A 72,089-nucleotide genomic window follows, 5' to 3' on the forward strand; every position below is an offset into this window, starting at 1 on the left:
AGAGAATTCCTCTGGTTGGTTCCATCTGTGTTACTTGTCAGAACCCAGAATGATAGAAGTTCTCCAGACAGAAACTTGGAGAACACAGGAGGCAGAACTCATGATGGGCAGCTCCTACCCTCCAACAGAAGCTAGACACACTGTGCTGTGTACTTGGACTGACCTCAATGTAAAAGCAGCATCTGCTGCCACTGCATTCTTTTGCAGCCTCCATTCCCATAGGCCACAGCCTGATTTATTTAGTTTGTGATCTTTGTGTCCATGCAAAGGCATTCTGGGACCCTCGCTGATCCATTGATTTCCTCCACCTAAGCACCAACGTGGTGAACATACACGAAGACCCTATCAGACTTTGCACATCCTTAAGCACAAGTAGGAACTCAATCAGCCAAAGCATCGTGCTGCTGCGCCATGGGGCTAATGGCACAGGTGTGAGGCGAAGGGAAAGAGACGGTCTGATCTCCTCTTCAGCCTCTGCTTTGTGCTTCGACCTCAGCGGTGCTTGAAAGAAAGGGGAAATATTATGAGGAAAAGGTTAAAAATAAGTAAGATACCGAAAGAAATTCAGTGCCTAGTGCCGAGTCACAGCACCAAGTATAAGTCTTGCAGCTGGGATGGAAAGGGATCCTGGCAGTCGGAAGCCAAGGAATACCACAAAGTCACCATAAGTGTAGCCACTTACAGCCCTGGTCCAGGTTTCCCAATGTAACAACTCTGCTTCTGTGGGGAGGCTTTCCCAGCAAAAGTGTTACAGTTCTGCTCCGCTCTGAGTCATGTCTCTGTTTTGCTCCATTCCCCCAAAGGAAGGTCTCACCCAAACCTCATTCAAGAGATGTATTGGGAGGGAAGAATCCAAGAGGGTGGCTGCTTCTCCCAGGGTGGAAAAAGGCAGCTCCCAAGGGAACAGCTATAGGGCTTATATAGGGGTTCTTAGGGGCAGAGTTTTTCCAGAATGAAGATTTTTTTCAGGGTAGGAATTGGTTGGATTTCAAATCCCTGAGCTTGGACAAGCTCAGAGATTGGTTGGTTTTCCTCAGGGATTGGTTGGTTATTGCGCAGCAGTGGTCAGGGGTGGAATGTGTTTCTTTGGCTCTGATTTCAGGGGCAGGGTGTGTTTCTTTGGCTGGACCATTTACCCTACACCCAGGATCTAGACATATAGCTGCTCTTACTCGTCTGAGAAAATTTAGGCAAATAATTTAGCCTTTCCAATAAAATAGGAAAGTGGAGTTGATTGTGGTGATACACACCTTTAGACAGGAGACAGAGGCAGATGCATCTTTGTGAGTTCAAAGGCAGCCTGGTCTACATAGTGAGTTCCAGGACAGCCAGAGCTACATAGTAAGGCCCTATCTCAAAGAGCAAGCGGGAGGGGGAGGAGGGAGATGGAGATGGAGTCAGGGAATGGGCTGAGGTAAAGAGATAGAAAAAAGATATATAATTTTTAAAAATCAATGAGCAAAATTCTGTATCAGGATGTCAACAGAAGACTTTCTGTTTCTACTGTCCCTTTATAAATAATGCCCAAAGTTTGGTGCCCAGATAGGGCAAGAGCCTCACAACCTAAAGAAAAGCTTCAGCCACTGGGATCAAGGATCCTCAGGGCTTTCTGTGAGGTTCAGGGACAGACCCAGCCCTGCCATCAACCACCACCTTATCTGATATTATAACAGGACTGACCAGAAAGGAAGGTTAACTGACTGGGCAAATGGGCCTGTAGGAGGAGGTGACTGGCTTGCTCCCCAAAGCCACAGAGTAAAGCATTCAGAAATGCTTCCCAAGACTGGAGACAGCCCCATCTACCCTTATGTCTAGTCTCTCAGGGATCCTGGAGAGTCTCGTTTGCTCAGGGACTGAGGAAAGGGTGTGTCAGGGCCCCTTTGGATCTTCCCTGTCTGGCACAGAGCTATCCATATGCAAGTTGTTAATAATTTGAAATGTTTTGTTTCCTATAATAGTAAGTGAGCAGATTATGAGAGAAATGGTGACTCGCTATAAGGCATGAGTAGACAACTTTGAATAACAATTTCTAATACATATGAGAAGATGGTCCAATGATTACACCCCAGAAGAACATGGGACACCTTCCAAAAAGGTTCTCCAGGGACAACAGACACCAGTGAAAACTGATAGTTCATTCCTCTGGGAATTTTTGAGAGTTTAACTACAGAGTCTTCTCTATACTCTTAAGAAATTTGTCATTGTTACCTAAATCTATTCTAGAAACTGCTTTTAGCTTCAGAAATGCTGGAAATATCAAGTGGACACTTTGACCCCCTGATGATGACCATGATGTAGAGGCCACTGGCACCAGGTTGAACTCCATAGAACTCTCTGAATCAGGGTGCTTGAAGACCACAACCTTCCCACTAGCATCTCATCAGTTCGATCAAGAGGCTTCTACTCGGGGCTAGTGAGATGGCTCAGAAGCTAAAAGCCTTGCTGTACAAGCCTGGCAACCTGAGCTCCATTCCCAGAACCCAGGTAAAGATAAGAAGAAAGAACCAGCTCTTGAAAGTGTTTTTCTGACCTACATATTTATGCCATGCTACATGCAGACTTGCACTCTCACATCCATACCATACACAGAGACACAATAAGAAATTCCCTTTTAAAAAGAGCCTCCCTTCTTCCCGCACTTTCTCTCTGCCCTGAGCAGGAATGCCAATAGATCTCTCAGTAAAAGAAAGTCTTAACCACTCAAGAACTGAATTATCATTTGGCTAAATTTCAACTGTTCAAACAAATGCACAGATTTTGGTCTGATTGTATCTGTATTAACTAGTGTGCCATCTAGTAACAAAAGAGGAATGATGGTTCCTTTAACATATAGAAATGGACAGATCTGAGCCATTGAGATGGCTCAGTAGCTAACAGTATCTACTGATGACTTCCACATGCTTCCTTCTGACTTTCACATGAGTGCCCAACATATCCACACAAGACATATAAATCAACAAAAAGGTAAAAGAAATGAATAGGTCTAAAGCCAAAAGAACCACCAGTCTTCATTAACTACAATCCTCCCCCAAACAGCCGGCAAATTGATTCCACTGGACCTTTACTTGAAGGTCCCAAGAGTTCCTTTCCAGCATACATACAGTGACATCCAAACTCCTTCTTGGGATTTCAGTGTCTTATCTGGATTTGCTTTTACAATACTTAGCAACAACTAGGGTTATTTGCTTAATACTATCCCACTAGACTGAATTTCCAGTACCCACCACCCCCCCCAAAAAAAGTCTGAAACGTAAGAATAAGGAAATCTGAAAGGAAGAAGGAAGAGATGAAATTCACTTTATATTTTTCTCAGACTCAGAAAGACAAACATGGTATGTACTTACTCATAAGTGGATACTAGATGTAAAGCAAAGGATAACCAGACTGCAACTCACAACTCCAGGGAGGCTACCTAGTAAAGAGGATCCTAAGAAAGACACAGGGATCGCCCAACGACAGAGAAATGGATGAGATCTACATGAGCAAACTGGGGGGTGAGGGGGGTTAATGGAGGGCAATGGTCAGGGGAAAGTGAGTTTAGGGGAGCAGAAGATCCCAGCTGGATCAGGAACAGAGTGGGAAAACAAGGAAAGAGATACCACGATAAATGAAGACTCCATGGGAATAGGAAGAAGCAGAATGCTAGAGAGGTCCCCAGATATCTACAAAGATACCTCCACTATAGACTACTGGCAACGGTCAAGAGACTGCCTGAGCTGACATACTCGGTGATCGGATGGCCAAACACCCTAACTGTCATGATAGAACTCTCATCTGGTGACTGATGGAAGCAGATGCAGAGATACACAACCAAGCCCCAGGTGGAGCTTCAGGAGTCCAATTGACGAGAGAGAAGAGGGATTATATAAGCAAGAAATATCGAGACCATGATTGGAAAAAGCACAGGGACAAATAGCCAAACTATTGGAAACACATGAACTGTGAACCAATAATAGCTGAGGAGCCCCCATGGAACTAGACTAGGCCCTCTGGATAAGTGAGACAGTTGATTAGCTTGAACTATTTAGGAGGCCCCCAGGCAGTGGGACCAGAACCTGTCCTTGGTGCATGAGCCACCTTTTTGGAACCTAGGGCCTATGCTGGGACACTTTGCTCACCCTTGTGTGCAGGGAGGAGGGGATTGGACCCGCCTCAACTGATTCTACCAGGCTGGGCTGACTCCCCAGGGGAGATCTTGCCTTGGAGGAGGTGGGAATGGGGGTGGGTTGGGGGGAAATCTGGCGGGTGGGGGGTGGGAAGAATGAGGACAGGGGAATCTGTGGCTGATATGTAAAAGGACTAGAAAATCTCTTGTATAAAGTAAAAAAAAAATCTCAAAACAAACTATTCCCTCTCTTCTAAGGAAACTGCCCAATTTTTCATGCATATTTTTTCTCATTCTACTTTCTGGACCAAAATATAAGACAAACACCATCATTTTTACTGATGCAATCATCTGTTAAATAGATGGGGGATGTCTGGATGGTTAGATAGATAGATGGTTAAGTGGATGGGTAAATGGATGCAACGGTTTTTTTCTCCATCTGTAAATGATTCAGAATCCTTACATAGAGCTCAGTTATTTTCTTGAGCAAAAAAGTACTCAGAAACAATTATATTTTTAAATTTTGATCTTTATATTTTAACTCCTAATGCCCTCATTTGCTGATTAAAATATATAGGATTCAAGTGATCATTGCCTTGGCTAGAAGGCTCCCATGAGTGTCAAGATTTGGAAGCACAATGTGAAAATAATTCTCATGATGTCCTTCCTTACAAGTCTATATAACACATTCACATGCATCAAGTGAGCTTTCTAATCTTTCAATTTCAAAGCAGTAGTATTATCCACTTCTGCACAGTATCTAGTCATTGTCCCTGACAGCTCCAACACACAGTCCTTATTCTAACCCTCTTCTTCCCATAAAGACCAGCTTCCTAATCCTTCTGCACAGCCCCTGTCCTCTGGCCCTTTTCTTGCCTCTATAATTATTTTTCTTCATGGGTACACTGTAACTACCAAGTACTCATTTACTTTCAGAGGTTCCACCCCATTCAACAAGTTATCAAAACTCTGTAGCTTGACTCCATCTGTCAAAAACCTATCCCTCCTGTCCCAGCTCTGTGCAAAATTTGCAGTCATTTTTGTTCCATACAAAAACTACCCATGTAGACTATTTGAAGGTTAGAAGAACAAAGATAAATAATTGCAAATTTGGTCTTGAAGTCTAATCAAGAATAGTAAGGAAGCCTGCCAGAAATGATATCACATTGCCCAGTGACATTCTAAATAGAGATGATTCAAGGTTGACATAATTCATACAAAAGATAATAATGTCTCAGAAATCATAGCCTACTGGAACCACATTTTCCAGAACATCCCAAGCATCTCCTATTACACACCACACACAAACACACACACACACACACACACAGAGAGAGAGAGAGAGAGAGAGAGAGAGAGAGAAGAGAGAGAGAGAGAGAGAGAGAGAGAGAGAGAGAGAGAGATTTGTTCTATTTATAGTCCCTTCAGCTTTTAACATAATATCTCACTCATCATAATAATGACCAACATTTATCATTTACCAGATCCTGTGCTGAGCATCTTATGAAACGTGTGGCCTTCCAACCACATTAATAGAACTATTGTTATCCTTGTATCACGTATAAGGTTCTCCTGTGTAACCAACAGTGTTGTTTATTTGGATAGTTGGGGCGGGGGGAGGCAGGCAGGGAGCAGAGAATGTGTGTTTGAACAGAGTCTCATTGTAGAACCTGGACTGTCTTATACCTCACTGTGAGGACCAGGCTGGCCTTGAAATCTGAAATCTACCTGCCTCTGTCTCTCTATGCTGAAAGTAAAGATATGGGCCAGCATGCCCGGCTAACTAGTGTCTATAAAAGAAGCTATTGGTCTCCACATTTTTCAGATGAAGAAACCAAGGACCAAAAACAATCTAGGCTACCCCTCTGGTAAGTGTAGCAGACCAGAGTCAAAGCCTCTAGTTCTATAATCAATCCTTTTCAAGTTGCCTTCTTCCTGGAAGTCACACTTGATATTTAAAATAAACCAAAATAATAAAGCCATACACTTTAAATGTCAAAAGCATATTTTAAAAGAGAAGAGGCAAATGTATCCAAGAACTGTAATAAGTTAGTAACTATAACTGAGTCAAATGGGAGCTTCAGAAAGAAAAAGAAAATGATACTATTCTGGTCCTAGAGTGATCATCATACCACAACTATGCTGGAAAGCTATCAAACGCATCTAAAAGATGTAGTTGTTAGGTAGCTAAGAAGAAATGTGCAAATGTCCTATCCTGATATATTGGAAAGGACATATTTAAGTACACACATCCATGCAGAGTAACCAGAACTAATATACATACAGTATCTCTCAGGGTGATTTCCAAGATCTTCCCCCTCTTACAGAACGCCTCTGCCCTGCAGAGCATTCCAAGTGTGGAGCAATAGAGAGAGGAAAGGTCACAAAGAAAGGTCTTAAAGGGAAAATGAATGTTGGCTACTGTATTAAGCCACCTCAGATCATCTGCTCGGTAGCTCTGTGAAAAGAGCATTAACAGCCAACCACTTTACACGTGAGAAGGCCGAAGGCTAAGTACTAACTAGAAGACTGCAATTTGCCTGAATAATAACGAAAAGAGCACAGTTTGCTCCCAGATCTGTTGCATCATCCCAGAGGTGCCAGAAGACAGGCGTCTGGTTCCTGTTCTCCCTATACTAGTGACATGGCTGACCTGAGGCTGCTCACAGAGCTGCTCCTGATACTCTAGTCATTGTCTGGTAAAAGAACTCACTGGATAGTGGGACAGTGGGAGTGGAAGAGTGAGTGGGAAACCCCTCTACAAAGGATAGCACATTTCATAAATTTTGCCCTCATTACGCCTGACTCATCTTTCACAGCTTAGTTCAGAGCCATTTCCTCGGGGAAGCTTGTCCTAGCCTCCCTGTTGAGATCAGTCCCTGGAGTACAGCTGCTTCTTCATACACCTTTTGAGAGCTGTGATTTTACACTGATGAGCTTAGGGACAGCCTTCTGCCACTCTAGGCTGTAGCTCCAAAAGGGCAGAAATTCTCCTGGCTTTGCTCAGCAGTGTGGCAAAGGCTAGGCACCATGTCCAGGCCTCTGTGTGCATGCTTCAGGCAGCACACATTTGTGGCATAACTGCATGAATAAATTAGTATTAATATCAAATTAAGCACTTTGTAATTATAAGGTATAATCATAATTTGTAATAATAAAATATTAACACCCTACTTATTATCCTAAAAGTCACACTCATCTTAGCCATCTAGAAACTAAAGGGAAAAGTGGCCCCCTCTTCTGTGTAGAAAATGATTGTCACAAAGGCCACACAACTTGACTCCAGAAGAAGTAGATCCACCCTCAAGTCATCATCCTGACCTCAAGCATAAAATAAAGCTAGGGTTGACGCCTGCTAGAGCACCTGACAGCTGGCAACGTGAAGACCAGAGCAGCAGCGGGAAGCAAAGTGTCAACACATAGGCTAACTCTCCACCACAGCTGTCCATGGCCTCTTAATGTGAGGGCCACCACCTACACATCTCCAGAGTCCTAGGGGACACCTCCCATCACTCAGTGCCAGAGCTGATGGTCCAGGTAGGACACTGCATCTTCAATACAGGGAAAATAGTGTCTGAGACCTAAACAAAGAACTGTGACAGAAGCCCTAGGAATGTCTGCCTGCTGGGCTGAAAATGCACTGCCACAGCAGGAAATGAGCTTAAGATGAAAAGATGCATCACTCCACAATTGCTGAGCACAGCTCACGAGTTGGCTATAGGGGGTTTCATTTGGTAGTGATTAGGACCAACGATTTGTGTCTAACCTCCCTTGGAAGTCTGAACACCCCCCTCCTAAAGTGGGTGTTTTAGGTGTTATTATTTCCCCAAACAAACTTCAGAGCACCCAATATTTTATCTGAGCAATGTGAATACAAGAAAATCCAGTCACCACTTCTTAGCAGCTGGGAAAACCCAGAAGCTAATGCCACCCTACAGTGAGGAGGTAATAGTGTAGGGCAGGCAGGTGAGGGACAGAGGAGAGGAGCAAAGAGCTAAGGACCTGAAGGGGACTCCCACACAGTGGGGGCTCCTTTCCAGATCCCAGATTAGGCACAATCCACACTGAAACACCTGTTTTCACAGAGAGATCCTTTAGTAAGTGGGGAAGAAAAGTTGAAGTGGCTGCTTTGTGACTCAGGCAGAAAACAGCAGCAAATGACCTTGCAGGTGGCATTCTAAAGAAGAGAAAAAGGGGAGGCCTGTGATAGAATGGGCTAGGATATGGTGGTAAAGGAGATAGAGGATGAGGGAGGCGGGACAGGGGACAAAGGATAGGGGTAGGGATATATGTCCTGGAGGGACAAAGGTCTGCCTCTGGAGACAGAGGAGACAAGTGGCACATAGGCAAGTGGAGGTTTATAAAGATAAAGGGGGAAACCTCGTGTTAGGATAAGGAGTTTAATTTCATTTGGGCATCTTAATTAGGTGAGCCAAAGGGGCGTCTGATTGCTGGACCTTGGTAGTCAGCTTCAGGAGGAGGACGTGACTGAAACAGGGAATAGACCTTGGTGGCTAGCTTTAGGAATGGAATCTACAGTTTTCAGCAAGGCAGAGGGAATGGGGACAAGGGTAAGGCCTGCCAGACCCACATGTTCAAGTGGGCTAGTGTCCCTTCAAGACCAAGCTAACAATTGTTGTCAGACTCACGTCCAGCATCAGGGAGGAAAGTTTTCTTCTGTCACCCATGACTAGGCTCATGGCTGAAACCTCTTTACCAAAGCACAGATTCATGAGACAAAAGCGTTTGAGTTTGTTTCATGTGGAAGTTTAATGACAAAGGCCCTTCAGAAATAAACACTCTGAGACACTGGTGAATTTTGACCCTAAGTTTGATGAAGAAAAGGAGTCACAGAGAAAAAATGATTAGTAAAAATGCAATGATACATTATCTAATAGTAACAAGGGGACTTTGTAAAGTTGTTTGTTCAGATTCTTCTTGACATCTCTAATTTTAAGGTTTAATAAAATGAGATATCTTCCCCCCCCCCCTTTGAATATAGGAAGGACACTTCTGGAATAAATGTTTTGAGACTTTAAGGGAAAATCCAAGAATGTTTTAGGGCCTGCATCAGAAGGGAAGGATGGGGGCAAAATCAAAGAAGCCTGTTTTCTCTGATGCCAAGCTGATGTTTTATGGGTAGTGTGTCCTAAAGCCACTGCCTAAGAAAGCTTCCATGAAAAGTGAAGTAGAAATCTGCTCTCATATGTGAATTCACCCTCACTCTCTTGTCTTTGGCTTACTATTAAGTAACTCATGTAGCTAGCTTGACTCATTCTCTATACCTTCAGTATGAAAAAATGTCAGGTCCCAACCATGCTAGTCATACTAGTTGACTACCTGCTGTTATAATAAACACTTATTTTAGCCCCCAGTTTTAGAAGTTAGTGTCAAAGTTAAAAACCTTCCTTTTTGGAAAGAAAGAAAGAAAAAAAGAAAGAAAAGGGGAAGTGCTGTGGATATTGTTCTGTATTCTGTGAATGTGTTGCTCTGATTTGGTTGATAAATAAAATACTGATTGGCCAGTAGCCAGGCAGGAAGTATAGTATAGGCAGGATTAGCAGAGAAGAGAATTCTGGGAAGAGGAAGGCAGAGTCAGGAGTCACCAGCCAGACACAGAGGAAGCAAGATGTGGAAGTACTGGTAAGCCACAAGCCATGTGGTAACTTATAGATGAATAGAAATGGGTTAATTTAAGATATAAGATCTAGCTAGCAAGAAGCCTGCCACAGCCATACAGTTTGTAAGTAATGTAAGTCTCTGTGTGTTTACTTGGGTCTGAGTGGCTGCAGTAGCCAGGTGGACACAGGAAAATTTCAGCTATAGGTTAGAGTACATGGAGGCAAGCAGCCTCGTCACTGGGACCTTCGCTGAAGGAGAGCACCATGGCTGAGACAATAGAATGGGGTTAGAGCTGCTCTACAACCAAAAAGCAGAAAGAGAGTGCCTCCACTGACTGGATTTCACCTTCCCTTTTCCCTGTGAGAACCCAGCATATTGGATGGTGCAGCCCACATTCTCCCCTCAGTCACCAGTTATCTCTAGAAATACCTTCCCATGCATGTTCAGATAACCTCAGTGTCTCTGAGCTGACCCCTCCAAACAAGCTGAAAATAACAATTAATCATCGTATTGTATCTTCTAGTTTAGGGAGGACTAGATAGCGCACATATGGACAGAACAGTGGCAGCACACAGACAGGCAGAGCTGCTTAAGCGCTCACTATTCTTACTGCAGCTACCACCACACCATCACCACCACCACCACCACCACCACCACCACCATCACCACCACCACCACCACCACCATCACCACCACCACCACCACCACCACCACCACCACCATCACCACCACCACCACCACCACCACCACCACCACCACCACCACCACCACCACCACCACCACCACCATCACCACCACCACCACCACCACCACCACCACCACCACACCACCACCACCACCACCACCACACCACCATCACCACCACCACCACCACCACCACCCACCACCACCACCATCACCACCACCACCACCACCACCACCACCATCACCACCACCACCACCACCACCACCACCACCACCACCACCATCACCACCACCACCACCACCACCATCACCACCACCACCATCACCACCACCACCACCATCACCACCACCACCACCACCACCACCACCACCACCACCATCACCACCACCACCACCACCACCACCACCACCACCACCATCATCACCACCACCACCACCACCACCACCACCACCACCACCATCACCACCACCACCACCACCACCATCACCACCACCACCATCACCACCACCACCACCATCACCACCACCACCACCACCACCACCACCACCACCACCACCATCACCACCACCACCACCACCACCACCACCACCACCACCACCACACCACCACCACCACCACCACCACCACCACCACCACCACCATCACCACCACCACCACCATCACCATCATATCTCCACCACCACCACCATCACCACCATCACCACCACCATCACCATCATCACCACCACCACCACCACCACCACCACCACCACCACCACCACCATCACACCACCACCACCATCACCACCATCACCACCACCATCACCACCACCATACAGCGTTTTCTATACCAAGCAAGGCAAGGTAGCTAAAGCATGAAAGAAGACAGATAATATAAGACGATAAATATATCAGGAAGTATAATTTTATATTAAGGGTTAGGGAAGTAGAAAGTCTATTGTATAGAAAATGGTGGTGAGCAGGCTTCCTTAGTGAGAAGGAACAAGAAGTCCCTCATGGGGAGATAATGAGTAAGAGGTGAGTAAATCCATTTCCTCTTGCTAAAACCAGGACAACACTTGTTTCAGGTATGAGACATAGTAAACACAAAGAACTTGAAGCAGAAAGTACAGTATTCTTTGAAAGTGATCCAGAAACTTAATGTAACTAGAGCTGAGTAAACCATTGGCAGAATGAAGCACACAGGCCAAGAAGAGTGCTGTAGAAAAGGACTGTCAGTAGTCTAACTGCCTCCTAAGATGTGCCCCCACCAAGTCACATTCTCTCTCTCTCTCTGTCTCTCTCTCTCTCTGTCTGTCTCTCTCTCTGTCTGTCTCTGTCTGTCTCTGTCTGTCTCTCTCTCTCTGTCTCTCTGTCTCTCTGTCTCTCTCTGTCTCTGTCTCTGTCTCTCTCTCTCTCTCTCTCTCTCTCTCTCTCTCTCTCTCTCTCTCTCTCTCTCTCTCTCTCTCTCTCTCCATGTCCCCCTCCTTTGTCCATGTCCCCCTCTTGTCTCTCATCTGAGTCCCTTACATGGATAGTGTCCTCTCAAAGATAAGCACATAGAATAGACATCTATGGCCATTTTGTGACTATCACATTGAATCCTAATAACAAAGAGTTTTAAAAATCCACTATTTATCAAACCTCTTCTATGTATCAAACACCATTGTTGCCACAAAATGGTTGTGTTAAATCATGTGATTCTCACAGCAGCAAATTATACCAATATCTCCATTTTTGGTGGGGGAAGACACTGAGTTTAACATCAGAGATATGAAGTATCTTGTCCAAGGTGACTCAGCTTCTCGGGCAGAACACAGATTTGAACTGAGATCTCTCTGGCTCCACCATTCACTGCACCAACAGCTGTTCATTCAATATTCAACATTTCCCAGGAGTCAGACTTCATTTGGTGAACTCACGTCCATTTCTTTTTGGCATTTGACATTTTACCTTTCTTGTGACAAGGAACGTAGCAGCTAAGAGTCGAAACACTGGCAGATCTAGCTGCAAATAGCATTTATTTGTTGTAAATAATGGAATGTACCAAGATCTGTAGGAGTGATGCCACTCAGGACTGCTTTAAAAATGTTTTATGATGAAAGAAAAGTTCAGAGCCCATGAGAATCTTTCAAATAGATAGCTAATTTGCCTTAACAATTTTTGTTCATGATGCTTGATCCTCAGGATAATTTGTGAGCCACTGCATCAGCCTCACTTATATTATAGTCTTTTATCATATGGATGCAAGATATATTTCTTTCTGTCAAAACTTATCAAAGAATCTCTGGGAACCAAAGCAACATTATTTACTTCCTCAGAGATCACAGCAAATGTCTTCTTACTCTTTTTTTTTTTTTTAAATGAGTTGTTTTTTATTTTTCTTTTGGCCACACATCAAAGCACTTAAATTAAGGACAGTATGCCTTCATTTCAAATGTTGGTTGATAACCACTAAATGTTTGCTTTTTCCAGCATGAATTCATAGGAAATAATAGGCACTTTATTATTAACAACTTAAATCAAAGTTTAATGCCTTTCACACCACAAAGGCATGAATCCCACACTCACGATAACCCCTGGTAAATTAACAGTGAACTAGGCTCAGGCTTCTGAAACATCTATTCTAAAAGGTAAGGTACAGAATGAGAATATTTAAGTACGGAGATTGTTGATATGTGTGCTGGCTTCAATATGAGGAAGGGACAGAGGTTGTTTAATTTTAATGTCCCCAGAGATTGACTTTGCTCATAACATTTATAAAATATTGAAAGACAAGAAATGGTACAGATGTGAATTCCGCAGTTGGTTTTCTCAGTTGCCCTTGAAAGCAGCTGCCATAAATCTTGGATGAAGCCAAATAAGGCTGATGATTTTGATCTTCAATGCATTCTTTTCTATCCTTCAAAAGGTAAATGATCCTGATGGAATTAGAGCTCAGCAGAATGGCTTTCTTCTGTGATCTGCATAGCCAACGATGCGCGCTGTCATCATTAACACCATGGAGCCCATTCCCTCTTGTGGCTGTGCATGAGCACTCAGGCTTGAACGGAGTGTTGAGTGAGAAAGGCATTTACGCATGGAGCTCACAGGCTTCCCACCTCCTCTCTCTCCCCCTCGCTTTTACTTCTCCCTTCTGTGTCAGCTCAGCAAAAAGCCGAAGTGTGGACTGAATGAATGAGAATCGAATACAAAGCTGTATGCCACCGAGTCCTAGGTTGGCATTTTAAAAAAGTGTCAGTAAAAGTTTTTTTTTTTTTTTCCCTAGCAGTCTGACTCTGGAAAGTGTGCCTCAAGAAGTTGTAGGAATTAAAGCAGCCCAAGGTTTCTCTTAAAGAAAATACTGGGGCCCTTCCACTGCAGTGTGGAAAGAGGAAGAGCCATTGCCATTCCTGTGGTAGAACATTGTGTCACTTTCCAAAGTCCCACTCAGTTGTACATAAGACATGGCATCCTGTCATTAGGGATGGCAATGAAATGTGTCTGTGTGGGTTTGCAGCTCTGCCTCAGCCTACAAGGCAAACCCCGTTAAAACAACCAAAGAGAAAACCATCTATCTTCATAAATTCAGTTGCAAAGAGAAATTCATCATGTTTACTGTCTTTAAGGAAGGAGCGAGGCTTGTAATAAAATGCTCTCTGGTCCAGGTTCTTTGTATTTATAGGGTCCTTTTCTTTCTGCCTTTCACAGAGCATGGCACCACTGGCTGTACCTTCATTTGCATAACATAATAAATAAGTTATGTGTTTCAAAATGAAGAACGTGCCTAGAGTGGGTGAGAGAGGGGTGTCCCTTCCACAGTTAAGTAACATCCTTAAAGAGGAAGAAACTGCAGCATTGAGCATTTTGAACCAAAATATGCAATAGAGACAAAGAGCCCTTGTGATGAAAATACATCCTACTTCTCTTCCTTCGCTTCAGAACAAGCTGTGGATGGTTATTACGGGAATATGTTCATTCATTTGACTGACATGTATCAAGTATTAATATGTGCCAGGTAATACAATACAAAGATACAAAATAAGTGAGAAGAAATAATGACATGTTTCAAAGCTGATTTTCTTTGTCTTACTTTTAAACTAAATATTTTGCTATCAGGTATACTCACATAAACATGTATTCTCACAATGTGAAATAGATGCCTTTTATAAAAGAAATGATCTAGTGCTTCTAGGCGTTCTGGTCTGGTGCTCCTACCCCCTTCTCAGACCACAAAAAAGTGACGACTAGTATTGCAAGCTGACCTAGAAGCCAGGGGAGCTCATAAGCTAGGAGAATGTTTCCCTATGCATGTCTACGAGTGTGTTCATGACCTCTCTGTTGAACAGTTTGTACGTGTTCTTTACTTAGCTATGTCCTTTAAGTCATACAATTTTATCACTTCTTGCTAGCACCGTAGAAAATTCATGTTATGAACTTTATCATGTGACTTCAAATAATCTTATAGAGAAAACAAAAAGATTTGTGGGTTTTGTTGCTGGTTTTGGATTTGGAACTTGGTTCTAGTTCAAAGGCAGATTTTTTTTTTACAACTACATCCTGGGAATTAGTACAAAAATACAAAAGGCCAGGAGTCCAACTGCCTGGGTTGGATTTTTTTTTTTTCAGACCTTGCATTAGTTCATGGTCTTTGGGAAAAGTTTTAACCTGCGATAGCTCTCATTCCTTGCTTGCATATTGTAGGTGCTAATCCTCATAGCATTACGATAATATACAAGTGAGATAAAACATGTAGAACACTTGAAGAGATAGTTGCCTAGTGCACACTAAGCACAAACTAAGCAAAATTGCAATTCTGCATTGGAAACTTGAAATGTTATCCCAATAGAAAACTCTTAAGCGATAGTTGATTTAAAGACATTTAGGAAAAGGTGTGGATCCAAGGAAAAGCACCAGAAATGACATGTTTGTGGAGACTTCCCCAAGCACTTAAATGAGCTGATAAGTGGGACAACCATCATACACTACCAAATCAGAATATTTTCATTATTTTTAGACATTTTTATAAATGTACATAATGCATTTTTATCATATTCACCTCATTGCCCTCCCTTGTTCCCTTCTTCTTCCCAATCACCTTCTCATTCTACTTTCAAGTCTTTTTTACCCAATGAATTTCATTAGGGTTTAAACAAAACCTGAAGAGGCTGATAACCTAGTAGTTACTGATCCCATGGGACTGGATACCTCAGCTGGTACAGTCTAGTGCTGATGCAATCCCACAGAGCCATTGGCCTTCAGTCTATGTTAGAAGACTTAAGAAGTTGAGTTCTGAAGTCAGTGAAAAGAGTCCAAGCAACAGCAGGGTGAATGATTCACAAATAATGTAGATGAACTCACCAATAAGACACAAAGGCAAAAAGTGCATATCTGGATCAATGCTAGAAGATGACACCCACACTTAGTGCGGGTTTCCCTACTTAAGTAACCTCACGGGTACACCCAGAGACATTTTGCTTAATTGGCTCCAAATCAGGTCATGTCAACAACCAAGGTTAACCATCACAGAAAATAAAAATATTTGCTATTTAATTAAATCTCAATAGCAAGAATAAATGAGAAATTGGATTGTATCTTAGTTAGGGTTCTTATTGCTGTGAAGAGACACCACGACCATGGCAACTCTTATAAAGGAAAACATTTAATTGGAGCTGGCTTACAGTTTCAGAGGTTTAGTCCATTATCCTCATAGCAGAAAACAAGGCAGTATACAGGCAAATATGGTGCTGGAGAGGTAGCTGAGAGTTCTACATCTGGGTCTGCAAGCATCAGAAAGAGAACTATGTGCCACATTGGGCATGCCTGAGTATAAGAGACCCCAAACCAACCCTCAACAGTGACATACTTCCTCCAACAAGGCCACACTTCCTAATAGCACTCGCTACCCCCTATAGGGGCCATTTTCTTTCAAACCACCACAGGCAAATAGGTAGGAGATTTCCTGGGAAATTGATCAATGTAAATACAACAATTACAATTATAGGTCTTTCTGGATAATAAAATAGCTTAATGCTCAAACTGAGTATCTTCTCTATCTTTGAAAGAGGGTCTTGCCATATAGCCCAGGCTGCTCTTAACCTCATACTCATCCTGCCTCCAAGCATTAGTACTATAGGGGGATCTCACCATGCCTGGCTAAACTGAATTACATTTAAACATATATATTCCAAAGGAAGTGACTTGTGAGGACCTCCCACCTGCTTCCTTTTACATTTGTAGCAATCTTCTATATAAAGATATAGGCAGCATATTAAACAAGTTTATTGAAGCCATAGTCTGGGAAGAATGGCTAATAAAGGAGATGTCAAAATGAAGGTTTAAAAATATCTTTAAACTGGAGCATTGAAGCAAAGTCAAGAAACTTTAAAGGAATAAATATGAAGTCCTGCTTTCAGATTCAAAATAATCAATTACTGGGATGCAGAAGGGTTTTCAATATTTTGCAAAACTAGGGGATACAGAAAGGTTTGCAATATTTTGTATGGATTACAAAAACTGCCCATGGGTTATAGCTGACCACAGGCTTACTACAGACAGCCAAAAGGCTGTGTTGGAAAATAGATTTGCCCAATTGTGCACTAGACAGCTGTAAATACACCAATAAACTTTTAAAAAGAGGAAAGTCAGCAGATTTTTAACCCAATGGTAAAGGAATACAGTCAAAACCATAGTTTAGATGGCTGCAGATTGGTTTCTGCCATTAGGAGACCACACCCAGGGAGCTTTATAGACTTTCAGGGTGTTTTCTATGGATTTTGACATCTTGTTTAAACTGTATCTTACAGTCTAGCACACAAAGCATAAAGATCTACCAATATTAGTCAAACTTTAGGTCGTAAAGACTAAGCCATCATATAGTATTTTTCTCTTCATTTTAAGGATATAGCCTTCTTCAGGACATTCTATCACTCCCTCTGCGTGCCCAAAGAATTTGGCATTTTCTATCATAACTCTTATCGGGCTCCTCCCAGTGCCAAACAAGGCACTCCAAAAGGCAGAGCCTAGTTTCTGTGAGTACTTGTTGGAAAAAATTAATTTGGGGCCAAATAAATAAGTAAATAAATGGATAAAATAAATCTATACTTTTCTGTTTTCCTAGGGGATATTTTTGTCATCAATTTAATTAAGAAAGGTCTCTTTTAAAAGGAGACAGAGAGATAGAGAGAGAGAGAGAGAGAGAGAGAGAGAGAGAGAAATGTTCCAAGGGACTTAAGCTACCTTTGGCTTAAAATCTTCCCTGATCCTGATAAAATTCAATCTAAGTGTTCTTTAGTGGATTTGAAAGTTCAATTCTCCTACAAATTGCAAAGTAATGTAACTATTTCCCCTTTATATGGAATCATTTTTTGCCATGTGAAACAAACCCATGGCCACAGGAAAGCTAATGTTTCTGCTGTATTGCTTTTTAGAATTTAAAGCAATGATGATCAAATACACACTTCCCTCGGAGTATCAGAAAAGGGTCACATATACACTTCCCCAGTGAGTTAGTTATTGCAGTTGTAAAATCCAAGCCCTTGGTAGCCTCCACTAACACTGATTTAAAGCCCAATTCTCTGAGCACACAATATAAATCCTTCCAGCCAAATGTCCACTGATCTGGAACTGGAATTCACAAGACAATCATCTTCAAAGAATCTTATCATGCAACTAATGTAATGCAATAAATTAAAAAGACCAGCTTGCTTTCTCCTTCTTCTGCCACAGTGGGGAAGAAAAACCACAGGAAAACACACACACACACACACACACACACACACACACAAATAGCAAACATCACAAAATGGAGCTGGATCAATAATGCATATCCATTTTAAGTTCCTGTAATTAGATACCTGAAATTCATTTGTTTCCCCTCTCATTGTCTTTCAAGAGTTATAAAATCACATGATTTGCTAATGCACCCATCTGTGATCCTATGATATACAGAACAATATTGATATCTAACTATCCATCATTGCAGAGGTTTCTTAGGGTTTTTACTGTTAAATATCTGATAAACTTTTTACATGCTCACAGATAAACGATTAATTTGATTCTAGTTGCTTAATTTCAGCCAAGCCTCAGTTCAGTCTTTTTCTTACCTGATTTTTCTCATTTTTCCTCTTCCTTTTAAAAAAAGTTCTTGCCAAGACAAAAAGGAAAGTGCTTTAATCCTCACTTATCTTTAACTAAAATGTTCAATGATCACAGGCAAACAATAAGTCATAAAGCAGACACCCTGATTCAGGCAGTAATCTATGGGCACATAGATCATCCTGCAATGGTACATTAATCATTGCTCTTAAAGACAGAGCAAGAGGGATGACATTTTTTCAATTGTGTCTATTGCAACTCAGCAACATTCACGAATTTTTAATCTAAGCCATTTCTGCACATAGAGATGGCTGTATTTTCATCTAGAAGTATGAAACAGCTCCACCTCCAAGCAGAATGAATGCAACACCTGAAAAGGAGAACTCTTCCTGAATTCAACAAGGTTGATCTAAACAGTTAAAGAAACCAGCAGGAGTCACATGCCTTTCTGAAACTACTGCAATCTAAAAATAACAGGCACTTGTGACAAAATCCAAGGCCTACTGCCTAACCTTCCCAGTCCTTACTCTGTTCATCTGTTGAATATGAGTAACATCGTAGATAGTGAGCAGATCTAGGCATGTAGGCAAAATCCTAGTAAATTTTTATTGGACATGTTAGCCATTTCAAGTAGAGTACCCACTGATGTTGTTCCAAGTATGTTTTATCTTGGATGGCTCCCATGTTCTTTATTAGGCTGAAGGTGTCTGGCTCAGTATTAAGCTCTACATGTAAGAATGGCAGGACACCAGAACCTCCATTGTATCTGGAAGAGTGATTCTAGGTAAAGGCCCATACTGCCCCCATCCTCACCCACAGATAACAAATCCCTTTGAAACAGGATCTCTAAGTGGGCAGTAGCTCCTGCTGCCATCTGACCAACTGCTATAATTCTCTTGGTAAGTATAGAGCATCTCCTCTACACAGACAGTTTAGGATCCCTGACTAACTCCCAGTACTAATGCAAATGAGGCTTTCATTCTAAACATCAAGCTGTTGGGTATTGTGTATATCTAACATATTAGTAAATGACCAATAAATTCACTTTGTATAAAGAGAGCCCATAATTATGTAGACACGGGCTATTGTAAACAGCCTATTAAAGTTAATGAGATTCTTTATAATAGTCTTTTGGTTTCAAAATATTTAGCCATTCCTTCTGAATGTCACTTTAGAGTATATCATGTTGTTAAAAGTTAATGATCTCAAGCTAGATGGTTTCACCATCTTCTGGCAGAAACTCAGCTTTTAGGTTAATTCCTACCTCCTGAGCAGAGTCAGAAGTCTCTTTTTATTAGGATCTGAGGATCCTAATCACATGGCTCACATTTGTGTCTCTTAGGTCTACCCAAAGCAAGTGTGGGGTCATCCAAGCCTGACGCTTGCCAGCCACTGAGGTATTATAGCACATACAGAGAGCGCACATTTTAGTTTCAAGTGTAGATAGATCAGAAACATAACCACACCCAGGCTGCCCAGGCTGTCCAAGCTTCCCAGGTCTTCCTTAGGGGTGACAGAAAACAGCTTTGGAGATACTGACAATCATTGCCATACAGGAAAGTGAGAGCATCTGGGAAGAGCTAGAGTTCAAACGAACGCTTTCAATACCGGGGTAAAAGTTGGAGTTATTCCGGAAAGAGAATCCTCATAGTAAAGTAAAATGAAATGATTCATTCAAAATGATTAGCCCAGGGCTTGAAGAATACGCTAACAATGAGGATGACAGTGGTGGTGAGATTATCCTTAGGAAATGCAAGGTCTTCGGGGGCTTCTTAGTAGAAGGACCACTCATTTATTTTCATAAATGTCTCCAGTCATTATTTCAGTGTCGAGAAGTCAGAAAGTATTCAATTAAAGCTGTTGGCAAACATCTACACACCCAGCATGTGGGAGGGTGGGTCAGATGGATCAGAAGTTCAAGACCCACCTGAGATATACCATGAGATCCTGTTTCAATAAAAGGAAAATATGGTCAATTCATCTATGATTGTTAAGCTGAATTCAGTAGACCTTAACAAAGAAATGTCAGCAATAAGAAAAAAGGAAAGTTAGAGAGAAATCAAAGAGCTAAACAGCAAAAGTCAAAGTGAGCAAAATGGAAGTGGAGAGGCAGCGCCAGCCCACTGTTGAGCGCTGTCCCAGATAAACAGTGCTGGTGAGGTGATGGCAGCATGCGCGCCTGGGCGCCACGGTCCAGAGTCAAAGCGAGTTCAGCTCAAAGCGAGTCCATGGTAACAGCATGGACTTCTTCGTTTTTCAAAACAGAATCCTGAATATTGCTGAAGTTGAGCAAATCATTTAGCCAAAGAGAATACATTTGAAAGAGGAAGGGGTAGGCATTCGAGACCATCTAACAAAATGAGGATAGCAGAGGATGGGAGTAGGATTTTCCGACTTAACCATCTCCAAATGACCTGCCTTTTTGTTAACTGTAGTGACCACAGCAATTCTTTGTATGCAAATTTGCTTTTTCCTTAGTGAATGGTAAGTTACATAATTACATAAGAATTTTTAAAATAATTTTTTATGAATTGTCAGTAGTTTTGATTTGAATACCTATCTTACCTGACTGTTTTGCTCCCAGTGTCACAAAAGTTTTTCTAGTGAAAAAGTATTGCACATGTGAAAAGCTGAAGCAAACCTGATGTAGCTCCTTAAAGGGGTTTAACAGAGAGCATGACAACATTGCCCTAACAGCCAAAGTAGGTGCCCTTTACCTAGCTTATGAGTAACTTTCAGGTCCAGCTGTGTCCCATGCCCTGCACATGCTTAGCAATCCAGCCAGGTGTAGACTATCGCCCTCTTTTTACAGAGGTAGAAACCAGGAGTTAGTGAGCATAACAATCATGTAAGTAGAACAGTCACATTTAGACTCGAGTCAGGATCATTTGAACTTGAGCCTCAGTCATTCCGTAAACCAGCAATCTGCTGGTACTTGGCAACAAAATGGACTTTGGCCCTACTATATATCCTTTTAACTTCTCTACTGTTTCATAAGCTTTGCTTAACCATACATATTGGTTTAACTCATTATAAAGCCCGGTTTTCAATGGTTCCCTGACTCTTACTAGCTCTAATACATTTAACTCTGCAGAAACATTGTTTCCATTTAAAGAAATAAGGAGATTTCTTTGGAGGCATGTAGTTAGTTTATTGTGGTTTGTTTTATCTTTTTTTTTTTTTTATTTAAGATTGGTGGGTTCGTGGAGCTAAATAAGTTTTTTGAGCACCTGGAAAAATGTGTTAGTTTCTCTTTTTATTTTATTTGAGATCAAGAGGTTTGGGTTTTTTGTTGTTGTTGTTGTTGTTGTTGTTGTTTCTGTTGAAAAAAATAAGATAAAGTGATTTGGCCTTTCCAATCTTAGACCAACCCTGAGGTCCTGAGTTCAACCTTTCTCCAAAAAGAAAAATGTCAGGGCTGAAATGCACCCAATTTCACCTAATTTTCTGTGCCTCACTCTTCAAGAAGATGGATTGAGATGGCTCACCACACTGAATGGGCACAACTTACTTGAGAAAATAAGAAATGTAAGCACGTGACTTAAGTAACTACACTATTGTGAGGCAGGTTTTTAGGCACTCTGTGCAATTCTCATTTTATAGCTGACCGGGCAATTGTGTAATTATGCACAGCCCTCTCTCTATTGGCAAGAGCCATTGATCCTTAAGTGTACACTTTCTGGCATCCAATAAAGTAGGACGATGAGCGAGCAAGGTTTTCAGCTCCAGGAACAGCAAAGGGCTAATTAGTTGCATCTGCAGATTAATGACTTTCCAGTAGAAAGGGCGAAAGCAAAGGGAGAAGCCACAACCACAGTGACAGAATGCAAATAAAAGTATTTATAAGGGCAGGCAGAAGGGTGGGGGTCAGGAAGGACCATCGATTGCTTTTACCCTCTGCACTGTGACACATTCCAATGAGGGAGGGCATTCTGCCAGTCTGGCTGCCTTCAACACAGCTAAGACATAAACAGAATCTATTGATAGATATAGGCAAGGCCAAGAGGGGAGACAGAAAGAAATTCTCCACAGAAAGAGCAACAGGGATCAAAAAGCTTCTCCCTTCTCACCCCAGCCAGTCTCTGCCTTCTCTTTGTCAGAGCAGCTTTCAATTTCTCCTGCCCCGTCTCTCACCCTCATCTATAGAAAGATTGACTCAATCACTTGCTAGGAAACTTCCTAGCCAATATAGAGAAATACTCATTGAAATGCTCTGTTTATTCTCATTTCCCAAGACAGCATTAAGCATCTTTGCACAAGGAGATTGTCATGTTATTTTTAACCCTATCTCCCACATAAATGCAAAAGTGCTACCTTGTGCTTTTGATGTATTTTATTAGTAAAGGATCGTCCCCCATTCATAAAAATCAAACGCAAGGATTGGAGGTGAGAATCATGTTAGGCTAAAGATCACTATTTCCTAGACTTTGGGATGCTATTCATTAAATTTTTCTTAAATATACAGAGAGAAAGATAAATAACAATTATAAATAAATAATAAAATATTAAATGGGACAGAATCATGGAAAATGGCTCAGCAGTAAAGAGTACGTTCTTCTCTTCCACAGGACTGGACTTCACCTCCCAATACTCAAGTCAGATGGCTCATAACTGCATGTAACTCCAGATCTAGGGAACCCAATACCTGTACCTACATCTGCACACACACACACACACACACACACACACACACACACACGTAATTTTTTAATTTTTTTAAATCATTTTAATGAATCTTTTAAATCATCTTTAATGATATTCAATAGACTGATACAGAATTTTTCTGGCCTCAAACTATTACCAAAACATTTATTGACCATAATCACAATTGGACTTCTTAGTTTTCTTTGTTTGTTTGTCAGATTAGCACGACCTACAGTTTACCTGCAAAGAGGGTATTTCAACTGAAAAATTGCCTCAATCAGATCAGCCTGTAAGTATGTTCATAGGACATTTTCTTGATTGTTGATTGACATAGGAGGACCCATCCCGCTGTGGGCAGTCTAACCCTAGGCAGAAAACTAGGTGAGCAAAAGCCAAGAAAGCAATCCGATAAGCAGCTTTTCTCCATGGCTCCCACCTCTTTTTCTGCTTAAGGTCTGGCCCTGACTTCTCTCCGTGATGGAGTAGGACTTGGAAGTGTGAGCCAAGTAAATGCTTTCCTCCTCAAGTTGCTTTTGGCAATGGTGTTTATCACAGTAACAGAAATCAAACCAGAACAATTGCTGTGTAAAAGAAAAGGCATTTTATGAGTAGAACTAGAACAGAGAAAGACAAACATTGCGTGTTCTCTCTCATTTGCAGTTCCTCTCTTCAAATCTTCAGATGTGACTGTACAACCTGGAGTAACAGCAGAAACCAGGAAAGGAAAAGGGACAATGGGATAGGGGGGATCAATAGAAGACAGAACGACAGGGTGCAAGTGATTTGAAGGTGAAATGGAAGAAACAAGGGACTTAATTAGGTAGGGGGAAGGCAATTACAGAAGAAAGATGGTAGAGGGTAAAATAACAGTAAGGACATCTGAAGAAGTCATGAGGAACCATATTATTATTACCTACCTAAAATTGTATGTAATACATGTAAGTCTGTGTATATACATACATAAACAGTTTAAACTAAATTTTCCATCTAGGCTGGCATTGGTTCTCCCAAAAGCCATACATCTAATAAAAAATCCGAACATCAGGCATAAGATGCCCTATTTTGAGTTGTTAGTCAGGGTTGTCCAAAAGACACCCAAAATGTTATAATTTATTGCTATTGCCCTTGATTGCCTCCCAGAGGTGTAAGATGATTCCCTATTGCTGAAGATACCATAAACTCCAGACACAGGACTCAGAGGACCTAAGCTGGATCTGACCTGCAAGTTTCCCCTCAAGAACTGGCTTTCATGATACCAAAAAAGGCTAAGTAAGCTTCCAAGGCAGGAAAGAAACCAAGAGTCCTACCCAGCTATTATTATAACAACAGCAATGACCAGCATAGCAAGATAACCCTAAAGGTGCAATAGTGGCGTGTGTACCTTGGTGATAATTAATAGCTCTCTAATTGGACTTAGAACCTGCTCAACAAGAGGGAAACCATGCTAGGTACTGGAAACCTAGTCAAATGCCCAGGGCTCATGAAGCCATGGATCTCAGCAGAGAACCCACAACTGCCACCTTACAAAACCAGTATAATTCCTAACTACATTCGAAATATTTACCCTTATATCCACAGATAAATTCAGTTCTCCACCCTCATTAAGGGAACTTCTCTTTGTAACAAAGACTATTACAGAAAACCACAATCTATCAAACTACAGATAACAGGAGATTTGGGTAGGGCCCAGTCCCAACTGGAAACAAGTATAACACAAATCCTGCATCTAAGGCTTAGGGATCATTGCAGAAAGAGTATAAGACCCAGAAGGACAGATTTGCTGTGAGACTGTCTCCTAAAAATATCAGAGAGGTTACAACCATGAAGTCTTATTAACATGGCTGCCTACACAAAACCTGAACAATGATAACACCAATGGACACTCTAACATGGAAGAGGAACAGCTCATGAGTCCTCAACCCTAGAAAAAGAACTATGGGTAAACAAGGACTTCTGAGAGTGGGAGAGATCATCATTCCCAAGGAAGAGCCCTTCAATTGCTCACCAAAACCAAGTGGCTATTCCCAAGATCATATAAGGTAACATAAGGCCTAATCAGGTTCTATTTATATATTTAGGAACATGTAAGAGTGTGTGTGTTTGTGTGTGTGTATATGTGTGTATACACAAATATTTGAAACAACAATTAATGAAAAAAGAGGCCATGAATTTGAGAGAGTAAGAATAAGAGAGGCTTCATGGGAGGAGTTAGAGGGAGGTAACTAAAGGGAGAAATGATGTGTTATAATTTTTTAATTACTTAAATACATTTTTTAAAGAAATTATACTCTAAAGCTATAAAAAGGGTATTTAGCTTGATTGAAACCATACTATCCTCTCATTATAACTCATTTTCTCATACATTGTTAGGATTTTCTGACAGAGTGTCAAGTCCAGTAGAACTGAACTCATAAAGGATCCAGGACATGATCTGGGAAGATAAAAAATTCCATCTTTGGGCCAGCTTTTCTATTCAAACCTCACACACAAGCAAGGTTATGGCTTGCCTGTAAATTCTCACTTCAATCTTTACTTTTCTTGCATTGCACTTATCACAACTGTTATAAACATATTTTTGTTTGCTGTCTGTTCCCTTCTTTGTTCACAATCTGTCTCCAAGATCTAATATAGCACTATCCATAATAAGCTCACTGTGTTTTTTTTTTAACTAGATGAAATTAAAATTGCATTCTAGTTTCTACTCTGTCACTCACCAGCCAGATAACTTTTGTTAAATCATTTAATCAAGCTGTTTCATGTCTTGTAAAGCTTGTTTGGGGAACTAAATCAGATGATGCATGTAAATGAGCTATGTCAATTGTAAAATTCTATGTAACTGTAATCCTCCCCTAATACACACACACACACACACACACACACACACACACACACACACACACACACACTGGATAAGCAAGAGGTTTGCTTATCTTGTTAAATTGTCAGTTAGATGTCACATTCCAGCTAATTATGACACCAAAGATGGTGACTTCAGATTTATAGAAGACTAAAAGGATCGCAAGACTGGGTGTAAGTAACATGGTATCTAGTATCTAGTTTCTTCTCTTCTACCAAGGAGTTATACCACCTACCATGGGTTTCTTAACAACAACAAAAGAAAACAAACTGGGGAATGTAGGTCAGCCTCAAATGGCAGCCATGGGAACACTTTCAATAGTGTGAATGCACAGGAAATAAATACCATGCAGCAAAGACTACACCTTGCCAGTTACTACACATTCCCGAATATTTGTAACTTGCTTGGCATTTTTATTTAACTTAATTCACTTTGAATTTTTCTTTTTTTTCTTTTTTTTCCTTTTTTTAATTTAGTATGTTTGTGTTTTAATTTTACACATCATCCATGGGTTCCCCCCTCCCGCCCCATCCCCACCTTTCCCCCAGCCCCTCCCCTCCATTCCCATATCTTCCAGGGCCAAGACAGCTCATGCACTAAGGACAGGTCCTGGTCCCACTGCCTGGGTGCCTCCCAAACAGTTCAAGCTATTCAATTGTCTCACTTATCCAGAGGGCCTGATCCAGCTGGGGGCTCCACAGCCTTTGGTTCATAATTCATGTGTTTCCATTAGTTTGGCTATTTGTCCCTGTGCCTCTCCAATCTTGGTCTCAACAATTCACACTCTTACAGTCCCTCCTCTTTCTTGACAATTGGACTCCTGGAGCTCCACCTGGGGCCTGGCTGAGGATCTCTGCATCCACTTCCATCAGTTATTGAATGAGAGTTCCAGCATGACCGTTAGGGTGTTTGGCCATCTCATCACCAGACTAGGTCAGATCAGGCTTTCTCTCGACCATTGCCAGCAGTCTACAGAGGATGTATCATTGTGGATTTCTGGGGACCTCTCCAGCACTCTGCCTATTCCTGTTCTAAATAAGATGAGTTAGCAATTTTAAATTCAAGAGATTGCTATTGCATTTTTTATACTGTATTTGACTTTCAGGTATAGCACCTGCAGTCAACTGCTGGATCACTTTGCTTTGCTTTGTAATGTCACTCACAACATTAGTATATCTCATAAAGTCTTTCATTGTTTTCAAAATTGACATTATATTTGAGAACAATAAATCAAAGATATAGGGATGTAGTTAAGAGATAGAACATTTACCTAATATGCACAAGGCCCTAGGGTCAATCCAAAACACTGCAAGACAGAAAAGAAAGTTGAATTCCTCAAGTTCAGCAGATGTTTATTGAGTGTTATAAAAGAAATTGTACTTGACCCAAGACTATTGTAACAGAGGGGAGAAGCTGAACTCAACTCCACCAAAACAGAAATCAAGGGGCAGGAGAGGTTGATAAATGCTGAGGTAAATAAATGGAAAAGTAATGGAAGACAGGGGGTTGAGGGAAGGTTCACATAGCTGGGTACCAAAGACACTTTGTAGAGTAGACATGATCTCCTGTTTTTGATATGTCTTTGATGAGGAGTGAGGTCCTATGGTTCACATTGAAAATGCTCATTACAGAGATTTGAGTGTTCATTCTTACACAGATCAGTAAACTCCATGGCTATTCATCTACATAGTCCAAATCCAACAGTGTCTCACCAAGTGTCTTCTTGATTCCAATAGCCAATGGTCTGTCTCTAATTTACTCATCCATCTAGCAATGTAAGCTATATTTTTACATTATGAAGAAATGTAAATGTCTTACATTCCTTTTTAAATTTTTACTAGTATGTATTGATATATAAATTAGTGTCTTCTCATTTATATTTCCATACATATATATATTATTCACTGATTAAATTCCACTTCCTTTCACCAATCCTCCTTCCTGTCACATACCCTTGTAACCTCTGTTAATCACCATTATGCATGTAGGTCAAATTTTCTAGCATCTGTATATAAAAGAAAGTGTTCTATACTTGTCTTCCTGTGTCTGACTTATTTCCCTTAATGTGGTGCTCTATGGTTTCACCCATTTTGCCACAAAAGAGAGGATTTCTTTCTTCCTTTTAGTTGAATAATACTTCATTGTATGTATACCTTTATCCATTTATCTGTTGATGGAAAACTAAACTGATGCTAAATCTTAGTTATTGTGACTAGTGCTGCAATAAACATGTGTAGATATATATAAATATGTATCTCTTCAGTATGACAATTTTGCTTCCTTTGGTTATCTACCCAGAAGTGTAATAACTGAATTATATGGTAGATCTATTTAATGATTTTTTCAAAACAGCAGAGTCTGATGTTAATGCTGGAAACAGGATCTCAGTCTTGGTTTAATCAAATTTTCAATCTGTAACATTTTCTCTTCTTCCTCAGATGAAATTATAAGTCATTTAACTGTTGTGTGGTATTCTACCATAACTTCAGAGTCTTTCCCATTCTACACAAATATTTCTATGCCTATTATTTCATTGGTTTGAACTGTTTCTCCACCATGATACTATCAAATTTATGAGTCCTGCCAGAATTACTGAAGTTACAGGAGAAATTAGGGTCTGCTTTGGGGGATTTTTAGTCTCATTAATAAAAGGATTTAAGAATATACTCAGAAGAAAGCCCAAGAACAATATTATTAGAGTTTAAAAAAAAATACCCTAGTGCAACAAGTTGTAAAATTTGGAAGAAAAAGATGAAAAGGAGAGAGAAAACCATGTCATTTGAATTAAGTCAGCATAAAAGTTATTCTTATAGCAGACAAGCAGTCCCAGTGTAGAATGGAGGTTCAGAGGTAGAGTAAGACCTAAAGTGTTAGGAAAGCATGCTTAGAAATGATAAAGAAAGAATAAAAGGAAAGGTTGTGCTTTTCTAAGTATTAGAAAAGCAGGCAAACTTACAAAGCAGAATGGCTACAGCTCTGTATGTGACTGCACTAGGGGGTGAGAATTCTGGGAATGAAGAGTTCATTATCTTCTGAAAGGAATAATTATTACTCCTATCTCTTGAGCATGGCTTAAAGTGGAACCACCTCCCTGGGAGGTGATTCCTTAGTCAGGTGAGTGACTTGCCAAACTGGATTGACTCTTTTAAGTTCCGGATAACTTGGAATGTTAGGTCTTTACCCAGGCTAGAGAAGTAGCTTTCCATAATGGGCCTCCACAGAGCTCTAATCACAATCACTGTGACAGTAATATACTGCTCTTAGTGTTGTTTTGATGTTTTTTATTATTGTCACTTGAATATCCAGTTGATCTTGGTCTCAGAGTTCTCTGCAAACTCCAAAGCCCTTATCTCTTATGACACACACTCTCAACTCATTTTAAATACTGTCCATATCTCCCTTTCATTGCATTTAATCACATGGCATATTTACAAGATGAATCCGAATAAAGAAGGCTTGTTAAATTTAATGGGTCACTTTTTATATTTGGGTGAAAGGCCTTAAACTCTTGTAAATTAGGCTTGGATTTATAACCCATGACAAATGTGATGGCAAATACTGATCTAGTAAATTCCTTCAACACTCTAGTCCCCACACATGATGGAGAGATAGTGCTTCCTTCTGATACTGTTAACATAAATGACATTAGCATTATATGATACCTGGGCAGTATGCTCAAGCCCATGACAGATCTCACGGAGTACAGTCAAGGCATACATTTCCATTTTTAAACTTCTACTTTAAAAAGGAATCATACTACATACATACATACACATGTGAACTGAGAATTTAAACACACTTCATAACTTGTTTTCAAAATAGTTCAAAGTAAAACAGAACAAATTGAGAGAGCTTTGGAGTTCCCCCATAGAGTTGTTCAAATTACTGGAACTGTGGTTCTCTTTCACAAATTACACCTCAGTGGTAAGATCCCTCTTCAAGAAAACCAGACATCAGTCCACTGCAGCCTTGACATCCTTAATCCTGCTGGTAGACTTTTATAGTTTTCTGCTGCCAGTGAGTTATTGCTTGACAAGTGTTTAAATATTATACATTGTGAAGTTTAAATAAGGAAATTATTTACACAGGAATATGTTTTTAAAAGTATATTAACAATTATATAGTTCTCTGAACACTTAATCATGCAGCCAAGTGGAAAACCCTTCAGGAAGTCTGTCTCCTACCATTTCCCCACAATGAAGGGTTCCTCAGGAAATACACGTTTCATCTCCAGAGACACATTTCAAGCACCTAATCTTACTTTGCACTCTGCCACTTCTGGTCATCCAAACAAAATGCAGGTAAATGATGGAGAAGCTTAGCTTAGACCCTTTAAATATTTACTGGCTAGTCGACTCTTAGTAATACATGCTGTAGTGTTAGACTCAATTTCATCCTCGAGTGGTCTGCAGACAATTTGGACAGGCTTACTGAGAAGTGCAGGATCTTTCCTCGCTTTGCCTTTGAGAAGCCATTCCCTTATTGTAAGTGAATTAGTTGAAAAACTTTCCTGCTAGTCGGGTGTATCAACAAATCAGCCAGGCCAGCCTCACTGATGGCTCACTTATCCCAGCTCAGTTTAGCCAGCTGGAGAAAAGGCCTATGGAAGGAGGGTCCACTACCGAGTTCTAGTGGACACTGATCCCAGTTACATGGGGTGCCTCATTTCTAAAAATATTGGTTTATTTGCCGGACAGAAAACCAACTTGATTTCTGTCTCATTTCTTTTCTTCAACAGGGGCCGGAGCCTAAGTGGGAGGAAAAAAAAAAAAAAAAAGCATGGTTTCCTAATTTCTTGAGGCTACCTTTAAAAACTAATGTGTTCCTAAGGTCATGGTGAGAAAGCAAAGCCACTGAGAACATATGATCACAGAAATCTGCCTGCTGACTAGTTGTCTGGATTTCAATTAAAAGTCACCTGAGAACATGATTATTATCTTTAAAAGATGAGGTAAATCTATATACACTCATGAAAATATCAAAAATATACAATTAAATATAAATTTTTATCTATATTTCATGTATGTGCATATGTAGATGTACATATGCATTATATATGAAGAAGGGAACTCAGAGAATCAAGACTAAGAAATGAGGAATTTTCCTATGAATGTTTTGCTTTGCTAGAATGCTTACAACAAACAGATACTGTCACTATCATATTTAGTTTTAATAAAGAGGTGATTTCTCCCTGTTCACTTCCCTCATGTTGGCATATAGGGGTATTGGGGCACAATGTTTTAGACTGCAGATGGGCAAGTTGAACCCAGTTTGTTGAGACATAGCAAATAATTCATTGAACTAGCCTCAGAACAGACTGCAGACATTGCCTGAAACATCCAGGGATGCTGTGGAAATCTCACTCTGAACCTGCATGCCCTGGTATCATAACAGACCCAGCCTGTCCTTCATGCTCTCTGGCTAACAAGCTAAAATGCTTTTAGAGACTCTTCAGTCTCCCTCTTTTCAAACCATCTTTTCTCAAATATAGCACATGCTGTACTTGCAATTAGTCTACTTGTGACTTTGGGAAAATATTTTAATGGTGTTTTGTTGAGGGTTCTTAAAGTACTAGCAAATAAGCCCCTTGGTCTTGATTCTGCCTGGAGACTGCCACACAGGACCCCTCCAGATGCCAGGGAGATGGCTCCTTGCTTTCCTCAGGCAAAGGAAGCGGTATTGCCATAATTACTTTCGTGTGCAGATTGGCACACTATCACAGCTAACACAACAGAGAACATGAAAGACCAGGTTATAACAGCTCTGCCGCTGTAAATTGAAATAATAAACTTTGGCAAACACAGAGGATGGCAAATTCAATTTGACAGTGCTCTCAAAGCAGGCTAAGAACAACAGAGGGAAGCTGAATAAATAGGATTAGAAGGCATTTTATTTGATTATTACATCATTGGATAAAGCAACTTGTAATGCAATTCCCCCAAATTGTTAATGTGGTATTCACAGAATAATGGTAGAAATCAAATTATCGTTATGTTTGACATTCAAATCACTGATTTCCAGACTGGGAGGGAATTTTCTAACTTTAGTGCCAAACATTCTCTCTTTAAGCAAACACACTATGTAAAACAGTTTAGCCCGAGCTCACTCAGGGATGGGAAGGAGGGCTGTAGCTGCCCATTTCCAGTCTACAAATCTCCTACCACTCAAGGTCCCAGAAAAGTTTTGTTTTAATCCTTAGGTATCTATTTATAGTATCATTTGGAAATGATTGCTACCTTCATTTAAAATACAAAGACTTTCCAAGCAAGCTGTGACATGGCCTACTAATGCCAGCATGGAGGAGACTGAGATGGTAGGATGTCTTGGGCTATATATAGTGAGACACTGTCACCAACAGTGGCAACAAAGATCAGCTGTTAGCTCTCTTGAGATTTGCTGACTAAAAGAGCTACGGAAGGAAGAAGGAGAATTACTGTTAGGGACTATGCTGGCTTACTATACGGTAGATTCTCCCCCAGTAGCCATGACTTCATTAGTACTGATTAGTTAGCTCTAGGTTTCCAGTGAGTGGGTCTTAAGTCCAATTAGAGAGTTGTTTATCTTCAACTCCTATCACACTCATAGGGTTGTAGTGCTCTGCTGGTCCTTGATGTGGTTCGTAGACATCAGGTCTGGACAAGACTGTTGGATGCCTCCCTCCTTTAGAAGTTTGCATGACACCTTCTGGTACCACAAAAGCTATTCCTCAGAAGGGGCATTCAGGCCAGTTGCAAGAAAATGTTTTTTAAATTTGTGAGAAGGAATATGGCCTGCATTCTTTAATAAGCCTTCCAATATTCTGTTCATCTTATACCTTAACTGTGTTCCATGTCCAGAATGAACCACTGCTTTTTAAATAATGAAGAGAAATTAAATACAACATTTAAAAAAAAAAAAAAAAACGAACAAAGCTGATTTGAAAGAGGACAAAAAACTCACTGAAGAAAGATTAAAATATTTAGTGCTGTTTAACTTGCATAAGATAATACTGAGGAAGGTTGTGGAGAAAGTTGTTCTCAATCACATAAAATATCCCTGCAGGGGAAGACTTGACCTCTACAGTGGTTCATCAAGAACCTATCACTTGTGGGGATAAGAATGTGGAAAGGCATAAGCTCAGTCTGGTGAAGAGCAGATATATAAATAAATATTGACATTGCAATGTAACGGGTACTCTATTGAGGCGTCCATGAAGAACAAAGTATAAAAAGGAGTGGTGGCTTCTAAAGTGACAGAGTTGAGGCTAGGCAGCTGAGCCACCATAAAGGAAGATGAAGAGGATTACAGAACTGCAGTGAGGGAACATTCCAAGCAGGGGAAACAGTGTGTGCAGAGACAGAAGACAGGAGACAGCAGTGACTTCAGGAACTTGCAGTGAGTTCAACAAAATTAGATATTGCCATCTAACATGAGAAGTCAGAAAAGCCAAAGACATGGCTAAGGTTAGATATTGGAAAAATTTATATATCCATTAGTAGGCTGTGCTTACCTCCTTATAAAATTTATCAACTGGAATGGGCTTCCCAATAGCTTCCTTCCCACCAATAACTAAAGAGTAACTCCTGGGATGATGTTGCCAACCTAATTTCTAATTCCATATCATATCCATTTGATACCACATTTCAATTCCTGCTAAAATTTGAGGACTTTGTCCACCATGAAAGGGGGCCACTGAGAGGCCAAGCCTGGCTCCGCACATTAAACTGCTTCCTCGCCCGGCCTGACAGCCTTAATTCAGTCTCTAGCACTCACATAGAGCCTGATTGAGGACATGATTCTGCAATCTCAACACTCCTGCAATGAGCTGGGAGGCAGAGGCAGGAGAGTTACCCAGAGGTCCGCAGGCCTTCCAGCCTGGAGTACACAACACAGGGGCAGAAATAAGAGACCATGCTTCAAATGGTGAAAGGCAAGAACCAACTACTCAACTGTTGTCCTCTGACCTCCACAAGCGTGCAGTATATCACACACTCACACACACACACACACACACACACACACACACACACACACACACACACACAGAGGCAGTAAAATGAGACAGAGAGCCACTAAACAGTTTCTGTCAAGTCGGATACATGATCAAAATGGCATACATTTTTTTAAAAAATGGAAACCTCTCTCCACAGAGACATTTATTGCATAGTTTTTATACCCTGTGAATTGGTTTGGTTTTTTTGTTTTGTTTTGTTTTTTTGTTTTGTTTTTTTGTTTGTTTGTTTGTTTTTGACATTGTTTATCCTTTGGGTAACTAAATGGGGAGACAATGAAAGAGTTCTCACTTCACTTATTGAAACTGTTCTGTGATCAACACCAGAGAAGGACTGCCTGGTTAAATTGTTCCTACCTTTCCAAGGGAGCTGAAGCAGGTAAAGAGCTCACTGGGAGCAGACTCCCCTTGAATGACAATCTACAAAAGGCAGAGGCACTGTTTGGTGTTGAAATTCTCTTCACAGTGGTGTTCTTGGTAACCCTTAGCAGCAAGTGGCATCTGGCAGTGCCCTCCTGTCCCCAAGCCGTCCATACACTTGTCCTCTCTTCCCCAGAGCCAGCTACAGGGCCAGAGTATGTCCCTGAGTTTACACTTGAAGACAAGCCAAGGGCTGCCAGACTGAAGGAAAGAACTCCAAGGTCATTCAGCAAAACTGGAAACTGTGGGGGAAGGGTGGTCAGAATTCCCATTCTGCTCAGGATTCACCACTTGGGTCAGATCTTTCTAGATACACTGTATTTTGCCCAAATTCAATCATTTCCAAGTGTCATCATAAGAAAATAAAACCTCAGCTTTTTCTTTCCTAAAAAAAAAAAAAAAAAAAATCCATGTTTTGGTAAATCACATAAAGCATGTCTTGAATTTTTTTTTCTTGCTCATTTTTCCTCGTATTTCAATTATCTGTTGGTATATTACTGTGTGAGCATTTTTCTCATTTATGGAAGATATCACTTCTCCCCCTCTCTCTCCACTAATGCTCCCCTAATGAAGTCAAACAGTTTTTCATACAGAATCTCTAAGCTTTAATTTGTTTCCTTCTGATTAGAAGGTTTTTTTAAAAAGAGAGCTAGAGAGAGAGCTGTTGATTTTCAAAAATCATTTTTCCAAGTTTTAAGTATGTGGCCATCAGGCTATCCATCTTGAAGTGATCTGTGTGGGTCTAAACTGCCAGGGTCAAGGAGACCTGTGCTCCCTAAGAGGATCCCCAGATTCTCGGGGTTGAGGGTCCTTTAAGGCCACACTGGCAGCTATTATGAACATGATCTCAGTAACCTGATGGAGCCATCTGCAGAAAAAGCCCAGTTCCTTCAACGTCTTTTCATTGTCCTGTCCTTAAAAGCTTAATGCCGCCTTGTTTCCAAACTCTTATTAATTAATTCAACAATTTATTGAGTCCCAACTGGACACTAGGCTCTGAGGTAGATACAGAAATAAATTAATGAGCAGAACATGCGGTCATTCCTCAAATGTAATAGACACCCCCCAGAAATGAGTCCCAACCTAGCTTTAAAATTGGAACTCCCCAGGGAGCTTTGGCAATCCCAACACACCTCTAGTCTAATGAATTCAAAGTCCCAGGGATGAAGCTCTGTTTTTGAAAAGTCCCAAGTGATTCTAAGAGTGAAAAATAAACACAGTAAACAAATAATTATATAGACAGATACAAAGTCATAATATTAATGAAGACAGGATCTGTGATGTGTTTAAAAGGCCTCAGTGTCAGCCGGGCTATGGTGGCACACACCCTTAATCCCAGCACTTGGGAGGCAGAGCCAGGTGGATCTCTGTGAGTTCGAGGCCAGCCTAGTCTACAGAGCGAGATCGAGGACAGGCACCAAAACTACACAAAGAAACCCTGTCTCGAAAAACCAAAAAATAAAAAATAAAAAAGCATTAGTGTCATTCACTGATAAATGTAACCCAACTATCCTGGTCCTTCCCCTCAACCTGTCAGATCTGTGCTAATCATCTGGGAGTTTCTTATGGCCATTGCCACCTGCTCCAGGGAGTAAACCCCCTGCCGCTCATCAAGTGGGGATATAAGCTGAATGAAGGCCAAGAGCCAAGGTGAGAGCCTGACCCTCCCAAACCCTGGGGAGTTAGCTAAACAGAGCCACTTGATTAAAATGCCCTACTAAGAGGACAAACTGGAGTAGATAGCCAGTTTGGAGTGAGGATTTGGCAATAGACGCCCAAGCTACAGGAAAGAGGAGAGCTGATCTACTGGTTCTGTTTGCAGACTTAAAGAGAAAAATAAATTCTGTAAGGCTCTGAAGCAAGATTGTCTGGGATTTGCTAAGGGATATGTGCAGAAGCCTGATATAATGAGCTTCTTTAAACAAACAAACAGCTTCTGACTTCCCAAAGCTTCTGGGTGCTGGAGAGGTTGTTAGAAAGCAGGGGCAGCAACTGAGCCTTGCTGCTGCAGCTGTGAACATCCCTTTGCATCAGGTGCTGTCACCTGGTCCACGCACAGCTCTCAAGAGGATGATTGTGTTCTTGTCCCAGTTCATGGTTTTAAAAAGTCCTCTGGAGGGCTAGAGAGATGGCTCAGTGGTTAAGAGCACTGGCTGTTCTTCCAAAGGTCCTGAGTTCAATTCCCAGCACCCACATGGCGGCTCACAACTGATTATAGCTCCAGTTCCAGGGCATCTGACACTCTCACACCAATGCACATAAAATAAAGTTAAATAAATTATTTTCTTTTAAAGTCCTCTGGAATCACTCATTTGATTTACACTGTAGTGGAGGAAACTATACCTATGAATCCATTCTCACCTTGTGACACTCTTGCCTGATCTCCAGTCTGTCTTTTGTGTTGTAAACTTTAATCAGATCACTATAACCATATCTAATTGTCACCAAGTAGATAATATGGGAAATTAAGGAACAGTGATATGTGGACAAATACATTTCTCTAAGAGGAAATCACTCTTTTCAAAGCCCACATAATCCAGTTTTTAATGACATAATAAGAGTATCATATTTAAAAAACAAGCATGCAAAGGTACGTTAAGAAGTGACCGCAGGTGGGGTGGGACACGGCAGAACAAGCAAACGCACTGAGAATTTGCCACTCTTCCCAAGATCCCAAGGAGAGAGACACTAGGTCATTATACAAGTTCGGGATCTATTCTAAACAGAGCACAGACTCTACACTGTGAACTCAGCTTTTCCCTGAAGGCTGCCCAGCAAAGGCTGACAACTGGGCCTGTTTTGCAGATGACTGACACAAGACAGAACCCAGAGTGACCCAGAATGAGCTCTGAGTGACCCTGGCTGCTAGTCAAGACATATCGCTCACACAATTTACATCATAAATATATGTAGTAAGAAAAAAAAAATAAGATAAATTTGTAATCAAAATGAGTGGCCAGAGCCCAAATCTAATTTTCTTCAAGTAAAGCCTTCTTTTCAAGATTTCCAGGAAATAGTGGGACCTATATGGTCACATTTGGTGGTGCTTCTTTAGTTTGCTGAACAGCTATATGTTCTGTTAAACATAGTGTGGTGATTTGAACAGTTGTGCCCCCATAGACACTTGTGTTTGAATTCTTGGCCCATAAGGAGCGGCACTATTAGGAGATATGGCCTTGTTGGAGTAGGTGTAGCCTTGTTGGAGGAAGTGTGTCACCATAGGGGTAGGCTTTGGGGTCTTATGTGTGCTCAAGCCACACTCAGTACAGACTCTATCCTCCTGCTGCCTGTGGATGAAGATGTAGGACTCTCAGCTCCTTCTCCAGCACAATGTCTGCCTGCTTGCCACCATGCACCACTGTGGTGATGTATTGTATCCCTCAATATACTGTGTCTTCCAATAAAATAAAACTTGCCTGGAGATCAGAGGAAAAAGCCAACCACTATATAGAAGTCAGGCAATGGTAGCATATGCCTTTGATCTTACCACTTGGCAGGCATGGATCTCTCTGGATCTCTGTGAGTTCAAGGCCACACTGGGAACAGAGCCAGACGTGGTAGCACACACCTTAAATTCCAAAACTAGTTAACCATGGAGGTCTGGAGGTCTGTACAGACAGACAGGAAGTGACAGAACTGGGCAGAAAGAAGAAGTGATGTAGCTGGACAGAGGAAGCAAATCAGATGGCAGAACAGAAAGGCATATAGTTGTGGGTAGACAGGAAGTAGCTTGCTTTGCAAGGTACAGAGTTGATGAGCTAAGGTTAGCAGTGGCTTTCCCTATTTCCCTGATCTTTTAGGTTTTCACCCCTATATCTGGCTCTGTGTTTTTTATTTAATAAGACCATTTAGAAATTCATCTACATACCACTATGATGACAATGGACTAAACCTCTGAAACTGTAAGCCAGCCCCATTAAATGTTTTTCCTTTATAACAGTTGCTGTGGTCATGGTGTCTCTTCACAGCAATAGAAACCCAAACTAAGACACATGTTAAGTAATTCTCCTACCACATTATTTAAATGCTAGACAGGTCATGGGGCCTAGGGGGAAACCTACCACTATGATTCTATTAAATGAACATAGCAATAAAATTACTCATAAAAAACATTGCTATGGCCACAGATCAGTTCATTGCTCAGTCTTCATCAGAGAAGCTGCTTCTTGCAGTAAATGGTAATTTACACAGAAAACCACAACTAACTAACATACAAAGAATAAGAGACTTTGGAATGCTAAGTACTAAATGGGATGGATGTCCCTTATCACACCCCTCCCCTTAAGACTCAGCAATCTATACAGACAAGGTAGTAGAAAGATTATAAGATCCAGAGTTGATGATTGAACTTAAGGAAACAACATAGAAAAGTAGATACACATATGAACTCACAGAGACTGTAACAGCAGTCTATACAAGTTCAAGCCAAATAAAATTCCAGCTTGGAAAATGGGAAATAAGTACAAAGTCCCAATCCTAGCCAAGGGCACAAAGTCTCAACCCAATTCTACCCTTTACAGTGTGTAGTCAGCTAGACAATGAGTGAAAATTACATTTTCTAACATACATAATATGATTCATGTACATTATAAATACCAAGACTGCTTCCCAATCTGTGTTATAATGAGGTTGCATTCCAAATGACCTTAGGGTTATTTAAAGGCATTTGTTCTTTAGGTAAGTATTGCAAAGCACTATGTAACCAATATATATATATATATATATCTTGTTGTTTTTTTAATCTATGGCTAAGTCACAGTTCTACAAAGGACTATGCCTCCTAAATAGGAAGAAATTGCAGTAGAACAAACCACTTTAAAAAGACAACATATGTTAAACTAAAAGTGACAAAAGATAAACTCCAAAAATACTATTTATGGTAATTTCTCATCTTTCTGATTTATTCTAGGAAGTATTTTAGATGACTTGGTTATGTGCATGCAACAGTTTGGGTTTGCTCTCAAGAATTTGTGTGCTAGACACTTAAATTCAGTCATTTCTTAATGGTACTTGAGGGTAGGGCCTTTGGTAGGTAATCAGTATTACATGAGGTTGAGACAATGGGACTCAACATTACATTAGTGACTTTAAGAAAAACTTTTAGGTTAGCCTACAATGTCATGGCTTTATTGGTATTACTGGCTTTATAAGAGAGAAAGAGAAATTGGAAGTAACAATCTTGTTCTGTCTCTCCATGTAAATTTCCAGCACTGCCTTCAGACTTCCAAGAGTGAGAAGGTTCTCACCAGACATTGCCCCTTGGCCTTGGCCTTGGCCTTTCCATGCTGCAGAACTCTAAGAAATAACTTGACTTTCATTATAAATTACTTACACTGTGGTATTCAGTTGCAGTATCAGAAAAGACCAAGGTACCATCTGAATTTAAACATAATGTTTTTCTTCAGTTCTATCGCAACCTTACTCAAAAAATATCCAAGTTCCCATTATCAATTTCTTTCTGAGGGTTAAGGAGCTCATCAATAACCTAAGCAACCATAAACCCTGGAAGACGTCCAGGAATGCAATTTTGTTAGCTTAGTTTGTGATACCTGTGAAAATAGACATGCATTAGCCTTTCCCATTTCCCAAGTACCTTAATGTTTGGCTTACCAAATGCAGAATAAACAAAATAAGACATATTTCATGTACTTAGTAACACAAACCACCATATGGAAAATTCCAATTGGTAAGGCTTTTGTTAAGTGTAAGAGCTAACTTTAAAAAAAAAAAAAAAGAATAATGTTCATTAAGAGTTTTTACTTTTCTTTTAAATTTATTAGCAGTACTACTAGAAAGAGAGAGAGAGAGATTGTGTGGTTGTGTGTGTGTGTGATGAGGATGGGGATATGAATACACCACTGCATGTATGTAGATGTCAAAGGACAAGTTTCTGAAGCAGAGTCTCTCCTACTTTTTGTAGGTTCTGGGGATCAGATCATCAGGCCTGCACACAAGTGCTGTTACCCACTGAGTTGTCTCATTGGCCCAAATTAAGACAGTTTAAAAAATAAAATTAAGTAGCCTCCCTGGAGCTGTGAGTAGCAGTCTAGTCATCTTTGTTTTATATCTAGTATCCTCCTATGAGTGAGTACATACCATGTTTATCTTTCTAAGTCTGGGTTACCTCACTCAGGATGATTTTTTTCTAGATCCATCCATTTCCCTGCAAACCTCATGATGTCACTGTTTTTCTCTGCTGAGTAGTACTCCATTGTGTATATGTACCACATTTTATTTATCCGTTCTTCAGTTGAAGGGCATCTAGGTTGTTTCCAGGTTCTGGCTATTACAAACAATGCTGCTATGAACATAGCTGAGCAAATGCCCTTGTGGTATGATTGAGCATTCCTTGGGTATATGCCCAAGAGTGCTGTAGCTGGGTCTTGGGGGAGATGGATTCCCAATTTTCTAAGAAAGCGCCATATTGATTTCCAAAGTGGCTGTACAAGCTTGCATTCCCACCAACAGTGGAGGATAGTTCTCCTTGTTCCACATCCTCTCCAGCATAAGCTGTCTTCAGTGTTTTTGATCTTAGCCATTCTGACAGGTATAAAGTGGTATCTCAGAGTCGTTTTGATTTGCATTTGCCGGATAATTAGGGATGTTGAGCAATTCCTTAAATGTCTTTCAGCATTTGAGCTTCCTCTGTTGAGAATTCTCTGTTTAGTTCTATACCCCATTTCTTAATTGGACTGTTGGGCATTTTGATGTCTAATTTCTGGAGTTCTTTATATATTCTGGATATCAGCCCTCTGTCAGATGTGGGGTTGGTGAAGACCTTTTCCCATTCTGTAGGCTGTCACTTTGTCTTGTTGACCGTGTCCTTTGCTGTACAAAAGCTTCTCAGTTTCAACAGGCCCCATTGACTGATTGTTTCTCTCAGTGTCTGTGCTACTGGTGTTATATTTAGGAAGTGATCTCCTGTGCCAATGTGTTCAAGACTACTTCCTACTTTCTCTTCTATCAGGTTCAGAGTAACTGGATTTATGTTGAGGTCTTTGATCCACTTGGACTTACGTTTTGTGCACAGTGACAGATATGGATATATTTGCAGCCTTCTACACATTGACATCCAGTTATGCCAGCACCATTTGTTGAAGATGCTTTCTTTTTTCCATGAAAGACACAGGGATCCCCCAATGACAGAGAAATGGATGAGATCTACATGAACAACCTAGACGTGAATGGGGGTAATGAAGGGCAAGGTTAGAGGGAAAGAGAGCTTAGGGGAGCAGGAGATCCCAGCTGGATCAAGAACAGAAAGGGAGAACAAGGAATAACAAACAGACCGTGATAAATGAAGACCACAAGAGAATAGGAAGAAGCAAGGTGCTAGAGAGGTCCCCAGAAATCCACAATGATACCTCCACTGTAAACTACTAGCAATGGTCGAGAGAAAGTCCAAACTGACCTAATCTGGTGATCGGATGGCCAAACACCCTAACTGTCATGCTAGAACTCTCATTCAATAACTGATGGAAGTGGATGCAGAGATCCTCAGCCAGGCCCCTGGTGGAGCTCCAGGAGTCCAATTGTCAAGAAAGAGGAGGGACTGTAAGAGTGCGAATTGTTGAGACCAAGATTGGAGAAAGCACAGGGACAAATAGCCAAACAAATGGAAGCACATGAACTATGAACCAATAGCTGTGGAGCCCCCAACTGGATCAGGCCCTCTGGATAAGTAAGACAATTGAATAGCTTGAACTGTTTGGGAGGCACCCAGGCAGTGGGACCCAGACCTGTCCTTAGTGTATGAGCTGGCTGTTTGGAAGCTAGGGCTTATGCAGAGACACTTTGCTCAGCCTGGAAGGAGGGGACTGGACCTGCCTGGACTGAATCTACCAGGTTGTGCTGAATCCCCAGGGGAGTCTTTGCCCTGGAGGAGATGGGAAATGGGGGGGGGGCGCTGGGGGGAAGGCAGGGTTGGGGTGGGAGGGGGGGAAGACAGGGGAATGCATGGCTGATATGTAAAATTAAATTAAATTTAAAAAATAAAAAAATAAAATTAAGTATCAAAAGGCATATCCGGACATTATGAAATTTTGGAGCTCATGCATGCCAAGTTTATTTATCTAAATATAGATTCAAAGTCTTGAAACTAAAACAATTCTAGTCAGCATTTCTCAGGCAAGAGAGGAACGCCTCTCAGAAATGATAACCCTTGTCTCCCAGAATCCCTGAGAATGCTCTCTTCCTCCTAGTAAATACCACTTTATCAAACCCTAAGAGGGTCTTATACAGCAACAGCAACTGCCCTAAAGTGATTTTTCACCCAAGACAGCTACTTTAGACAGATGCTTTAACGCTGACCCTCAGGAAGGAAAGTCATTGAGTACAGATGGGGAGGCATAAAACCTTCCTTTTTAAAGTAGAGACAAGGTCTAGATAACTGAATGTCTTAAGATAATAATCACCATTTATGACCAGAGCACTCTGGTCTTTTGAGAAACATTAACTAAAGAGAATAGCATGCTTAGAATTCTGTTCATGAAAGCAAAATTGGACAAAGAAGACCAAAAACAATAGATTGTGTGTGCCAGATATCTTCCCCATCTCCAGAGTCTCTGTTCCCCTTTCCTGACTGCTCAGTGTCCTGGGAGACTAACCGACAACATCTGTATCAACAGGCACCCCCGCTCTCTGGCTGTTGGGTGTTTCTGACAATGAGAACCAGGACCAGGAGACTCGGGCAGAAGCTGAGAGAGTATAGGAAACAATAAACTGAGTAGGGACGAAACAGGAAGATGGAAAGACCAAGTCAGAAGAATTAATGTGATGCTGACTGCCTAGTAGAGGTAAGAAAATAAATGGTAAAACCTGGAAGAGTGGATCTGGCATGCCTGGGGAGGCACAGCTTCAGAAGACCTCTGGCAGACAGAACTGTTGTGTCTGTGTTGTACAAAGGGCAGGACTCTGCGTGTGGGTGGGTTCATGTGCCTTCCAAATCCAAAGCAGATTGTAATGGTCCTGTTCTCAGAAGAACTGACTGGCTGTCCTCATTTGCAGTGCAGATCATTCTTGGCTCCTGGTAGCTGCTTTAGACCTGGCCTAAGAAGTGTGGGTAGAGGCTACAGTTGAGAAGTGTATCTCTATCTCCAGGTGCAAAAAGAGCAAGAATAAATGATTTTTGTAAATCTGCCACAAGGCTGTACTTTAAGTATTTCATTTTCACACAAACCATTAAGAGATGAAATGGAATCAGTAGGTCATTATGGTAAGACGTATTTAAATGTTTTAATATAACTGGAGATATAACTCTATACTGCAGTCCTTTATTTCTTCTATTCATCCAAAACCTTTAGAATTCAAAAGTGCTCACCAAGTTCTGCCTCATGAAGAAAAGTATCTTCACGCAAAGAACTATTAGATATTCTTACCATATTCTCCCAAACTTGAGTGGTAAGCAATTGTGCAGCACTACCACCACCACCCACTGCCACGGATGTGCATATGGAGTCTAGCAAATAAGAACGTAAAATAATGACAGGAAGAAAACAAACCAAAAGCTAAAATTACCAGTGGAACTGATTAGCATATGTATAAGAGACACTTGTACAGATGTGAGATGCTTTCTTTAGAACCTAAGTTCTCAGAGCAGTGATTCTTAATCATTTTTAGAGTTGTGAAATCTTATTATTTATTTGCTTTTTATGATCATCACCAACTCCCTCTCAAAAGCATATTTTTAAATGGGAAAAAAATAATTTTCTTCTCAAGCCTCTGCTCTTATTTTACCCTCGCAAAGAATCACTCTAGATATTTTCATGGTTGCCACTGGTTGAGAATCCAGCAGCCTTTGCTCTTGACTCTTTTGTTTCCTTCCCTTGGTGTATATTTAATACTTCACTGGCCACAGTAAAAAAGTGTAAATAAAGGGAATAAAGTGAGGAAAGAGTCATTTCTATGAAACTGAGTTCACATATACTTTTTATATATGTGCATGTGTGTGCTCATGTAGGTGCATGTGGGCAGTGTGCATGCACATGTATGTACATCTGTGTAAAGACAGGAAGACAGCCTCCAACCTCATCCTAAGGAATAACATCCACCTCCTTGGAGACAGGGTGTCTCATTGCCCTTGAGCACATCAATTAGACTAGATTAGCTGCCCAAGAGAACCTCCTTTGTCTCCCAGCACACACCACCACAGTTGACATTTTAAAATTTTCCTTCATTATGTATATGGGCATGTGCATGCCATAGTATACTTGTGGAGGTCATTTTTCTTTTCTTCCATGATGGTGTTCAGGATTCAAACTCAGACCAAAACAGGGTTATCGGACTAGCAATATTGTTACCAGTTGCCTCACTGACCAATGACTGGCATTTTTATGTGTATTCTAGGGATTGGATTCAGGGTCCCACACTTGAGAGGCAAGTACTTGACCAACTCAGTCATTTCCCCAACCCTACAAAGGACATTTTGAAGTAGACCTAGAAAAAGAGGTGGTAGTAGCTAGCATATTTTTCCCAGATACACTTGTGTATCCTATTTAGAAACAGACTACAAGGAACTGCATCTCCACAAACTCACGTCCACCTCATCACAAATTCGACTGACCTTAGCCAGTTTCACGGGCTTTGCTGAACAAATATGAAAGAAAATTGTCACATGCAAAATTTGATTTTATAATTTAAGCAAAGATTTAAACCTTCCTAGAAGGTTTACTAGAAGCCCTTTGAGAGGGCCAAAATGCAAAGTAACTCATTCCTCTGGAGAGAAAACAAGAATTCTTACACATGTTCCTTAGAATCCTAGTTGAACAAACTTTTTCTCTTGCACAGGAATAAATAGCCCATAAGTACAGCTTGAGACTACAAACTACATTAAATCACTTTCAATCACTTTCTCATTCTCATTCATCTTTGGGAGGTTTTTTCCAGATGTGCAGCTACCTGATAGTATTTGTCTAACACAGGTGCCTTCTGAAAGAAACATCGAATTTTACATTTTGTAACAAGTCAAACACCCACCTCCCCAACAGTTTCTATACATACCTCCTCCCTTCCCTACTCCATTTTGTCCACCCACCCACCTCCCACCTCAAGGATTCTGTCTGAATAGTGGACCATACTGCTTCCAAAGAGGAAAGCCTGATTTTATCAGGTAAGTGAAGTCTCAATGTACAATACATAGAAGTCCATTGTGAGAAACCGCCCTGGAGCTAGAGAGAACAAGAGTGTCTCCCCACATCCCCGCCCAATGTACCAACCCACAGAGTGGCCTGATTCAGCCGAGAGACAAGAAAAGTTCATGTACCCATTCCAAAGCAAAGGCTCTGTTTGACCTGCTTCAGCAGAGAAACCCACGGGACAGAAAGGATCATTTGATTTTTTTTCTGGTTGTTTACACAGACTAGCTACTCATTCTGATCCAAATCATGACTCTGAAATTACAAATCAACTAAGACCCATTCTGGCTTCTATCTCCAGAATTATTTATGCAACCAACATTTCTGCTCCTCTGAAAGGGATAAAAATGCCTTCACATCCTTTAAAAATAAAGTCGGTGTTTTAGACCTAGCAAAAAGCAAGAAAAGGCAAAGCACGATAATGTCACTGCAGAAAAAAAAATTGATTAAATTCCACTTAGAGGAAATGTCATCACAGCATATCACATACCCATTTGAGGACTACAGCAGCTCTGCCAAGATGATGCTACCAAGACAAAGAGCAAGAGGAAGGGCGGGGCCAGGAGACCAAAGGAAGCACAAACCAATATAATGAAAAGGGAATGACCTTACAGCTAAACAGTTTACTTTTCAAAGGCAGCACAAGGGCAGAACGCTTTGTGAAAAGAGAAAATTAGTTTCCAAAGTGTACGCATTCTACAAAGAGCCAAGTTAATTATTCAAAGCAGAAGCCCATGAATTCCCACAATTTAGTCATTCTATTCTGACACATTCAGGCCCATCGAGCAGCTTCTTATCACTAAGACTTTGATAATTGGCTTAGACATATCAAATAAACTTTCTGGAGAATTCAGTCGTAAGCAGGTATGACATCCTAATAACAGTCTTATTAGCCCTTTTTCTGTGCAGTAATGTATTAACAATCACTGTGACATTTTTCTGCTCTGGAGGCTTTTGGCCTTGCTCATTTTTTACACTTGCTAGAAAATAAATTTATTCACGGTAGAGATCTAATCCAATACACTACACTGTTTACTCTGCTTTCTAAAGGGACAGGCCCTGCAGAATTAATGGAAAGTGACATATACATCATAGGAGAAAATGTTCTGTCTTCAGCTGGGCATAACTGAAGAGCAAGAGTCCCTTATGCTTTTAACAACTTGGAGATTTTGTCAGCACAGTCTCACTGTCCCTTTTCCTGGTCAAACATTTGCCTTTGAATCCATCTAAGGGGAAAAAAAAAAAAAAAAAAAAAAAAAAAAACAGCCAATGGTATGCATGAATTATATTTCCCTCCTCAGCAGCAATTGTAAGTTAAAAGTATTTCCCTGAGAAGATGTCTGCTACTGAGATAATACTAATACACTTTTGGAAATCATTTTCATTTATTGCCTTTATAATTTACTTTTCGTGAGTGCCCATGTCTGTGTACATGTATGGGCATGCATATGAAGTTCAAAGGACAGCTTATGGGAATCGGTTCACTCCTCCCACAAGGTGGGTCCCAGGGATCAAACTCAGGCTGGTCAGGCTTGGCAGTTTTGCTGAGCCTTCTCTCCAACCCTAATACACTCCTGTTGCATGCAAAGTATCAACAGAGGTCATTGGTGTCAAATCCATGAATGAAATGTGGTTTGATTCCCACCTTCTGCGTGGGGATACCAGATACCTTACAGTCTATAGCACTAAGCTGTTGTCAGTGTACAGAACCACCATAGCTGCCCTCAAATTGAGTGTATTTCCTCTTTCCGCTGTGGGCTGTGTGATCTAAGGGGGATGGAAAGACGCCAATTGTGTGTCTGCACATGTGCAGTGGACTTCGATGAGGCTTACTGCTTTATCAAGGGCAATGTAAAGGAAGGACATCAATCAGGACCCCTGCAAAGGTGTCTTTCATAATTCCTACTGATTTAAGAAACAGACTGAGCTGTTCATCACTGCAGAAGGGGAAGGTTCCCCTCAATATCCACAGTATTTTGTCTATGGGCACCACAGATTGCCTGGATGAGAAATCTGGGGACATGAGCAAGCTGACACAATCCTCTTGTCAATAAGGTCCCACAACCCAGAGACCAAGAAGACCCAACTGAAGCTGCCTTCAGGGTCAAAGGTAATTTTCCTGGCCAACAGAGCTGTTGGTGTGGCGGCTGGCAGGGACAGAACTGACGACAGGCCTAGCTCAAAGGCCGGCAGTGCACACCACAAATACAAGACAAAGAGGCGCAGCTGGCCGCGTGCGTGTCCAAGACATTGCCATGAATTTTGTAGGGCATCCCTATGGAAGTAGTAACCACCAACGCATTGGCAAACCCTCCACTATGGGAAGAGATGCCCCTGCCGTGCTCAGAGCGGCTGCTGTTGCTGCCCACAAGACCAAGCGAGTACTTGGAACCACTGTGCAGGGAGGAAGAAAACTAAAACCAAAAAGCTCAATGAAGTTTGTCCTTCGGGCCGGGGGGGGGGGGGGGGGGAGCACATGCACATACAAGAAAAAATGATGGATCCGTGTGTTTGGACTATTGAATTCATGGGTTAAAGCTTCATCCTTAAGATTTCTTCGCCTGAGAGAGTTGGGCTCTTCTTTTTTTTTTTTCTTTCCTTTTAGTTTTTCAAGACAGGGTTTCTTCTCTGTGTATCTTTGGAGCCTGTCCTGGAATTCACCCTGTAGACCAGGCTGGCCTCGAACTCACAGAGATCCACTCTGCCTCGGCCTCCTGAGCGCTGGGATTAAAGGAGTGTGCCAGCACCGCCCAAGAGTGGGGCTCTTTTAATAATACTTGTGGCAGCAAAACAACAAATATATGTCATAAATACCCTATCACATATTGTGCATATATCACACATCGCCCTTCGAGAAGAGAGAGAGATCAAAGCAGCACTGATGATGTTTCCTTAAGAAGCTGAAAAGGCCTGCTCTTACCCTTTCACAGGCCCTGCGGTCACATGAGCTCAGGCATCCAGGACAAAGAAAGCAAGTCCTATGTCTTCAGTGGTTGGGCTTAGACTCCAAGCCTTGGGGGAACAGTCTTTGATAAGCGGAACGGGAAAAGTCTGGTGTCAATAGAGAAGCCCAAGACTGAGGCTTCAGCTCAATGACAGAGCACTTGCCCAGCATGTGAAAGGCTTTAGGTTCAGACATCAGCATCACAAAAGAAAGCCTCTTAAATACAGGAACCTAAAAGAAACAGTTAAGTCGAAGATCATCTCCACATCCCATTTAGGGTTTAAAACATTGAAGTGATCAGTGCTCCCAGCAAAATTCCCCAGATGAGAGAGGAGGGGTGATGAATAGGGTGTGGTCCTGTTTCTTCCATGAAGATGTGACCCGCCATGTTGCCCAAAGCCACAGAAAAGATGTAGACAGAAGGGAGTCTTACCTATGTAGGTGGGATTTTTTTAAGTAAAAATAATTGTAAAGCTAATAGACTTCATTAGGACATTTTTAATACATGTCCACAAAGTACTTCAGTTATCCCCATCCCCATTTCACATTCCCTAGTCTCCCTCCCCTCAGCAGGTGATTTTTTTGATGTGGAGATCACATTTGGGACCCAGAATGCATGGCACAACTGGGACAACAGTATGTAGAAGTTGACAGAAAAGTGTATAGCACTTCACAAAAGGTCTCAGCATCTAGTCTTTGAAATACAGAGAGCTTTCTTTCTATGAGGTGGCCAATTTTGTACTTCTCTTGAAACCCAATGCAAACTTCATTCATCACTGACATTTGCTTTCCTCTGTGGCTTGGAATTTCTCTAATAAACTATTATATTTATAGGCATTTATTTCCCATGGATCTGCTAAAAAGTGAAAAATCATAATCACACCCAAGACGGAACAACATGCAGAATAATCATGTGAGTGAAGTCCTTACTAGAGTGATACCTCATTATCTACAGATGGCGTCTGTACAGTGGCTAGCATACTCATGGGGGAAAACAGCTGCTCTTACTGAATGTTTGACAAAACTTCACTTTGAGGGATTTAGTAGGGAGTTTTCAGCCTCTGCACATCCCAGAGTCCATGAGAGAACACTTTGAGTTTTATTCTGAACCATAAAAGAAGACTGCTCAAAAAACATCTGGGTTCTTCCCTGGCATCTCATCAGCCACTCTGAGCTTTTGCCAATGTCCATGGAGGCTCATTTTCTTCTTTCCACTCCCGTTGTCATTACAATCTTTTCATAGGTTAGCAGCTAAATTGAATATTCATCTCCATTACATGGAAGCTGTTCCTCGATCTCAATCTAACTTACCTTTCTAGACCTCAGTCATATTCTTAAAGACTCTGCACCAGTCAAATGAGTTGTATTCATTTTCCTATTTTCTTATTTTATTCTATTAATAGTTTCTGTGCTCCCAGTAGAAACATCATAGGAAATATCAACCTAAACTACTGACTTACATCCAAAGGAATTTAATCTCAGACTGCTAGAAATGAAGAACATAGCTTTGATTATCCTTGGTTGTGTAACAACCACCCTCAAACTAATGTTACTATTTTTCCTGATTTTGTGGCTTAGCTGAACAATTAATGTTCTAGAATCAGAAACCTAAGTTGACATGGAGAAGTCAGTATTATTAGGGACAAGAGTACCTTGGTTCATTTGCAGGGGCTTAACCTCCTCATTATACAGCAGTCTCAAGGCATTAAGCTGAAAGGTAAAACTATAATGCTTCTGGGGTTTTACACTCTGGAACACGCACAACACTGCTTATACTATACTATACTATACTATACTATACTATACTATACTATACTAGTCAAAGTCTAGTATTGTTATCTCTCCTCTGTCCTAGTCTAGACAGTTAACTCAGTTGGTAAAGTGCTAGTTTTGAAACCATGACGATCTAAATTCAATTCCCAGAACACACATTTTAAAGAAAAAAATGTTGGGCATGGTGATGTTTCCCAGACCTAAGAAAGATCCCTAGAGGTCACAGTCTCTCTAATTGCTCGGTAAGACAGTGAAGATACTCTGTCTCCTATGCTGACAGGCCACCATTAACATGACTAGAGAAATTCACCCCAACCTATAATGCTTAGCATGCCACCTTTTCTGTTAATCTGTCCTAGGAATCTGCTACACTTACGTTCTTATATTATCATACTTGTGTTTGTAAAGCATTTGAAAGCTGAGGCAACAATATATTAGAAGTGTAAGTCAATTTCATAATTTCCCATGACCTGGATAGAATGGACCTGCCAAGGTATAAGAAACAATTCAGCTGAGCTCCCAAGGATGAAGATGTCACTAATGAGGTTTTATTGTACAGTTTTAATGGTAGCCTTAATAACAGCCATATCAGAGGCAATTTTCCCACCATAACATTAATACATTGCAATTAAGACTACAGATTAATTCCCTGCTGTGATTACAGAGAAGGATCAATGCTTGTCAAATAAAGAAGCAACATAAAGTTTAAAGCTAGAATGAGGTGGGAAATAAATATTTTTTTCTTAAATAAAAACAATTTTAAAACATCTCAACTATAGCTATCTTCATTTCCCTCAAACTTTATAAAATAATGTATTAGAAAATATACTATACCTTTGTTTATCTTCTTTAAAAGGTTTTCCCTCACTTTACCACTCTGGCTGAAATAAAAGATCATCTCAATCATTTTGGTGATCACTTTAGTTATTAATCATCATATGGCTGACAGGAAATTGGTCACTTGAGGTTTGAATTTGGCAATACAAATAGACACCTTCAACAAAGAGTAGGGATCCAAATCCTGGCATCTTTCATGGAAACTTCTCACAATTCTAGAAACACTGGTCATAAATGTGCCTTGCTCTGAGACTTATGAGAAATTCTCCAGTAGGAGAATTCCCTTGGAAGAGAATAGCCCAAGCCAGGAAAAACATATTGAGGGAAAACTTTGCAGCCAATAACCCAAGCCACAGAACCAAAATGAAGGTATCTGTGTTCCCTTCAGACCAGCATTCTTCCCCAAAGTGGGTATTATTTTAGTCTATCTAAGCTGCCAAAACAAAATACCATAGACCAAGTGGCCTAAACAGAATAATTCAAGTCTGGAGTCTGGAGCCAGCAGAGATAAATTCTGGAGAAAGCCTCTTCCTGGCCTTCAGAAAGCTACTGCCTTCTACATCCTCACAAGGCTTTTTCTCTGGGTATATCTTGTCCTGATTGAACACCTGCAGGATTTACCTAGAATGGGTTGGGTTGGGAGAGGAAGGCTGGAGGGGCAGAAGGAGGAAAGAGAGGGGGCTCTGTGGTTGGTATGTAAAATGAATAAAAAATTCCTTAATTAAAAAAAAAAAGATAAACCTTTGGGCATGCCTGTAAGATATGTCCAGAAATGCTTAAGTGAGGTGGAAGACCCACATTAAATATGGGTGGCACTATCCTACAGATTGTCATTCTAGACTGAATAAAAAAGGAAAGCAAATTGAGTATCAGCATTCATCTCTCTCTGTTTCCTGACTTCAGATGCAATGTAACCAGTATGTCACATTCCTACCATAATATGTTTCCACTGTGGTGGACTGACTATACCTTCCAACTGTGAGCTAAAATAAGCCCTCTCTTCAAGTTACTTCTGTGAGGTGTTGTGCCACAGCAATAAGAAAAGAACTAATATATACATTCACACACACACACACACACACACATATATATATATTCATTCAGCTACAGAATGAAGACCTTATCTGACCTTAATTTCCTTTATAAAGGCTCACTTCTATATATAGTCACATTAGGAGTTGGGATGTCAATATATTAATTATAAGAGAACAAATTCAATCAATAACAGGGCTCAATAATTCTTTAAGCAAGCAATTAACAAGGAAATTTTATTTGTCACTTTTCATTCCTGTGAAAAAATACCTGAGATAATAAACTTCAAAGAGGAAAGGTCTATTTGGCTCATGGTTTCATAGATGTCAGCCCCCCATGGTTGGCTGGCTTTATTGCTTTAGAGCCTTTGACAAGGAAGAAATACCAATGTCATACAACATGGCAAAGGAAAACCATCCATTTCAGAGTGTCCAGGGGAGATAGAAGAAAAGACAGGCAAGGGGACAAACAAAGCAATTAAGGACCATGAAAAAGATATACCATTCAAAGATATACCCCAGTGACTTACTGACTCTTGGGTCCACCTTCTTATATCATTCAGTTATTAATGTACCAATGCACTAATCTATTGATGAAGTTATCATCCTCATGATCAAATACCCTCTCAATATGCCAACAGTTGGGACAAAGCCTTGAACACTTGAGCTTCTGGGGGTGACACTTCATGACCAAACCATGACACTACTCAAAGCATAAAGGAAAGAATGAAACAATATGTTCGTTGCTTTTATATCACTGAGAACGACTACCTTGACATAAAGAACTTCATGGAGAAATGTTTGTTTTGACTCATGGTTTCAAAAGTTTCCATCCACCATGGCAGGAAAGAAATAATTAGTCTTTATAAAGATTAGTCCATAGGAAAAGGAATGTATGGCAAAGGTTGTTCATATCATGATAGATGAGGAAATAGAAAACTCAACCAGAATCAGAGTTCAGGCTACAATCTTCAATGAGCAACACTTAAGGATCTATTTCTGCCATCTGGATTCTACCTCCCAAAGTTTTACAACGCCCAGATTAGAGCTGTCAGCAAGAAAACACTAAAAACATGAACTCTAGAGGAAATTTTCACATTTGGGTCACACTAGAGAACAACAAACTAGCTATTTTAAAGGGGGCTACTAAGAGATATGGTTGGATGTCTAGATTGAACAAATGGAGAAGAATATTGAATATTAAAGTAGTTATAGTAAATTTACTCTGTTTGGTAAAATGTTAAGCAAAGTTTTTGAACAGACAGAACTATGGCTAATGCTATAATGAGGCTAAAGTATGGAGAATGGCTTTACAAGGAGGAGATCTAAGACAGGCAGCCTAGTCAAAATTCAATACAGTGAAGTCTGTAGTCTTTAGAGGGTTTTACCATCTAAGATGACTATGGCAGGTTCTTCCCTAGTTGTAAGAGAAGGAAAATTAATCCTGACTCTCCATCCAGCCTTGAGGGATTAAGAAACTAAGTCACAATCCCATGAATAAAAGTTTGCACAAAGCCGGGTGTTGGTGGCACGCGCCTTTAATCCCAGCATTCGGGAGGCAGAGGCAGGTGGATCTTTGTGAGTTCAAGGCCAGCCTGGTCTACCGAGCAAGATCCAGAAAAGGCCCAAAACTACACAGAGAAACCCTGTCTCGAAAAACCAAAAAAAAAAAAACAAAAAACAAAAAACAAATGACTATAAACACTATTGATGATGGAGGTGCAGAGGAAGTAGGGATTGTATACTGCTGGTAAAGACATAAATAAATCCATCCACTATGAAAATCATCTCAGGGGTTTTTTGAAAAATTAAAATGATAATAGAACTAGTATATATATTGGATATACCTCTCCTGGGCACTTACCTGAATGACTCTACATCAGCATACCAAAGAAATATTTGTGCATCTATGTTTATTGCACCATTATTAACAATCAACAAGCTGTAGAATCAACTTAGGTGTCTGTCAGCAGATGAATAAATAAAGAAGATGAGATATATATACTCAATGGAGTTATATTCAGCCATAAAGAGAAACCAAATTATGCTTTTTGTGGAAAATGGACTAACTGGAGATCACCATATTAAATGAAGTAAAATTCAGACAAAGACCAAATATTTTCTCTCAATTTTAGATTCTGGACTTTATATAAATGCACAATCTCATACACACACACACACACACACACACACACACACATAATAGATTTACATGAAAGTGTCTCTATAAAACCCAATGCCATGTACAATGAACATGTCAATAAATAACTAAATAAATGTAGTGCAATGAAAAAATAAAATGATTAAATTAAATTAAAGTTCAGTAACTGAGAGTATACAGAACTAATTTTCAGAAAGCCCCAAATATGGTGATACAATTTATATTAATTTCATAAATATTCAAATAAAACTCTATCAGATACCTGAATTCAAAACTCACCTGAGCCGCATAGTAGTAAGACTTCCCAGGCTTTGTTCTATTTATGTTTTAAGTGGAGAGAAACTATGCAAAAACTATGCATATACAGTTTCTGCTACAGATATTCAATAGATAGAAACCATCAATTAAATGTGTACTCCTATATACTTGATATGCTGAGCTGTGTCAAATTGGAAAATATTCCAGTTGTTTAAGCAACATGAGTTTGTTGAGTAGAGTTCATGCTGGTCTTTATAATCTAATGGGATTCTCTGAACTGATAGATGAGTCACCTGTTACTAAAGAGAAGATAGGAGCTAACTTTAAACAATAAAAATAGAAACTGTTACTCTGAGCATTTTTATGTAATTTCACACATTCAGTCAAGAGGGGAAAAGTGACCATATATTATATCTACTGGACGACTTGCAGATTCAGTATTTCAAATGATGTATGTTTTTACTATGGAGCAAGAAGAAGGTTGATAACAAATGAAATTATTTGCTTGGCAGCTAAGTGTAAGAGACAGATACCAAGTCTCAGAAGATATAATTCTAGATGTTTTGGAAACAAGGATAGAAGATAACCCCCAAGTGAATTTCATTATCTTCATGCTAAAAGAAAAAAAAATTATTACAAGTGCATTGTATTGAGTAGGAAAAGTCAATTTTATTCAAAAAGTTTTCAGTAATTGAAGTTGAGTAATATTTATTGAAAGAACTTGTGCACTGTGTTGAAATTGACAGGAGTGGTGCTTTTTAGCTCAGCGTGATGCTAATATCTGTAATTAAGGAAATGCTTCGAGAGCATCTGCAAAGTGAGTGTTTAGTGTGATAAAACTCCTTACTGAGTTTCATTATTTGTTTTTAACCAGAGACGCATTTGAGAAACGTAAAGGTCATGTGACATCACCTCTCTGCAAAAGCCCTATCATCACCTTGAGCATTACTGGTAACGTCACTACCACTCACAATATCAACATCCTTACTCCCAGCGCCAGCTCCCCTCCCAACTTTTCAGCTTTACCTTTAGAGTTCCCAATATTTCTACCACCACAGGCACTATCAGATCTCTCAGTAATAATACCAATTCAACCACCAACATCTGCTAAGACCACAATGATCATTAGCAACACATCTTCTCTGTATGTGTCATCCTCACCAACACTATCCATCAGCCATGTTGGAAAGCCCAACAGCCTGTCCTCAGTCGCCTCAGACCTCTAGTTACATCTAATGCTGACGTTGACTCCCGTGTTTTTCTCTTTCTTTAATACAAATTGTTTAACTGAGACAAGTGGCAATAGTGCAATTTAGTTATTTAGTAGTTAATTGATTTGTATTTAAATGGAAAATCCACATTCAATTTCTGTCAGACTGCTCACAATTTGGGGTAGAGTAAATATGCAAATAAACAAGATACATTCTTATTTAGCAACTCTTTCCCTACCATTTTGACTTAGATTTTATGTTCCCACATTTTTTAATCCCACCCATTCATTTTCTTTTTCTTCTTTTTGCAATTTTATTTTTGAGATTATAAATTACATTTCCCCCTCCCTCTCCTCCCTCTAAGCCCCAAGTACTCCCTTCTCACTCTCCTTTAGATTCATGACCTCTTATTTTGCACATGCATGTATTACTAAATATTGCCTTCTAAATCCATGAAAGGTTTCTTGTATTATGTTTTCAAGGCTGACCATTTACGATCAACAGACAACCAACTGTTGTTCTCATCCTGCTTTCTTTGGTTGCTTATAGTTCTTTGTGTAGGGTTGAGGCTTCATGGGCTTTTCCTACCCATTTTGGCTTGTCCATTGGTGGTGTCCTTATTCAGCTCACATTTAGGCAATCATGTTAATGATACTTGATGGGTGCAGCTTCTGACATTACCAGGAGAAACAATCTCATAACAAACTTTCTGATCCTCCAACTCTTAGAGTCTTTCCATTCCCTCTTCCACAATGTTCCTTGAGCATTAGTGTGAGAGTGATTGGTAGATGTATCCATTGGGACTGAGCTCCACAACTCAGCATTTTGATTGGTTGTGGTTTTCTGTAATGGTCTCCGTCTGTTGCAAAGAAAAGTTTCCCTGATGAGGAGTGAAGACTAAATTCATCTGTAGATGTAAGGACAAATGTATGAAGATTATTGTTAGAAATTAAACTGGTTTAGTAGATTAGTGATTGTAGATTCTCCTTCAAAACCCATGACTTTACTAGTACTAACTAGTTAGCTAGTTTTCCAGTGGTTTCTCTATTGTTAAACATATTTTAAGTTCAATTAAAAAGCTGTCGGGCCAGGCAGTGGTGGCACACGCCTGTAATCGCAGCACTTGGAGGCAGAGGCAGGTGGATCTCTGTGAGTTCAAGGCCAGCCTGGTCTACAGAGCTAGTCCAGGACAGGCTCCAAAGCTACAGAGAAACCCTGTCTCAAAAAAACAAAAAACAAAAAAAAAAGCTGTTGGTCATTGCCAAGGTGCATAACACTACTACATCCTTAGAGTTATCATATCATGTTGGTTCTTGATGTAAATTTTACCTATTCTTCATGCCCTCCCTTACTCGCCATATAATCCTTCCTAGGCTCAGGTTTAAGATAAAGCTAAATAGTTTTAATGGTGCTTCTTTTAATAAAAGCAAAAATGTTAATGATAAATATAAATGAAAAGAGCACATATATACAAGACATATCTATAATAAAATATATAATAATATGTAAAGCATATACACACATATGTATATATATACATATACATACATACATTTATATGCAACAATAACAAAAAACCTTGGAATCAAAAACTAAATGGGAACATCCACTTTGAACTACCTTCATTCAAATATTCACAACTAATAATAAAAAATGTGATAAGCATCATCATATTTCTAATATACCCTGCCTAAAACACTGTTACTCAAATTATTCTTCTAGGAATTCAAAATGCAAACTTATACATAAAATATTTTCATTTCATTTCAAATTTTCAAACTTTCAATTTATTCATGTGAAAAATTTGATCAGCTAATATTTCTCAGGTCAATCATGCTCATGAATTTCAGTCAAAATTAGTCACAGCCCCAAATATTGCATTATAATATTTTTACCTGAAAAGAGGCAGGTGGAAAATTGAGAAGATGGGGAGGCATGATCTTCAGTTGATGCCAAAGAACAACTGTGCTGTGTATGCTTCACCTCCACCCATCTACATCTACTCTGCTGTGATTCTGCATCCCAGGACATTGATCCTTGCTGACCCCATCATCTGGGCTTCCTTGCTAACTGGCTGGTGTTGGATACACCAATTGGAGGCAATAGAAGGAGAAGTTGAGCCATCTATTCCTCCTCTTGCCAGCTTCATCCTCTATTTCTATGCCCTTCCACTACGACAATTTCAGCCAGGCAGGAACTCCTTTCTCATGGGCTTTGCTGTTACTGGACTAACACAATGCTGTTCTTTCTGTTGACTTTTCCATCCTTTCAATGGTAACAACTTCCCATCTTACCATGTCTGGGTGTCTCAATGTTTCTGACCCTGCTCACACACTTTGAAAGTAATATGCCATTAGAGTCCTTGATCTAAGCCATCTGGGATAAAGTCTTTCTCCTGATGGCACCAATAGCATAGGAAAGAAAATATGGTCCTTACGCCACTCTTTTGGGTACCTTGAAAGGAGGCCATCACTAAAATCCATCATATAGATTAAAATACCTCATCAATCTCCAAAAGTTAGTATTAAAGATGATAAGATTTTTTTTCTTTAAAATACCTATCGTTAACTTTACTTTCCTGCCCATCTCCTAGGCATAAATATGTAGATGACAAAGGGAAACTTAGGATGGCATTCTGACTTGCTCACTTTATCCTACACAGTAGGAGGTAGGATTTTTCCACCATTCTCTACATAGAGTGATGTGTGTGTGTTCATGTGTGTGTGTGTGTGTGTGTGTGTGTGTGTGTGTTTATGTGTGTAGGTGTACAATATCCTTCATGCAAAACCTCCAAGAATCTAGGGATGACTTGTGTGATACAATGAGGAACAAAATTTTGCAGTATTAAAACCTCTTATATGTTTATTTTATTTATATTCCAAAACATTTTTATATCCTTCATATTATTTGGTTTAAGTATTGCATAATTAGGAAATCAGACTGCAACAGTCTGAATGGAGAAGGCAAATTTAAGAAAATAAAGAGAACACTGAATAATGCTATATTATAAAAAAGTAAATAACATTTGGAGAGTAGTCATACAGGGCAATCTCATCTAATACAATTGTCCCAATTCTTGTAAAAAATTGACTATAAAGCAATTTTCTTTTAATCAAAACCTATTTTTCCATTACAAAGCTAAAGATGTATTCCCCACAGGAAATATTTTAGGGCTAAGTCTAAATAAAAATCACATTTAACAATGCAACAAACCCCTCTAAAGTCAATTATCTAAAGGAAAAGCTATGGTTTCCTGACAAAACAGTAATTGTACTCAAAGTAATTCATAAAATACAAATAAAGTCTCCACAGTAACATTCCCTTAAGGCTACATCCACATAGATACAAAATCACCTGGAGAGTCATAAATAGAGAGCAGGAAGACAATTTTTTAGAAGTATGCTCTTATTTAAGTTAGGTGTGATTATGGGATGCCATTTGAAGGACCTTAGAGAGTTTGCATTCAGAATTCTTTCCTATGTGCTATATTTGATGTTTTCTTCTGATTGATTTACTCCTTGGATTACATATTTCCTCTTCCCAGAATCTTCTTTCAAACTAGAAAAATCCTTCAAAAGGATAACATTTTATACCTTAGAAGCTGTGTTCTCCAAATTGTAATCTTTGGGCTACCTACATCAGAATCATCAGGAATGGTCACTAAAAAATGCAAATTCTTGCCCTCACCCTAAAGTTTCTGAATCAGTTTTCTGGGGGATTGGTCTGCAGTCAGAAATCTTATCAAGTTCCCAGGGGCATGTCAACATTTGAAAACTACTACATGGTGTGGAAAATGTTGTCCAACTCTTTCCCTCTGCTTCCTGCAGATGGAAGATATTACCCTGACCTGTGTGTGTATAGTCTGAACTCTGGTTACCTATGTGTTTCTTATGCTTAGAATATCTCTGAAGACACAATTACAACATCTGTAAGGGCGTTCCAGTTTGTAAAGAATATCTTATTCACTCTATTTTAATCTTTACCAAAATGCTGAAAGGACTCTTTTTATATCAATTCTGTTTATGGAAAACAAAAACACAGATTTTCAGAGAAATCAGATATTTCTCAAAGTTACATAGAAATCAAACTCAAACCAGAGTGAATGGTAATTCTCATGTTCTAAGTTTTGCTTGCATCACTTGAAAAGTTAAATATCCCTTAATACAGAACAAAGAAAGCATGAATGAGCCATAGACAGAAAACTCAGATAATCAAAAGATGGGCATACACAATGGGATTAAGATAAAAATCTTATGTTGGACATTTACAATTTTAAGTAAATTACCCTGACTCTCCACAGTGCTGTTGGACCATAATACAATAAAAACACTTGACTCTCCATCAAAGTCTAACAGAACAATGGTTGTGCTCAGTCATCTGATTTTATACTGAGCACTTAGGATCTCTTCTCAGTCTAATGTGGAGTTTTATAGTTCCACTACAGACAGAGCATGGTGACATTGGGTATATTTGTGCTCATGAAAACATAATCTTCTCAGTCAAATTTGTATTTAGCCAAGTTCTAAACACTCACAACCAGAGAGAATCCTATAGCATTCTCACATATGCCCATCACCCAGCTTCAATGATTATTAAGATTGCATCATCCTTGGATGGAAAAAAAGATAGTTTTATAAATCCCTTCTCTAAATCATATAACAATACATAAATTCATAATTCCCCACTGAGAATCACAAAATATTTCCTAAATAAAGGAATAGATGTGTATATTAACAAATAAATGTATGTACACATTTTTAAGAGAACTAAATGTGTCCCTTGTGGGGATGCATACAAAATGTCTGCTTACAGCTCAAAAATGTGTGCATTTTCACAATCTGTTTGATGACAGGCACTAATGGTCAGAAAAAAATAAAATTTAGTCCTTACAGTCTGTCCTGTCTTTAAGCAAAATGTGCACCATTTACTTAGGAGCTATATAACAGATGCAGATTTTAAAGGAAGCGACCAGTTATAAAGCACCAGGGGAAGCTGCACAGATGTCCCTGTCTTTAATGTGTTACTATGCAGATCCAATCTATCTCACCACAAGCAATCTAGGACTTCATGAGACAGCCTCAGATTATAGATCACCAACACCTTTTAAAAGGTCTTGTGTTATAAAAAGAAAATACATTCTCAAACCTGGTCATTCAAGCACATGGGGTATTTTCCTGTATATATTAAATCTGATAAACTGATGGAAAGAGGCAAGTGGTGGAGAGCCCTCCATAAAAAGATATAGCATAGCATACAGAGACATGTGTGGCCAGGGCTCAGGCCTCTGTGTGAACACCCTTCCAAAGTCCCTCTGTACACATGATCATTCGTCAAATAAACCAGAGACCCAGAATTGATTCATTATGAGGATAAAATGAGTACTTTCTGTATTCTTAGCACTCTAGCCCTTCTACAGATCCAGGAATTATCATATAGACACTCTTGATATATGACAACTCACCTAGTCTCTTATAAATAATATTATCGTAGTCCACCTACATAATTGTATTAGGCATTGCCAATAGATTTCAGACATTAAGGGGTTGAAAATAGATTTGCCTTGCATGCCAACTTTGTGAGATGTAGAATGTAGCTAACCAGGATATGTATTGAATTCTTCTGATTTCAAAGTAATTTCTGAAATGTTTAGAGCCTACAAGAGTTGGTGTAAATGGCCCACTTGGGCCCTCCTTGTTACATAGCCTCTCTAGGGCTGGGGATTGTAGCATGGTTATCCTTTACTTTACAGCTAATGTCCACTTATGAGTGAGAACATACCATGTTTGTTTTCATGGGTCTGGGTTACCTCATTCAGGATGATTTTTTTCTAATTCCATCCATTTGCCTTCAAATTTCTTGATGTCATTGTTTTTAACAGCTGAGTAATACTCCATTGTAAATGTACTATATTTTCCTTATCCATTCTTTGGATTAACATGAACATCTAGGTTGTGTCCATGTTCTGTCTATTATGAATAATACTACTGATGATCACAGTTGAGCAAATGTCCTTGTAGAAAGATTGAGCATCCCTTGGGTATATGTCCAAAAATGGTATTTATGATTGATTAATTGATTGATTGACTCCTAATTTTCTGAGAAATCTCCATATTGATTTCCAAAGTGGCTGTACAAGCTTGCATTCCCACCAGCAGTGGAGGAGTGTTCCCCTTGCTCCATATCCTCTCCAACATAAGCTGTCATTTGTATTTTTGATCTTAGCCATTCTGACTGGTATAATATGGTATCTCAGAGTTGTTTTAATTTGTATGTCCCTGATGACTAAGGATGTAGAGCAATTCCTTAAATTAGAGATTATTCTGTTGAGAATTCTCTGTTTAGATCTGTAGCTCATTTTTAAATTGGATTATTTGGTATTTTGATGTCTAGTTTCTTGAGTTCTTTATGTATTTTGGAGATCAACCCTCTGTCAGATGTGGGGTTGATTAAGATATTTTCCCACTCTATAGGCTGTTATTTTGTCTTATTTACCTTACCATGTCCTTTGCCTTAGAAAAGCTTTTCAGATTCAGGAGGTCCCATTTATTGATTGTTGTTTTTAGCATCTGTGCTACTGGTATTATATTTAGGAAGTGGTCTCTTGTGCCAATGCATTCAAAGCTACTTCCTACTTTCTCTCCTATCAGGTTCAGTGTAACTGGATTTATGTTGAGGTGTTTGATTCACTTGGACTTGAGTTTTGTGCATGGTGATGGATCTATTTGCAGTCTTCTACATGTTGACATCCATTTTCACCAATACCATTTGTTGAATATGCTTTCTTTTTTCCATTGTACTGTTTTGGCTTCTTTGTCAAAAATTAGGTGTTCATAGGTGTGTGCTGTAATCAGATTGGTGAATACCCTAACTGTCATCACAGAGCCTTTATCTAGTAACTGATAGAAGCAGATGCAGAGGTCCACAGTCAAGCACTAGGCCAAGCCTCAGAAGTCCAGTCAAAAGAGAGAAGATGGATTATTATATGGGTAATGGGGTGGGGTCAAGATCTTGATGGGGGAAATCTACAGAGATAACTGAACCAAGCTTGTGGGAACTCACAAACTCTAGACTGACAGCTGTGGAGCCTGCATGAGACTGAACGAGGCCCTCTGCATGTGGGAGGCAGTTGTGTAGCTTGGTCTGTTTGAGGGGCCCCTGGCAGTGGAATCAGGATCTATTCCTGGTGTACAAGCTGGCTTTTTGTAGCCCATTCCCTATGGTGTGATGCCTTGCTCAGGCTTGATGCAAGGGGGAGGGACTTGGTTCTGCCTCAACTGAATGTACCACTCTTGTTGACTCCCCATGGGAGGCCTTACCCTTTTGGAGGAGTGGATGGGGAGGATGGGGGGAGAGTTGGGGGGAGCAGGAGGAGGGATTGGGGGAAACTGATTGGTAAGTAAAATGAATTAAAAATTTTAAAAAAAGAATCACCTGAAGTTGGGTGTGGTGGCACACACCTAACCTACCACTCCAGCAGGTGAGACAAAAGAATAGCAAATTCAGGACCAGCCTGTACTATATTCTGTAGCAGGAATCTTAACAGGTATTAAAAAAATCAAACTTGAGGCCAATTATTGGGGTGAATACTGGAAGATCAGAGAAACAGAACAAGCCACAGCTACCTTACCTTGCCCATTCCTTAGCTGATCCTGGTTCCTGGCTGTTTCCAATGTGGCCTTGAACTCACAGAGATCCAGAGGCATTTCCGTCTCTGGAATGCTAGGATTAAAGGTATGAGTGCCACCATTTTCTGGCCTCTATTGTCTGTCTAGTGGTTGTCTGTTCTCTGACCCCAGTTTGACTCTTGGGCAAGGAAAGATGACATAGACACAGAGGAACCCCAGAACTGGAAATTGAGGTGTTTAGAGACCTCTAGAAGTCTTGGTTTCATGTAATCCAGGATATTGTCTAATTCACCAAAACAAAAGTCAAAGTAAAATGCACTGTGAGTAGGAATACAGCCCAAGGAACCTTCCTCAGGGGAAAAGAGTTAGTCAAGTCTACCTGTGAAGTACACAAGCTTACTCCCTGATTCCGCAACTGATCATCTATGAATCTGTTCTATGAAGATGCTTTCAGAATTAGATATTGTACATGAAAATGTGAAGCATTTTCTTTCTGAAGTGAAAAATCAGCAACAACCCAAGTCAACAGGGAAACAACTAAACATGATATATTATCCCGTGGTATACACTGCAGCTATTAAAATGAAATACATCTATACTTCCACGATGAAAATTTGCAATGTGTATGAATAAGGGATTTTTAATGAAATTTCAGGAGAATATAAACCCAATTTCATTTTTTAAAAAATATTAATAATGTTTTCATGTAATGCTTCATAGACAAACCTGAGTAATATTCCAAATTATTCTTAAAGGGACATGAAGAGATATTCACAATTCACTATATGTAGTACTTTATAGAGTAAATATTGTAAATAAACATGTAGTATGATAATTACAGAACAAAAATTCGGTATTTATAAAACAAAGCTACTAATGGAAGATGGTAAAAATTTGGGACAAAGCATCACTTTCTGAAGTCTTAAACTATTGTTTTGGGTCATTCAAGTCTCCAAAGCCATTTGATCTTTCAGCAGGGAATTGGCCATGTCCCACACAATTCTATTAGCTAGCCCAATAGGTCTGACTGATGGCAAATGGGATGGCAGAATATCTAAAATGGCATTTTGTTTCTTTTTTCTAAATGAACAAAAGCCTGGTATACAACCTGGCTATGAAATAAGTAATTGGAGAAAGTATTGCCCCTTGGTTAAAGAAGTGACCTCCAAAGGCAATAATTCCTTTAGATTGAACATTTTGTTACAATTGTCCACAGAAACTTAAAGAGGTTATTTCCTTGATCTGCAGGGCATTCATCTTCGACTATAAGCATCCCAGAGTGTAATGTATATACCCTACATAGAGAAGATTAATAGTGTTCCTCTAGTTCTTTTCCCCTGAATTTCATGATACAAGTGGTGTTCGTGGAAATGATTTTTTTCTGAATCTCAAGCACTGAAGCACTCTAGCTGTTCTTCTTTAAGATTTCCACCACTATTGCATATTTTCATGTTTTAAAATCACCCTTACCTACTTACAATTTTTGTTTTGTTTAGGTTTTCGAGACAGGGTTTCTCTGTGTAGCTTTGTGCCATTCCTGGATCTCGATCTATAGCCCAGGCTGGCCTAGAACCCACAGAGATCCACCTGCCTCTGCCTCCCAAGTGCTGGGATTAAAGGCGTGCACCACCACCGCCCAAATATACTTTTTTAAAAAGAAAATATATTTCTCACCTTTCAAATTGGTAATCCAGGAAAAATGAACAAAATTTGGGTTTCTTGGGTATATACTCCCACACTGAGTATGTAAATTAGCACTTCTAGGAGACAATTTAAGAGACAGCTTGGCAAAGTATATTGGATGGGAAACTTGAATCGTTGTCACCAAGCTGTCTTGCAGTAGAGTTAAAAGATAAGTGCTTTTAACTAGAAATCTAGAAATGACCAGTACTATCATTAATACAAAACAGTCTGAAAAACTGGAATATTCAGACAACAGAACTTGAGTTCTGAGGTACAGGTAGGACAGATTATTTCTCCTTCGAATTTGTGGCGGGGAGTCTATAAACTCAGTGACTGCTGTGTTTGTTTTAAGGTTGTGAGAGAGAGAAAAACATATGACATACACAGAGAAGAAGGTCATGTGACAGAAGCAAAGGGCGGAATGATGCATCTACAAGCCAAGAATGTTCACAATTCCAAGAAGCTAAGGAGTAAGACATGGAAAAGACCTCCCTCAGAGTTTCTAGAAGGAACCATCCCTGTCAACACCTTGATTTCAGACCGTTCAGCTTCATAGTCATAAGAGAATAAATGTGAACCACTTAGGTTGTGGCAATTTGTTGCAGTATCTCTGATAAACTAAAACAAATACAACATTTGGGACTTGTTTTAAATGACCTATTGATGGAGAAGTATGAGAAGGAGTCAGAAGTGGACTCAGAACATGATTAGATAACAGATGATGTTAATACATGGCATAAATTAGGTATTATGATAGGTGCTTTAGATTTTAAAGCTTTCCATAATAAAAAAAAACTTAAATGTTAAAAAGACTTAGATTTAACAAAATGGATGGATAGATATGATGTACTGTTCAGGTGAGCAGAACAGGTCACTAAACTTGTTATCCTATGATTCATTCTACAGAGAGGCTCCTGGAAGAATTTGTTACACCTCGTCATTCTGGGTAGTGTAACTGGCTTGAGTTATTCTCCAGATTTGGTTGTATTATTTAACTTATGTAATCAGCTTTATTATCTTTATTTTAGAAGATGAACCTGTGTCCAATAATTGTTATATACTCATCTGATTATACCATGATAAAACACCTTTAATCCCAGCGCTCAGGAGGCAGAGGCAGGCAGATCTCTGTGAATTCAAGGCCACCCTGGGCTACAGAGTGAGTTCCAGAACAGGCACCAAAGCTACACAAAGAAATCCTATCTCAAAACAAACAAACAAACAAACAAAAACCTTATCTCTTTGCCCTCACTGTGTCTGTTTATGATATAAAAAGAAGATGGAGGATCAGGAAGATAACCTTCTGCTAATCCTCAAGGCAATATTGCTAAGAGGTGGGGCCTAATGAGAGGCATTTAGGTCATTAGGGCTTCACCTTTACAAATAGATTAATACCAGATATAAAAGGGCTTGAGTCTGCAAGTTGGATTTCTCTTGTCATGAGATGCCTCACCATGTTAGGACACAGCAAGAAGCTAAGGAGCATGGCATGGAAAAGGCCTTCCCTATCCAGAGGCCAACACATAAGACTGAACTTCCTGCCCTCCAAAGATGTGAAAAATAAACTTTTCTTTAGAAATTGTTTAGTCTCAAGGTTTTTGTGGAAGTAGCAGATACTAAATAGACAAGCCCCACCTCTCTGATATCATTAAGGATTTTGAATCAGAGTTTCACATTAAGCCTACAGTTCACAAAATAAAAAGAAGAAGGTAATTTCTTGTATATTTCTCACTCTCAGCCATATTTTAAAGTTTGATACTTGGTGAAATTCAGCTCGTCACTGACTTTATAGGCAAGGCATCTGCCCAGCATCTGGCTATAAAAGGGATATCTCAGAGCCCTTTTTGTCTCTCCGTGAATCAAGAGAGATACCCTTTGCTCCAGTGGTGTGTAAGTTATGTTAGCGGGAAGAATGAGAATCAGATCCTGACCCTTCAACTTTTTTCCACTCTTCCAATTCAAGCCTGTGATCATCAAGAAAAATAATACCCAACGAGGGCTTAAATTTTAATATATAAAAGAAAACTAGAGCAAAAACACAGCAAACTCCTGACATTGTTTCTCCTGATCCCAGGCCTGTGGCTGACAATGGCCTTCGTTGAACATGCTCTTTTTTCAGACTAGAAACCAAAGGACTATCCAGTAGGACTTTGTTTCTTGTATAGCTGGTTTAAAGATAAAATCTACCTTCCATTCCTAGATTCTATTCTGAATCAAATTCTGACAAAAGGTCCAAGGAACAGTTTATTGGCAAAATAGTAAGGTCAAGTGAGAAGATTCTTGGGAAAGGAATAACAGCATCATCCAGGAGTTTGGGATATAAAAACAATTCCCTTGCTGGTCCTAGATAGGCTTTATTATCAGTTTGACATGCCTACAGTCTCCTGAAAAGAGGGAACCTCAATTGAAGAATTGCCTCTACCAGATTGGCCTGTGAGTATATCTGCAAGCATTTTATTGGTTACTAATTGACTTAGAAGGGCTCAGCCCACTGTAAGTAGTACCATCACTAGGCAGGTATTCCTGAACTATATAAGAAAGCTAGCCTGGTAGTGGAGGTGGTGGTGGTGGTGGTGGTGGTGGTGGTGGTGGTGGTGGTGGTAGTGGTGGTGGTGTATGTCAGCTTGAAGATTTTTGCAGCAATATAAATAGGAACTGCGGAGATGGCTCACCAATTAAGAGCACATTCGCTCTTCCAGAAGAGCAGAGTTCAGTTCCCAGCATCTCTATCACACAGATCACAACCTTCAGGGGATCTGACACCATCTTCTGACCTCCATAGACACCTGTGTTTCTCTCTCTCTCTCTCTCTCTCTCTCTCTCTCTCTCTCTCTCTCTCTCTGTCTGTCTCTGTCTCTCCCCCTCTCTTTCACACACACACACACACACACACACACACAAATAAATCTTTTTTAAAAAAACAATAAAAATTAAAACACAGTCTCTGCCCCTCACAGCTCCAATCAAGAGCTTTGCTATATTATTTGCTATATATAAAACACTCTAGAACCACAGAAAACAGAATCTGAAATTCTCTTCATTATAGGATCAACCATTGCTAACACTCATTAAATAAGTGCCTTGTACATTTCCTTTACAATTTCCACTCTCCACAATGGCTCTCAAGATAGAGTCCTTTCACTCACAAGAATAATTATGTTTCAAGAAATGATATGGCATGACCAGGAAACAGCATTTAAAGAAAAGAAATGGATTTAAATTTAAATCTTTATAGTCTGTGTACATTACACAACACAATACATCCTCTGAAAAGGGAAAAATCTGTGTATTTGGTAAGCAGGTAACTCTCCTGCTTTTTGGCTACATGGGCATGCACCCAACAAAGACCAGGAACCATTATTGCTGAGAACAACTGCCTTTCTATAAACAACTAGAACTACATAGTAGTGGAAGTTATTAACATGCTTAGCTGCAGATGTAGAAACAAAAGAATGTGGATTTTGGTCACAGGAAACACTCTCAATACTTTTGATTCACTGAACTCAAATTAGGAAAACAATTCCTTAAATTACTTTCACAATGTGTTTTGGATGTGTGTGTGTGTGTGTGTGTGTGTGTGTGTGTGTGTGTGTAATATACATACATATATATCCAAAAAGACCTTCCTTCTCAGAATGTGTGCTTCTGATTAGGTAATCACCCCAAATTAAAGGACAATTTCTGTATTTATTTTTATCTCTTTGAACTGTCAACATGTTCCAGTGTTCGTGGTGAAACCAAAGATTAAATGTCTTTATATTTTTGTTTGGATTTCACTGCCAAATGCAAATATCTCACTATAAGTAAGTCATTACTCTCCCGCTGTTGCGGCCTGATTAATTCCCACAATATTAGCCAGCAATTCATTTTATCCCTTGGCGTCACAAGTCCAGTTGAAGGAGATAAGTGGCTGATAAAAGACCTGGGAGAACAGTTATAAATGATTCACTTTAAAAGGATAATAAAGCAGCACTGGGGAAGTGTGGCAGAGTCACCCTTCCATGTATTGCACAAAACTGATTTCGTTATAAAAACTTGGGCAAATTATAGTCAATAATCTTCACTGTCACCCTGCTGCTCATAAAACTTTTGAGAAGAAACTTAATGCTGAAATGCAAATATTTAATTAGATTTTAATGGTGAAGTTTATTTTTCCTAAATCTGGTCATCTGTCTCAATTACATTCTCCATTTTTTTTTTTTCAGTTAACCAGGAATTGTCATTCCTGTGGGCTTTGGGATGTTTTCTTTCTTCATTTCTGTTTAGCTTTTTCACAAGTGTTGTTCTTGTAGAAAGGGTTCGCTTTGTTCTGTTCTTTTTGCTTTTGGAAAAGAGAAACATTTGATAGTGAGAAAAGTATATATTCTGAGCAAGGCTTTTTAGTTAATTGTCCTTATGTCCCAAAACAGAGTATTTGGTAGCTAAACAATTACTTGTCTTTTTTCTACCTCATTGCACAGGACAATTAATATTCATTTTTATTTAACATCCAATTAAAGTAGTTCTGTATATGCTTAAATGCTAGAGCCATGCTTCTTCCTAATGTATTTTGTAGTTTCAAGTTTTACACTAATTCACAGAGATTAGTGAAACTTGGCTGCTCATGTCAATTTCTCCAAAACCAGTATTAAAATCTGTTACTCCTTCTGTTAGGCTCAATACCCTTCAGAACTGCTGGAGACAGGCATGGCGAACCCGTTGTCCTGACTGTCTCTTTGTGGTAGTCATTAAACTAACCTCCTGCTGCAGACCCACGTTCTTTTCTGGGTCCTATTGACCTGGCACCTTCCTCCCTTCAGTGGCTTTTGCCAACAGGGGGCGCCAAGAGAAACCAGCGCTCAAGAGGAGGAGAAAAGGGGTTTGGGGTCTCTCATCTTCCCTTTCTTGGAGCATCAATCACCCTCGTGAAGTTTCTTGGCGGCAAGAAAAACTCACCCTGGTAGCAGCAGCTGATTCTAGTTTGCAGTTCCCTCGACGTCAACTCCCATGGATACCAACACAGCCAGCACTGCCCCCAGGGGCTTCTAGATGTAATTCCAGTCTCCCCCATTTATTCCCTCAATCCCAAGGTCACTGGCTCCTTCCTGCAGCTGCTACTTCTGTGGGTCCTTGATGTGCATTTGCCAGTTTGTACTTTGGGTTTCCCCACTTGGTTGCTGAGGAGCAAACCCAAGGTATCACGTATTCTCAGCACGGGACCCTTAACATCAGTGATACAGTTTTCAGCATTCACTTCTTTAAAGTTAGTTGGTATGGTTTCAGTCTCCTGGCTAAACTGCACCTGCTTCATGAAATTTTACTGGCAAAGCATATAGAATCCTGGTTCTACCACTTAACCAGCTGGATGGCTTTGGCCAGGTAGTACTTAAAATTTCTGAGTTTTCATTTATATTTGTGCAAAGTGAGTATAATGTCCTGGAGTTTCATAGACTAATCAGATAATCTCTATCAAGGAACAACATAGTCAGGGACCCTTTCTTTTTCATTTTCTATCAGCTCAATTTCTCCAGTTTACAGCAGTTAAAAAAAAAAAAAAGTTATAAAGAAAATCGTAAGTTCTCTCTTTACTGAAAATAAATACATCTCTTCTCCTCTTCACCTTTGATTGTAGAGCTATCGGGCACAGTGGTAACCCTGCAAGGCTGTAATTCCAGGCCCAATTGTTGCAATCACGCCTTTAACCCTGTCAGTATATTTCCTGCTCACCATGGCCCTTCCCTTTGCTTTCAACAACCTCTCTTCTCATTAATTTACCACATAATTGTAGTGGGTAGCTGTTCCAGCTTTGATCTGGAAGTACTACCCCGAGTGAGGCTTCCAGTAACTGTCCCGCTTATGAGGCGGGGCGAGAGAGGAGCCCTGAAGACCCTAGCCCGCACTCTTGGCTCCTGGATCCTGGATGCTAGAGGTAAATCCAGCACAGTTCTTCAGAGAACACCGCTGCGATACACCTTTCCCAGACCCTGTAACCTATCCCTTTACTTGTAAGTTACCCCACAAAATAAACCCCCCTTTTAACTACATAGAGTTGCCTTAATACTTCTACCAACACAAAGTATTTTTCTTTCAAACATTCCCATATCATTTATGGAGCTATCCCCCCAATCCCATTCCCAGGCAGCCTCACCACCACCCCATTCTACACTCCCATTCTCTTACTCCCCGGAAATTTCACATATTGCAACGGTAATTCCACATCAAGTCAGACATACTGTAGATACTGTGTTATCTTTTCCCATTCACTTTTCCTTTGCGATTTAGGATTTGACTTATAATAAACCCTTGGTAAATATTCTTGGAGTAAAGCAAGGAATGAAATCTCCATTTATCCCAACCATCCTTCTGTGTTTTTTTTTTTTTTTTCACCCTTTCCAAGTTCCTGGGCCTTTGCCTTTTGAAAGCTACAATCTTCCCACTCTGAGCAAGAGAGAATACATGTGTGCTATCTTCCCCTTTCTGTTCTAGCCTCTCCATTAATATTATAATAAAAAAAAAACTTCAAAGACACAAAAAGGTGTCAGATGTTCAAAGTAGAAGACAGTGTCCTCATGCCTCACCCTCACTCGTCTAAAAGCACTCTACTTTCCATTTCCCTGTGATCTATTGTTGGATGGTCCTCTTAAGTTATTGGTATCCAATCATAGCTTTTATAGTCGTGTGCATGCATGTACATGTAAAATATTTGGTGAATCAGCCTGATTTTTTTAATGAATTTACTTATTTATCTATCACTACAAAGGTTGAAAAGCAGACAGAAGCTGTTCTGTATGAGCACACCCTTTCTGATTCCTCTCTAAACGGCTGTGTGATCACTGCGGTTAGGTCATACTAAGCTTAAAGTTCCGCAGTTCACTCTGTTTACACTATTGCTAACAAGAGGTTATATCATCTTCAGTTTCTGGTGTTATACTCACACTCTTCCTTCTTCAAAGTACTAGAAATCTACTTTTAAACCTCCAGCAGTGATTTCCCGGACACTTGAAGAATTACGTATTGAACTTAATGGTTTCAAGACACAAACAAGACAAGTAAAAACATCTAGGTAACGTCTTTCTT

General features: G+C 40.0%; 1 pseudogene; it reads left to right on the top strand.

Annotated features, from left to right (window-relative positions):
• The first annotated feature begins 46,930 nt into the window (after nt 1-46,930).
• On the top strand, nt 46,931-55,740 carry LOC118577925 (annotated as a pseudogene).
• The last annotated feature ends 16,349 nt before the right edge of the window (nt 55,741-72,089 follow it).

This window comes from Onychomys torridus, chromosome 2 (genome assembly GCF_903995425.1).
Source record: "Onychomys torridus chromosome 2, mOncTor1.1, whole genome shotgun sequence".
Lineage (NCBI taxonomy): Eukaryota > Metazoa > Chordata > Mammalia > Rodentia > Cricetidae > Onychomys > Onychomys torridus.